We start from the raw sequence: 72,089 nt of genomic DNA on the forward strand, positions 1-72,089 counted from the left end.
TCTAAGACTATTATAGTCAAATTGAGTAAAAAACAACTTTTTGCATTTGCAAGATTTAAAAAAGCATATGTTTCGAGTAAAACTCCCAAAGATGCATTATTTCAGGCATTATTAGCCATTTTTCATGTGTGGTGTAGGAGTTATGTTTAAATAACTGTCATATTGAGTGTTACAGTATACAGTCATATTGAGTAAAACCTCATTTTTGTATTTGCAAACCATAGAAAAACAACTGTATCTAGTAAAACTCACATGTATTCAATATCACAGGCATTTTTAGACATTTTGCACGTTTGGATTAGGAATTATGTTTGAATACATTTTTATTGCTTTTTTCGCATTATCTCAGGATTCTAAGTACATTACTGTCAAATTGAGTAACAAATCAAATTTTGTTTTTGCAAACCTTACCAAATGTTTTTTTTCTGGAAAACTCTCGAAGATGCATTTCTTCAGGCATTATTAGACATTTTGCATGTGTATTTTTGGAGTTATGTTTCAAAAACTGTCATTTTGAGTGTGACCAATATGAGGCCAGTAAAATCTAATATTTGTATTTGTGATTCTTTCCAAAATACCTGATTCTGCTAAAACTCACATAAATTCAATATTAAAGGCTTTTTAAGACAAATTTCATATTTGGTTTTGGAGTTATGATTATAAACCTTTCATATTTAGGATGACAGTTACACTGTTAAATTGAATAAAAAAACTAACTTGTGTCTTTGCAAACCTTACAAAAGATCATATTTCTAGTACAACTAACAAAAAAACATATCTCTAGGCATTATTAGCCATTTTGCATGTGTTGTTTAGAAGTTATGTTTGAATACATTTTTATTGCTTTTTTCGCATTATCTCAGGATTCTAAGACTATTATAGTCAAATTGAGTAAAAAACAACTTTTTGCATTTGCAAGATTTAAAAAAGCATATGTTTCGAGTAAAACTCCCAAAGATGCATTATTTCAGGCATTATTAGCCATTTTTCATGTGTGGTGTAGGAGTTATGTTTAAATAACTGTCATATTGAGTGTTACAGTATACAGTCATATTGAGTAAAACCTCATTTTTGTATTTGCAAACCATAGAAAAACAACTGTATCTAGTAAAACTCACATGTATTCAATATCACAGGAATTTTTAGACATTTAGCACGTTTGGATTAGGAATTATGTTTGAATACATTTTTATTGCTTTTTTCGCATTATCTCAGGATTCTAAGTACATTACTGTCAAATTGAGTAACAAATCAAATTATGTTTTTGCAAACCTTACCAAATGTTTTTTTTCTGGAAAACTCTCGAAGATGCATTTCTTCAGGCATTATTAGACATTTTGCATGTGTATTTTTGGAGTTATGTTTCAAAAACTGTCATTTTGAGTGTGACCAATATGAGGCCAGTAAAATCTAATATTTGTATTTGTGATTCTTTCCAAAATACCTGATTCTGCTAAAACTCACATAAATTCAATATTAAAGGCTTTTTAAGACAAATTTCATATTTGGTTTTGGAGTTATGATTATAAACCTTTCATATTTAGGATGACAGTTACACTGTTAAATTGAATAAAAAAACTAACTTGTGTCTTTGCAAACCTTACAAAAGATCGTATTTCTAGTACAACTAACAAAAAAACATATCTCTAGGCATTATTAGCCATTTTGCATGTGTTGTTTAGAAGTTATGTTTGAATACATTTTTATTGCTTTTTTCGCATTATCTCAGGAGTCTAAGACTATTATAGTCATATTGAGTAAAAAACTACTTTTTGCATTTGCAAGATTTAAAAAAGCATATGTTTCGAGTAAAACTCCCAAAGATGCATTATTTCAGGCATTATTAGCCATTTTTCATGTGTGGTGTAGGAGTTATGTTTAAATAACTGTCATATTGAGTCTTACAGTAAACAGTTATATTGAGTAAAACCTCATGTTTGTATTTGCAAACCATTGAAAAACAAATGTATCTAGTAAAACTCACATGTATTCAAAATCACAGGCATTTTTAGACATTTTGCACGTTTGGATTAGGAATTATGTTTGAATACATTTTTATTGCTTTTTTCGCATTATTTCAGGATTCTAAGTACATTACTGTCAAATTGAGTAACAAATCAAATTTTGTTTTTGCAAACCTTACCAAATGTTTTTTTTCTGGAAGACTCTCGAAGATGCATTTCTTCAGGCATTATTAGACATTTTGCATGTGTATTTTTGGAGTTATGTTTCAAAAACTGTCATTTTGAGTGTGACCAATATGAGTTCAGTAAAATCGAATTTTTGTATTTGTGATTCTTTCCAAAATACCTGATTCTGCTAAAACTCACATAAATTCAATAATAAAGGCTTTTTAAGACAAATTTCATATTTGGTTTTGGAGTTATGATTATAAACCTTTCATATTTAGTATGACATTTGCACTGTTAAATTGAATAAAAAAACTAACTTGTGTCTTTGCAAACCTTACAAAAGATCATTTTTCTAGTACAACTAACCTAAATACATATCTCTAGGCATTATTAGCCATTTTGCATGTGTTGTTTAGAAGTTATGTTTGAATAAATTTTTATTGCTTTTTTCGCATTATCTCATGAGTCTAAGACTATTATAGTCATATTGAGTAAAAAACTACTTTTTGCATTTGCAAGATTTAAAAAAGCATATGTTTCGAGTAAAACTCCCAAAGATGCATTATTTCAGGCATTATTAGCCATTTTTCATGTGTGGTGTAGGAGTTATGTTTAAATAACTGTCATATTGAGTGTTACAGTATACAGTTATATTGAGTAAAACCTCATGTTTGTATTTGCAAACCATTGAAAAACAAATGTATCTAGTAAAACTCACATGTATTCAAAATCACAGGCATTTTTAGACATTTTGCACGTTTGGATTAGGAATTATGTTTGAATACATTTTTATTGCTTTTTTCGCATTATCTCAGGATTCTAAGTACATTACTGTCAAATTGAGTAACAAATCAAATTTTGTTTTTGCAAACCTTACCAAATGTTTTTTTTCTGGAAGACTCTCGAAGATGCATTTCTTCAGGCATTATTAGACATTTTGCATGTGTATTTTTGGAGTTATGTTTCAAAAACTGTCATTTTGAGTGTGACCAATATGAGTTCAGTAAAATCTAATTTTTGTATTTGTGATTCTTTCCAAAATACCTGATTCTGCTAAAACTCACATAAATTCAATAATAAAGGCTTTTTAAGACAAATTTCATATTTGGTTTTGGAGTTATGATTATAAACCTTTCATATTTAGTATGACATTTGCACTGTTAAATTGAATAAAAAAACTAACTTGAGTCTTTGCAAACCTTACAAAAGATCATTTTTCTAGTACAACTAACCTAAATACATATCTCTAGGCATTATTAGCCATTTTGCATGTGTTGTTTAGAAGTTATGTTTGAATAAATTTTTATTGCTTTTTTCGCATTATCTCATGAGTCTAAGACTATTATAGTCATATTGAGTAAAAAACTACTTTTTGCATTTGCAAGATTTAAAAAAGCATATGTTTCGAGTAAAACTCCCAAAGATGCATTATTTCAGGCATTATTAGCCATTTTTCATGTGTGGTGTAGGAGTTATGTTTAAATAACTGTCATATTGAGTGTTACAGTATACAGTCATATTGAGTAAAACCTCATTTTTGTATTTGCAAACCATTGAAAAACAACTGTATCTAGTAAAACTCACATGTATTCAATATCACAGGCATTTTTAGACATTTTGCACGTTTGGATTAGGAATTATGTTTGAATACATTTTTATTGCTGTTTTCGCATTATCTCAGGCTTCTAAGTAGATTACTGTCAAATTGAGTAACAAATCAAATTTTGTTTTTGCAAACCTTACCAAATGTTTTTTTTCTGGAAAACTCTCGAAGATGCATTTCTTCAGGCATTATTAGACATTTTGCATGTGTATTTTTGGAGTTATGTTTCAAAAACTGTCATTTTGAGTGTGACCGATATGAGGCCAGTAAAATCTAATATTTGTATTTGTGATTCTTTCCAAAATACCTGATTCTGCTAAAACTCACATAAATTCAATATTAAAGGCTTTTTAAGACAAATTTCATAATTGGTTTTGGAGTTATGATTATAAACCTTTCATATTTAGGATGACAGTTACACTGTTAAATTGAATAAAAAAAACTAACTTGTGTCTTTGCAAACCTTACAAAAGATCATTTTTCTAGTACAACTAACCAAAATACATATCTCTAGGCATTATTAGCCATTTTGCATGTGTTGTTTAGAAGTTATGTTTGAATACATTTTTATTGCTTTTTTCGCATTATCTCAGGATTCTAAGACTATTATAGTCATATTGAGTAAAAAACTACTTTTTGCATTTGCAAGATTTAAAAAAGCATATGTTTCGAGTAAAACTCCCAAAGATGCATTATTTCAGGCATTATTAGCCATTTTTCATGTGTGGTGTAGGAGTTATGTTTAAATAACTGTCATATTGAGTGTTACAGTATACAGTCATATTGAGTAAAACCTCATTTTTGTATTTGCAAACCATTGAAAAACAACTGTATCTAGTAAAACTCACATGTATTCAATATCACAGGCATTTTTAGACATTTTGCACGTTTGGATTAGGAATTATGTTTGAATACATTTTTATTGCTTTTTTCGCATTATCTCAGGATTCTAAGTGCATTACTGTCAAATTGAGTAACAAATCAAATTTTGTTTTTGCAAACCTTACCAAATGTTTTTTTTTTCAGGAAAACTCTCGAAGATGCATTTCTTCAGGCATTATTAGACATTTTGCATGTGTATTTTTGGAGTTATGTTTCAAAAACTGTCATTTTGAGTGTGACCAATATGAGTTCAGTAAAATCAAATATTTGTATTTGTGATTCTTTCCAAAATACCTGATTCTGCTAAAACTCACATAAATTCAATATTAAAGGCTTTTTAAGACAAATTTCATATTTGGTTTTGGAGTTATGATTATAAACCTTTCATATTTAGTATGACAGTTACACTGTTATATTAAATAAAAAATCTAACTTGTGTCTTTGCAAACCTTACAAAAGATCATTTTTCTAGTACAACTAACAAAAAAACATATCTCTATGCATTATTAGCCATTTTGCATGTGTTGTTTAGAAATTATGTTTGAATAATTTTTTATTGCTTTTTTCGCATTATCTCAGGAGTCTAAGAATATTATAGTCATATTGACTAAAAAACTACTTTTTGCATTTGCAAGATTTAAAAAAGCATATGTTTCGGGTAAAACTCCCGAAGATGCATTATTTCAGGCATTATTAGCCATTTTTCATGTGTGGTGTAGGAGTTATCTTTAAATAACTGTCATATTGAGTGTTACAGTATACAGTCATATTGAGTAAAACCTCATGTTTGTATTTGCAAACCATTTAAAAACAACTGTATCTAGTAAAACTCACATGTATTCAATATCACAGGCATTTTTAGACATTTTGCACGTTTGGATTAGGAATTATGTTTGAATACATTTTTATTGCTTTTTTCGCATTATCTCAGGATTCTAAGTACATTACTGTCAAATTGAGTAACAAATCAAATTTTGTTTTTGCAAACCTTACCAGATGTTTTTTTTTTTTTCAGGAAAACTCTCGAAGATGCATTTCTTCAGGCATTATTAGACATTTTGCATGTGTATTTTTGGAGTTATGTTTCAAAAACTGTCATTTTAAATGTGACCAATATGAGGCCAGTAAAATCTAATATTTGTATTTGTGATTCTTTCCAAAATACCTGACTCCGCTAAAACTCACATAAATTCAATATTAAAGGCTTTTTAAGACAAATTTCATATTTGGTTTTGGAGTTATGATTATAAACCTTTCATATTTAGTATGACATTTGCACTGTTATATTGAATAAAAAAACTAACTTGTTTTTTTGCAAACCTTACAAAATATCATTTTTCTAGTACAACTAACAAAAAAAACATATCTCTAGGCATTATTAGCCATTTTGCATGTGTTGTTTAGAAGTTATGTTTGAATACATTTTTATTGCTTTTTTCGCATTATCTCAGGATTCTAAGACTATTATAGTCATATTGAGTAAAAAACAACTTTTTGCATTTGCAAGATTTAAAAAGGCATATGTTTTGAGTAAAACTCCCAAAGATGCATTATTTCAGTCATTATTAGCCATTTTTCATGTGTGGTGTAGGAGTTATCTTTAAATAACTGTCATATTGAGTGTTACAGTATACAGTCATATTGAGTAAAACCTCATTTTTGTATTTGCAAACCATTGAAAAACAACTGTATCTAGTAAAACTCACATGTATTCAATATCACAGGCATTTTTAGACATTTTGCACGTTTGGATTAGGAATTATGTTTGAATACATTTTTATTGCTTTGTTCGCATTATCTCAGGATTCTAAGTACATTACTGTCAAATTGAGTAACAAATCAAATTTTGTTTTTGCAAACCTTACCAAATGTTTTTTTTCTGGAAAACTCTCAAAGATGCATTTCTTCAGGCATTATTAGACATTTTGCATGTGTATTTTTGGAGTTATGTTTCAAAAACTGTCATTTTGAGTGTGACCAATATGAGTTCAGTAAAATCTAATATTTGTATTTGTGATTCTTTCCAAAATACCTGATTCTGCAAAAACTTACATAAATTCAATATTAAAGGCTTTTTAAGACAAATGTCATATTTGGTTTTGGAGTTATGATTATAAACCTTTCATATTTAGTATGACAGTTACACTGTTATATTGAATAAAACAACTAACTTGTGTCTTTGCAAACCTTACAAAAGATCATTTTTCTAGTACAACTAACCAAAATACATATCTCTAGGCATTATTAGCCATTTTGCATGTGTTGTTTAGAAGTTATGTTTGAATACATTTTTATTGCTTTTTTCGCATTATCTCAGGATTCTAAGACTATAATAGTCATATTGAGTAAAAAACTACTTTTTGCATTTGCAAGATTTAAAAAAGCATATGTTTCGAGTAAAACTCCCAAAGATGCATTATTTCAGGCATTATTAGCCATTTTTCATGTGTGGTGTAGGAGTTATGTTTAAATAACTGTCATATTGAGTGTTACAGTATACAGTCATATTGAGTAAAACCTCATTTTTGTATTTGCAAACCATTGAAAAACAACTGTATCTAGTAAAACTCACATGTATTCAATATCACAGGCATTTTTAGACATTTTGCACGTTTGGATTAGGAATTATGTTTGAATACATTTGTATTTCTTTTTTCTCATTATCTCAGGATTCTAAGTACATGACTGTCAAATTGAGTAACAAATCAAATTTTGTTTTTGCAAACCTTACCAAATGTTTTTTTTCTGGAAAACTCTCGAAGATGCATTTCTTCAGGCATTATTAGACATTTTGCATGTGTATTTTTGGAGTTATGTTTCAAAAACTGTCATTTTGAGTGTGACCAATATGAGGCCAGTAAAATCTAATATTTGTATTTGTGATTCTTTCCAAAACACCTGATTCTGCTAAAACTCACATAAATTCAATATACAAGGCTTTTTAAGACAAATTTCATATTTGGTTTTGGAGTTATGATTATAAACCTTTCATATTTAGGATGACAGTTACACTGTTAAATTGAATAAAAAAACTAACTTGTGTCTTTGCAAACCTTACAAAAGATCATATTTCTAGTACAACTAACAAAAAAACATATCTCTAGGCATTATTAGCCATTTTGCATGTGTTGTTTAGAAGTTATGTTTGAATACATTTTTATTGCTTTTTTCGCATTATCTCAGGATTCTAAGACTATTATAGTCATATTGAGTAAAAAACAACTTTTTGCATTTGCAAGATTTAAAAAAGCATATGTTTCGGGTAAAACTCCCGAAGATGCATTGTTTCAGGCATTATTAGCCATTTTTCATGTGTGGTGTAGGAGTTATCTTTAAATAACTGTCACATTGAGTGTTACAGTATACAGTCATATTGAGTAAAACCTCATTTTTGTATTTGCAAACCATTGAAAAACAACTGTATCTAGTAAAACTCACATGTATTCAATATCACAGGCATTTTTAGACATTTTGCACGTTTGGATTAGGAATTATGTTTGAATACATTTTTATTGCTTTTTTCGCATTATCTCAGGATTCTAAGTACATTACTGTCAAATTGAGTAACAAATCAAATTTTGTTTTTGCAAACCTTACCAAATGTTTTTTTTCTGGAAAACTCTCAAAGATGCATTTCTTCAGGCATTATTAGACATTTTGCATGTGTATTTTTGGAGTTATGTTTCAAAAACTGTCATTTTGAGTGTGACCAATATGAGTTCAGTAAAATCTAATATTTGTATTTGTGATTCTTTCCAAAATACCTGATTCTGCTAAAACTCACATAAATTCAATATTAAAGGCTTTTTAAGACAAATTTCATATTTGGTTTTGGAGTTATGATTATAAACCTATCATATTTAGTATGACAGTTACACTGTTATATTAAATAAAAAATCTAACTTGTGTCTTTGCAAACCTTACAAAAGATCATTTTTCTAGTACAACTAACAAAAAAACATATCTCTAGGCATTATTAGCCATTTTGCATGTGTTGTTTAGAAGTTATGTTTGAATACATTTTTATTGCTTTTTTCGCATTATCTCAGGATTCTAAGACTATTATAGTCATATTGACTAAAAAACTACTTTTTGAATTTGCAAGATTTAAAAAAGCATATGTTTCGAGTAAAACTCCCAAAGATGAATTATTTCAGGCATTATTAGCCATTTTTCATGTGTGGTGTAGGAGTTATGTTTAAATAACTGTCATATTGAGTGTTACAGTATACAGTCATATTGAGTAAAACCTCATTTTTTTATTTGCAAACCATTGAAAAACAACTGGATCTAGTAAAACTCACATGTATTCAATATCACAGGCATTTTTAGACATTTTGCACGTTTGGATTAGGAATTATGTTTGAATACATTTTTATTGCTTTTTTCGCATTATCTCAGGATTCTAAGTACATTACTGTCAAATTGAGTAACAAATCAAATTTTGTTTTTGCAAACCTTACCAAATGTTTTTTTTTTCAGGAAAACTCTCGAAGATGCATTTCTTCAGGCATTATTAGACATTTTGCATGTGTATTTTTGGAGTTATGTTTCAAAAACTGTCATTTTGAGTGTGACCAATATGAGTTCAGTAAAATCAAATATTTGTATTTGTGATTCTTTCCAAAATACCTGATTCTGCTAAAACATACATAAATTCAATATTAAAGGCTTTTTAAGACAAATGACATGTTTGGTTTTGGAGTTATGATTATAAACCTTTCATATTTAGTATGACAGTTACACTGTTAAATTGAATAAAAAAACTAACTTGTGTCTTTGCAAACCTTACAAAAGATCATGTTTCTAGTACAACTAACAAAAAAACATATTTTTAGGCATTATTAGCCATTTTGCATGTGTTGTTTAGAAGTTATGTTTGAATACATTTTTATTGCTTTTTTCGCATTATCTCAGGATTCTAAGAACATTAGTGTCATATTGAGTAAAAAACAACTTTTTGCATTTGCAAGATTTAAAAAAGCATATGTTTCGAGTAAAACTCCCAAAGATGCATTATTTCAGGCATTATTAGCAATTTTTCATGTGTGGTGTAGGAGTTATGTTTGAATAACTGTCATATTGAGTGTTACAGTATACAGTCATATTGAGTAAAACCTCATTTTTGTATTTGCAAACCATTGAAAAACAACTGTATCTAGTTAAACTCACATGTATTCAATATCACAGGCATTTTTAGACATTTTGCACGTTTGGATTAGGAATTATGTTGGAATACATTTTATTGCTTTTTTCGCATTATCTCAGGATTCTAAGTACATTACTGTCAAATTGACTAACAAATCAATTTTTTTTTTTTGCAAACCTTACCAAATGTTTTTTTTTCTGGAAAACTCTCGAAGATGCATTTCTTCAGGCATTATTAGACATTTTGCATGTGTATTTTTGGAGTTATGTTTCAAAAACTGTCATTTTGAGTGTGACCAACATGAGGCCAGTAAAATCTAATATTTGTATTTGTGATTCTTTCCAAAATACCTTATTCTGCTAAAACTCACATAAATTCAATATTAAAGGCTTTTTAAGACAAATTTCATATTTGGTTTTGGAGTTATGATTATAAACCTTTCATATTTAGGATGACAGTTACACTGTTAAATTGAATAAAAAAACTAACTTGTGTCTTTACAAACCTTACAAAAGATAATTTTTCTAGTACAACTAACAAAAAAACATATCTCTAGGCATTATTAGCCATTTTGCATGTGTTGTTTAGAAGTTATGTTTGAATACATTTTTATTGCTTTTTTCACATTATCTCAGGATTCTAAGACTATTATAGTCATATTGAGTAAAAAACAACTTTTTGCATTTGCAAGATTTACAAAAGCATATGTTTCGAGTAAAACTCCCAAAGATGCATTATTTCAGGCATTATTAGCCATTTTTCATGTGTGGTGTAGGAGTTATGTTTAAATAACTGTCATATTGAGTGTTACAGTATACAGTTATATTGAGTAAAACCTCATTTTTGTATTAGCAAACCATTGAAAAACAACTGTATCTAGTAAAACTCACATGTATTCAATATCACAGGCATTTTTAGACATTTTGCACGTTTGGATTAGGAATTATGTTTGAATACATTTTTATTGCTTTTTTCGCATTATCTCAGGATTCTAAGTACATTACTGTCAAATTGAGTAACAAATCAAATTTTGTTTTTGCAAACCTTACCAAATGTTTTTTTTTCAGGAAAACTCTCGAAGATGAATTTCTTCAGGCATTATTAGATATTTTGCATGTGTATTTTTGGAGTTATGTTTCAAAAACTGTCATTTTGAGTGTGACCAATATGAGACCAGTAAAATATAATATTTGTAATTGTGATTCTTTCCAAAATACCTTATTCTGCTAAAACCTACATAAATTCATTATTAAAGGCTTTTTAAGACAGATTTCATATTTGGTTTTGGAGTTATGATTATAAACCTTTCATATTTAGTATGACAGTTACACTGTTACATTGAATAAAAAAACTAACTTGTGTATTTGTAAACCTTACAAAAGATCATTTTTCTAGTACAACTAACAAAAAAACATATCTCTAGGCATTATTAGCCATTTTGCATGTGTTGTTTAGAAGTTATGTTTGAATACATTTTTATTGCTTTTTTCGCATTATCTCAGGATTCTAAGACTATTATAGTCATATTGAGTAAAAAACTACTTTTTGCATTTGCAAGATTTAAAAAAGCATATGTTTCGAGTAAAACTCCCAAAGATGCATTATTTCAGGCATTATTAGCCATTTTTCATGTGTGGTGTAGGAGTTATGTTTAAATAACTGTCATATTGAGTGTTACAGTATACAGTTATATTGAGTAAAACCTCATTTTTGTATTTGCAAACCATTGAAAAACAACTGTATCTAGTAAAACTCACATGTATTCAACATCACAGGCATTTTTAGACATTTTGCACGTTTGGATTAGGAATTATGTTTGAATACATTTGTATTTCTTTTTTCGCATTATCTCAGGATTCTAAGTACATTACTATCAAATTGAGTAACAAATCAAATTTTGTTTTTGCAAACCTTACCAAATGTTTTTTTTTTTCAGGAAAACTCTCAAAGATGCATTTCTTCAGGCATTATTAGACATTTTGCATGTGTATTTTTGGAGTTATGTTTCAAAAACTGTCATTTTGAGTGTGACCAATATGAGGCCAGTAAAATCTAATATTTGTATTTGTGATTCTTTCCAAAATACCTTATTCTGCTAAAACTTACATAAATTCAATATTAAAGGCTTTTAAAGACATATTTCATATTTGGTTTTGGAGCTATGATTATAAACCTTTCATATTTAGTATGACAGTTACACTGTTATATTGAATAAAAAAACTAACTTGTGTCTTTGCAAACTTTACAAAAGATCATTTTTCTAGTACAGCTAACAAAAAAAAACATATCCCTAGGCATTATTAGCCATTTTGCATGTGTTGTTTAGAAGTTATGTTTGAATACATTTTTATTGCTTTTTTCGCATTATCTCAGGATTCCAAGAACATTATTGTCATATTGAATAAAACAACAATTTTTTGCATTGCAAAGATTTAAAAAAGCAATCGTTTCGAGTAAAACTCCCAAATATGCATTATTTCAGGCATTATTAGCCATGTGTGGTGTAGGAGTTTTGTTTAAATAACTGTCATATTGAGTGTTACAGTATACAGTCATATTGAGTAAAACCTAATTTTTGATTTTGCAAACCATAGAAAATCAACTGTATCCAGTAAAACTCACATGGATTCAGTATCACAGGCATTTTTAGACATTTTGCACGTTTGGATTAGGAATTATGTTGGAATACATTTTTATTGCTCTTTTTGCATTATCTCAGGATTTTAAGTACATTACTGTCAAATTGGGTAAAATATTTATTTTTGTTTTTGCAACCCTTACAAAATGTTTTTTTATCCAGTAAAACTCACAAAGATACATTTCTTCAGGCATTTTTTTGTAATTTTGCATGTGTATTTTTGGAGATAGGGTTCAAAAACTGTCTTATTGAGTGTGACCAATGTGAGGCAAGTAAAACAAAATTTTTGTATTTGTGAACCTTTCCAAAATACTTAATTCAGGTAAAACTCACATAAAGTCAACATTACGGGCTTTTTTAGACAGATTTCATGTTTGGTTTTGGAGTTATGTTTATTAACCTTTCATATTTAGTATGACAGTTTTACTGTTATATTGAATAAAAAAAACTAACTTTTATCTTTGCAAACACTGTAGAAATCAATTTTGTAAAACAACGGTCATTTACTGGCAGCTACGGCTGCCAAACAAAAACCATAAAACTAAAGTAAAACATTGTAAACCAAATAATGATCAAAAATATTATATTTACAGATATTTTCATGAAACGTTTTGGGGTGAAATATCATAATTTTACAGATTTTTACTAAATTATTAAGATCAACCACCTTTAATAAAGTGACGATGCAAACAGTTCTGCAGAAAAATACCTTTATTCTAAAGAGTTTTTCCGAATTATTACAATCAACCACCTTTAGTGAAGTGACAATGCTGGCGGTTCCTCAGAAAAATACCATTGTTTTACAGGTTTTTTCTGAATAGTTAGGATCAGGGGTGTCTCATTGACTTTAGTGGGGGGCCACTGGATGCAGGAACTTGATGCAAAGTGGATTCACCTTGCATGAATGGCTACCCCACCCTAGCAACATACTTACTGATCCTACCATTTCACTGTGAGAATTTTACTGACCCTCATGTAGCATTGACCCAAAGTCTGGCCGGGTGACTTTTTATACGCTCATTCACCAAATCATTAGCATGCCTACTAATGCATGTGATAGTGACTGCAAGACATACTTGGTCAACAGCCACACAGGTCACACTGCTGGTGGCTGTACAAACAACTTTAACACTGTTACAAATATGCACCACACTGTGAATCCACATCGAACAAGAATGATAAACACATTTCAGGAAAACATCCTCACTGTAACAAAACATAAAAACAACATAACATAACAAATACCCACAAGCCCATGCAGCGCTGACTCTTCCGGGCTACACCCCTGCTACCACCCAACCCCGCGCCCCAAAACATCACCGCCCCCCTCCGTGCTTTGTTTGAGCTGTGCGGGGTTAGGTGGTGGGGGTGTATATTGTAACACATGGAATACTGGGTATTGTTTCTGTTGTGTTAATGTTGTGTTACGGTGAAGATGTTCTCCTGAAATGTGTTTGTCATTCTTGTTTGATGTGGCTCCACAATGTGGCGCATATTTGTAACATTGTTAAAGTTGTTTGTACGGCCACCGTCAGTGTGATCTGTAAGGCTATTGACTGTTGATTAAGTATGTCTTGCAGTCACTCATGTATGTCATATTACAGGGAAAAAAATGTAAATGTTAGTTTGAGCATAAACCTTTTATAAGAGGCTACATATGTTTTTCTCATTGAATGTGAAAATACACATAAATATTAAAAAAAAATAATTTACCTTAAAATTACATTAACATTACAAAACATTTCTTTTTGTTTTTGCAACCCTTAAAAAATGTTTTTTTTTATCCAGTAAAACTCAAAAAGATACATTTTTTCAGGCATTTTTTTGTAATTTTGCATGTGTATTTTTGGAGATAGGGTTCAAAAACTGTCTTATTGAGTGTGACCAATGTGAGGCAAGTAAAACATTTTTTTTGTATTTGTGAACCTTTCCAAAATACTTAATTCAGGTAAAACTCACATAAAGTCAACATTACGGGCTTTTTTAGACAGATTTCATGTTTGGTTTTGGAGTTATGTTTATTAACCTTTCATATTTAGTATGACAGTTTTACTGTTATATTGAATAAAAAAAACTAACTTTTATCTTTGCAAACACTGTAGAAATCAATTTTGTAAAACAACGGTCATTTACTGGCAGCTACGGCTGCCAAACAAAAACCATAAAACTAAAGTAAAACATTGTAAACCAAATAATGATCAAAAATATTATATATACAGAAATTTTCATGAAACGTTTTGGGGTGAAATATCGTAATTTTACAGATTTTTACTAAATTATTAAGATCAACCACCTTTAATAAAGTGACGATGCAAACAGTTTTGCAGAAAAATACCTTTATTCTAAAGAGTTTTTCCAAATTATTACGATCAACCCCCTTTAGTGAAGTGACAATGCTGGCGATTCCACAGAAAAATACCATTGTTTAACAGATTTTTTCTGAATTGTTGGATCATGGGTGTCTCATTGACTTTAGCGGGGGGCCACTGGATGCAGGAAACTGATACAAAGTGGGTTAACCTTGCATGAATGGCTATCCCACCCTAGCGACATATTTACCATTCCTATCATTTCACCACGAGAATTTCACTGACCCTCATGTAGGGTTGACTCAAAATTTGGCCGGGCGAATATGCCACGTAATACCGTGGTGGGTTTTATTGAATGCTCATTCATCAAATCATCAGCGTGCCAATTGAGGCATGTGATGAGCACGGTTTCGTCGTTCATTTGGAAAGTGACTGCAAAATATACTTGGTCAACAGCCACACAGGTCACACTGACGGTGGCTGTACAAACAACTTTAACACTGTTACAAATATGCACCACACTGTGAACCCACATCGAACAAGAATGATAAACAGATTTCAGGAAAACATCCTCACTGTAATAAAACATAAAAACAACATAAAAAATACCCAGAAGCCCAAGCAGCGCTGACTCTTCCGGGCTACAATCCCGCTACCACCCAACCCCGTGCCCCAAAACATCACCGCCCCCCTCCGTGCGTTGGTTGAGCTGGGCGGGGTTAGGTGGTGGGGGTGTATATTGTAACACATGGAATTCTAGGAATTGTTTCTGTTGTGTTAATGTTGTGTTACGGTGACGAGGTTCTCCTGAAATGTGTTTGTCAGTCTTGATTGATGTGGCTCCACAGTGTGGCGCATATTTGTAACATTGTTGAAGTTGTTTGTACGGCCACCGTCAGTATGATCTGTACGGCTGTTGACTGTTGATTAAGATTCTCTTGCAGTATTTCATGTACGTCATATTACAGTTCGAGCATACACCTTTTATAAGAGGCTACATATATTTTTCGAATTGAATGTGAAAATACACATAAATATTGAAAACATTTGATTTACCTTAAAATTACATATAAAACTGTTAGATTGTTAGTATGAACAAATACTTTCATATAACAAGCTACATATTTAATTAAAGTTAATTACTGTAATTTTACATGAAATTGAAAGTAATTTGAGAAAACAGAAAATAATATGTATAAATAATTTGGTATTTTTCTGTAAAAAAAATAGGAATATACATAGTTTGTCATTACTGGCATATTACTTAAAATAACAGGCGTTTTTTTAATTTACAGATAATGTCTTCAATTCTACAGATTTATAATCTATTTAAAAAAATTGAAAAATTATAGTAGAAATTTAGAGTAAACTAACCATACAAATAGGATTTTGTTTTCCAAGTGAGCCCTACAAAATATAATTTTCTACTACAACTAACAAAGATACATATCTCTAGGAATTATTAGCCGTTTTGCATGTGTTGTTTAAAAGTTATGTTTGAAAACTTTTGTATTGCTTTTTCGCATTATCACAGGATTCTAAGAACATTATAGTCATATTGAGTAAAAAATACTTTTTGCATTTGCAAGATTTAAAAAAGCATATGTTCCGAGTAAAACTCCCAAAGATGCATTATTTCAGGCATTATTAGCCATTTTTCATGTGTGGTGTAGGAGTTATGTTTAAATAACTCTCATATTGAGTCTTACAGTATACAGTCATATTGAGTAAAACCTAAATTTCTATTTGCAAACCATAGAAAAACAACTGTACTATAGTAAAACTCACATGTATTCAATATCACAGGCATTTTTAGACATTTTGCACGTTTAGATTAGGAATTATGTTGGAATACATTTTTATTGCTTTTTTCGCATTATCTCAGGATTCTAAGTACATTACTGTCAAATTGAGTAACAAATCAAATTTTGTTTTTGCAAACCTTACCAAATGTTTTTTTTTCTGGAAAACTCTCGAAGATGCATTTCTTCAGGCATTATTAGACATTTTGCATGTGTATTTTTGGAGTTATGTTTCAAAAACTGTCATTTTGAGTGTGACCAATATGAGGCCAGTAAAATCTAATATTTGTATTTGTGATTCTTTCCAAAATACCTGATTCTGCTAAAACTCACATAAATTCAATATTAAAGGCTTTTTAAGACAAATTTCATATTTGGTTTTGGAGTTATGATTATAAACCTTTCATATTTAGTATGACAGTTACACTGTTATATTGAATAAAAAAACTAATTTGTGTCTTTGCAAACCTTACAAAAGATCATTTTTCTAGTACAACTAACAAAAAAACATATCCCTAGGCATTATTAGCCATTTTGCATGTGTTGTTTAGAAGTTATGTTTGAATACATTTTTATTGCTTTTTTCGCATTATCTCAGGATTGTAAGACTATTATAGTCATATTGAGTAAAAAACAACTTTTTGCATTTGCAAGATTTAAAAAAGCATATGTTTCGAGTAAAACTCCCAAAGATGCATTATTTCAGGCATTCTTAGCCATTTTTCATGTGTGGTGTAGGAGTTATGTTTAAATAAATGTCATATTGAGTGTTACAGTATACAGTCATATTGAGTAAAACCTCATTTTTGTATTTGCAAACCATAGAAAAACAACTGTATCTAGTAAAACTCACATGTATTCAATATCACAGGCATTTTTAGACATTTTGCACGTTTGGATTAGGAATTATGTTTGAATACATTTTTATTGCTTTTTTCGCATTATCTCAGGATTCTAAGTACATTACTGTCAAATTAAGTAACAAATCAAATTTAGTTTTTGCAAACCTTACCAAATGTTTTTTTTTTTTCAGGAAAACTCTCGAAGATGCATTTCTTCAGGCATTATTAGACATTTTGCATGTGTATTTTTGGAGTTATGTTTCAAAAACTGTCATTTTGAGTGTGACCAATATGAGGCCAGTAAAATCTAATATTTGTATTTGTGATTCTTTCCCAAATACCTGATTCTGCTAAAACTTACATAAATTCAATATTAAAGGCTTTTTAAGACAAATTTCATATTTGGTTTTGGAGTTATGATTATAAACCTTTCATATTTAGTATGACAGTTACACAGTTATATTGAATAAAAAAACTAACTTGTGTCTTTGCAAACCTTACAAAAGATCATTGTTCTAGTACAACTAACAAAAAAACATATCTCTAGGCATTATTAGCCATTTTGCATTTGTTGTTTAGAAGTTATGTTTGAATACCTTTTTATTGCTTTTTTCACATTATCTCAGGATTCTAAGACTATTATAGTCATATTGAGTAAAAAACTACTTTTTGCATTTGCAAGATTTAAAAAAGCATATGTTTCGAGTAAAACTCCCAAAGATGCATTATTTCAGGCATTATTAGCCATTTTTGATGTGTGGTGTAGGAGTTATGTTTAAATAACTGTCATATTGAGTGTTACAGTATACAGTCATATTGAGTAAAACCTCATTTTTGTATTTGCAAACCATTGAAAAACAACTGTATCTAGTAAAACTCACATGTATTCAATATCACAGGCATTTTTAGACATTTTGCACATTTGGATTAGGAATTATGTTTGAATACATTTTTATTCTTGTTTGATGTGGCTCCACAATGTGGCGCATATTTGTAACATTGTTAAAGTTGTTTGTACGGCCACCGTCAGTGTGATCTGTAAGGCTATTGACTGTTGATTAAGTATGTCTTGCAGTCACTCATGTATGTCATATTACAGGGAAAAAAATGTAAATGTTAGTTTGAGCATAAACCTTTTATAAGAGGCTACATATATTTTTCTCATTGAATGTGAAAATACACACAAATATTAAAAAAAAAAAAATACCTTAAAATTACATTAACATTACAAAACATTTATTTTTGTTTTTGCAACCCTTACAAAATGATTTTTTTATCCAGTAAAACTCACAAAGATACATTTCTTCAGGCATTTTTTTGTAATTTTGCATGTGTATTTTTGGAGATAGGGTTCAAAAACTGTCTTATTGAGTGTGACCAATGTGAGGCCAGTAAAACCAAATTTTTGTATTTGTGAACCTTTCCAAAATACCTAATTCAGGTAAAACTCACATAAAGTCAATATTACAGGCTTTTTTAGACAGATTTCATGTTTGGTTTTGGAGTTATGTTTATTAACCTTTCATATTTAGTATGACAGTTTTACTGTTATATTGAATACAAAAACCTAACTTTTATCTTTGCAAACACTGTAAAAATAAATTTAGTAAAAAAACGGTCATTTACTGGCAGCGACGGCTGCCAAACAAAAACCATAAAACTAAAGTAAAACATTGTAAACCAAATAATGATCAAAAATATTATATTTACAGAAATTTTCATGAAACGTTTTGGGGTGAAATATCGTAATTTTACAGATTTTTACTAAATTATTAAGATCAACCACCTTTAATAAAGTGACGATGCAAACAGTTCTGCAGAAAAATACCTTTATTCTAAAGAGTTTTTCCAAATTATTACGATCAACCACCTTTAGTGAAGTGACAATGCTGGCGATTCCACAGAAAAATACCATTGTTTAACAGATTTTTTCTGAATTGTTGGATCAGGGGTGTCTCATTGACTTTAGCGGGGGGCCACTGGATGCAGGAAACTGATACAAAGTGGGTTAACCTTGCATGAATGGCTATCCCACCCTAGCGACATACTTACCATTCCTATCATTTCACCACGAGAATTTCACTGACCCTCATGTAGGGTTGACTCAAAATTTGGCCGGGCGAATATGACACGTAATACCGTGGTGGGATTTATTGAACGCTCATTCATCAAATCATCAGCGTGCCAATTGAGGCATGTGATGAGCACGGTTTCGTCGTTCATTTGAAAAGTGACTGCAAGATATACTTGGTCAACAGCCACACAGGTCACACTGACGGTGGCTGTACAAACAACTTTAACACTGTTACAAATATGCACCACACTGTGAACCCACATCGAACAAGAATGATAAACACATTTCAGGAGAACATCCTCACTGTAATAAAACATAAAAACAACATAACAAATACCCAGAAGCCCAAGCAGCGCTGACTCTTCCGGGCTACAATCCCGCTACCACCCAACCCCGTGCCCCAAAACATCACCGCCCCCCTCCGTGCGTTGGTTGAGCTGGGCGGGGTTAGGTGGTGGGGGTGTATATTGTAACACATGGAATTCTAGGAATTGTTTCTGTTGTGTTAATGTTGTGTTACGGTGACGATGTTCTCCTGAAATGTGTTTGTCAGTCTTGATTGATGTGGCTCGGCAGTGTGGCGCATATTTGTAACATTGTTAAAGTTGTTTGTACGGCCACCGTCAGTATGATCTGTACGGCTGTTGACTGTTGATTAAGAATCTCTTGCAGTATTTCATGTACGTCATATTACAGTTTGAGCATACACCTTTTATAAGAGGCTACATATATTTTTCGACTTGAATGTGAAAATACATATAAATATTGAAAACATTTGATTTACCTTAAAATTACATATAAAACTGTTAGATTGTTAGTATGAACAAATACTTTCATATAACAAGCTACATATTTAATTAAAGTTAATTACTGTAATTTTACATGAAATTGAAAGTAATTTGAGAAAACAGAAAATAATATGTATAAATAATTTGGTATTTTTCTGTAAAAAAAAAATAGGAATATACATAGTTTGTCATTACTGGCATATTACTTAAAATAACAGGCGTTTTTTTAATTTACAGATAATGTCTTCAATTCTACAGATTTATAACCTATTTAAAAAAATTGAAAAATTATAGTAGAAATTTAGAGTAAACTAACCATACAAATAGGATTTTGTTTTCCAAGTGAGCCCTACAAAATATCATTTTTCTACTACAACTAACAAAGATACATATTTCTAGGAATTATTAGCCGTTTTGCATGTGTTGTTTAAAAGTTATGTTTGAAAACTTTTGTATTGCTTTTTCGCATTATCTCAGGATTCTAAGAACATTATAGTCATATTGAGTAAAAAATACTTTTTGCATTTGCAAGATTTAAAAAAGCATATGTTCCGAGTAAAACTCCCAAAGATGCATTATTTCAGGCATTATTAGCCATTTTTCATATGTGGTGTAGGAGTTATGTTTAAATAACTCTCATATTGAGTGTTACAGTATACAGTCATATTGAGTAAAACCTAAATTTCTATTTGCAAACCATAGAAAAACATCTGTACTATAGTAAAACTCACATGTATTCAATATCACAGGCATTTTTAGACATTTTGCACGTTTGGATTAGGAATTATGTTGTAATACATTTTTATTGCTTTTTTCGCATTATCTCAGGATTCTAAGTACATTACTGTCAAATTGAGTAACAAATCAAATTTTGTTTTTGCAAACCTTACCAAATGTTTTTTTTTCTGGAAAACTCTCGAAGATGCATTTCTTCAGGCATTATTAGACATTTTGCATGTGTATTTTTGGAGTTATGTTTCAAAAACTGTCATTTTGAGTGTGACCAATATGAGGCCAGTAAAATCTAATATTTGTATTTGTGATTCTTTCCAAAATACCTGATTCTCCTAAAACTCACATAAATTCAATATTAAAGGCTTTTTAAGACAAATTTCATATTTGGTTTTGGAGTTATGATTATAAACCTTTCATATTTAGTATGACAATTACACTGTTATATTGAATAAAAAAACTAATTTGTGTCATTGCAAACCTTACAAAAGATCAATTTCCTAGTACAATTAACAAAAAAACATATCTCTAGGCATTATTAGCCATTTTGCATGTGTTGTTTAGAAGTTATGTTTGAATACATTTTTATTGCTTTTTTCGCATTATCTCAGGATTCTAAGACTATTATAGTCATATTGAGTAAAAAACTACTTTTTGCATTTGCAAGATTTAAAAAAGCATATGTTTCGAGTAAAACTCCCAAAGATGCATTATTTCAGGCATTATTAACCATTTTTCATGTGTGGTGTAGAAGTTATGTTTAAATAAATGTCATATTGAGTGTTACAGTATACAGTCATATTGAGTAAAACCTCATTTTTGTATTTGCAAACCATAGAAAAACAACTGTATCTAGTAAAACTCACATGTATTCAATATCACAGGCATTTTTAGACATTTTGCACGTTTGGATTAGGAATTACGTTTGAATACATTTTTATTGCTTTTTTCGCATTATCTCAGGATTCTAAGTACATTACTGTCAAATTGAGTAACAAATCAAATTTTGTTTTGGCAAACCTTACCAAATGTTTTTTTTTTTTCAGGAAAACTCTCGAAGATGCATTTCTTCAGGCATTATTAGACATTTTGCATGTGTATTTTTGGAGTTATGTTTCAAAAACTGTCATTTTGAGTGTGACCAATATGAGGCCAGTAAAATCTAATATTTGTATTTGTGATTCTTTCCAAAATACCTGATTCTGCTAAAACTTACATAAATTCAATATTAAAGGCTTTTTAAGACAAATGTCATATTTGGTTTTGGAGTTATGATTATAAACCTTTCATATTTAGTATGACAGTTACACTGTTATATTGAATAAAAAAACTAACTTGTGTCTTTGCAAACCTTACAAAAGATCATTTTTCTAGTACAACTAACAAAAAAACATATCTCTAGGCATTATTAGCCATCTTGCATGTGTTGTTTAGAAGTTATGTTTGAATACATTTTTATTGCTTTTTTCGCATTATCTCAGGAGTCTAAGACTATTATAGTCATATTGAGTAAAAAACTACTTTTTGCATTGGAAACATTTAAAAAAGCATATGTTTCGAGTAAAACTCCCAAAGATGCATTATTTCAGGCATTATTGGCCATTTTTCATGTGTGGTGTAGGAGTTATGTTTAAATAACTGTTATATTGAGTGTTACAGTATACAGTCATATTGAGTAAAAACTCATTTTTGTATTTGCAAACCATTGAAAAACAACTGTATCTAGTAAAACTCACATGTATTCAATATCACAGGCCTTTTTAGACATTTTGCACGTTTGGATTAGGAATTATGTTTGAATACATTTTTATTGCTTTTTTCGCATTATCTCAGGATTCTAAGTACATTACTGTCAAATTGAGTAACAAATCAAATTTTGTTTTTGCAAACCTTACCAAATGTTTTTTTTTTTCAGGAAAACTCTCGAAGATGCATTTCTTCAGGCATTACTAGACATTTTGCATGTGTATTTTTGGAGTTATGTTTCAAAAACTGTCATTTTGAGTGTGACCAATATGAGGCCAGTAAAATCTAATATTTGTATTTGTGATTCTTTCCAAAATACCTGATTCTGCTAAAACTTAAATAAATTCAATATTAAAGGCTTTTTAAGACGAATGTCATATTTGGTTTTGGAGTTATGATTATAAACCTTTCATATTTAGTATGACAGTTACATTGTTATATTGGAAAAAAAAAACTAACTTGTGTCTTTGCAAACCTTACAAACGATAATTTTTCTAGTACAACTAACCAAAATACATATCTCAAGGCATTATTAGCCATTTTGCATTTGTTGTTTAGAAGTTATGTTTGAATACATTTTTATTGCTTTTTTCGCATTATCTCAGGATTCTAAGACTATTCAATCAATCAATGTTTACTTATATAGCCCTAAATCACTAGTGTCTCAAAGGGCTGCACAAACCACCACGACATCCTCGGTAGGCCCACATAAGGGCAAGGAAAACTCACACCCAGTGGGATATCGGTGACAATAATGATCCAGTGGGACGTCTGTGACAATAATGATTATGAGAACCTTAGAGAGGAGGAAAGCAATGGATGTCGAGCGGGTCTAACATGATACTGTGAAAGTTCAATCCACAATGGATCCAACATAGTCGCGAGAGTCCAGTCCAAAGCGGGTCCAACTCAGCAGCGAGAGTCCCGTTCACAGCGGAGCCAGCAGGAAACCATCCCAAGCGGAGGCGGATCAGCAGCGCAGAGATGTCGAGGCGGATCAGCAGCGCAGAGATGTCCCCAACCGATACACAGGCAAGCAGTACATGGCCACCGGATCGGACCGGACCCCCTCCACAGGGGAGAGTGGGACATAGAAGAAAAAGAAAAGAAACAGCAGATCAACTGGTCTAAAAAGGGAGTCTATTTAAAGGCTACAGTATACAAATGAGTTTTAAGGTGAGACTTAAATGCTTCTACTGAGGTGGCATCTCGAACTGTTACCGGGAGGGCATTCCAGAGTACTGGAGCCCGAACGGAAAACGCTCTATAGCCCGCAGACTTTTTTTGGGCTTTGGGAATCACTAACAAGCCGGAGTCCTTTGAACGCAGATTTCTTGCCGGGACATATGGTACAATACAATCGGCAAGATAGGATGGAGCTAGACCGTGTAGTATTTTATACGTAAGTAGTAAAACCTTAAAGTCACATCTTAAGTGCACAGGAAGCCAGTGCAGGTGAGCCAGTACAGGCGTAATGTGATCAAACTTTCTTGTTCTTGTCAAAAGTCTAGCAGCCGCATTTTGTACCAACTGTAATCTTTTAATGCTAGACATGGGGAGACCCGAAAATAATACGTTACAGTAGTCGAGGCGAGACGTAACAAACGCATGGATAATGATCTCAGCGTCTTTAGTGGACAGAATGGAGCGAATTTTAGCGATATTACGGAGATGAAAGAAGGCCGTTTTAGTAACGCTTTTAATGTGTGACTCAAAGGAGAGAGTTGGGTCGAAGATAATACCCAGATTTTTTACAGAGTCACCTTGTTTTATTATTTGGTTGTCAAATGTTAAAGTTGTATTATTAAATAGAGGTCGGTGTCTAGCAGGACCGATAATCAGCATTTCCGTTTTTTTGGCATTAAGTTGCAAAAAGTTAGCGGACATCCATTGTTTAATTTCATTAAGACACGCCTCCAGCTGACTACAATATTATAGTCATATTGAGTAAAAAACTACTTTTTGAATTTGCAAGATTTAAAAAAGCATATGTTTCGAGTAAAACTCCCAAATATGCATTATTTCAGGCATTATTAGCCATTTTTCATGTGTGGTGTAGGAGTTATGTTTAAATAACTGTCATATTGAGTGTTACAGTATACAGTCATATTGAGTAAAACCTCATTTTTGTATTTGCAAACCATTGAAAAACAACTGTATCTAGTAAAACTCACATGTATTCAATATCACAGGCATTTTTTGACATTTTGCACGTTTGGATTAGGAATTATGTTTGAATTCATTTTTATTGCTTTTTTCGCATTATCTCAGGATTCTAAGTACATTACTGTCAAATTGAGTAACGAATCAAATTTTGTTTTTGCAAACCTTACCAAATGTTTTTTTTTTCAGGAAAACTCTCGAAGATGCATTCCTTCAGGCATTATTAGACATTTTGCATGTGTATTTTTGGAGTTATGTTTCAAAAACTGTCATTTTGAGTGTGACCAATATGAGGCCAGTAAAATCTAATATTTGTATTTGTGATTCTTTCCAAAATACCTTATTCTGCTAAAACTCACATAAATTCAATATTAAAGGCTTTTTAAGACAAATTTCATATTTGGTTTTGGAGTTATGATTATAAACTTTTCATATTATGATGCGTGCAGTTTATCAAAGCAACAATCAAACAATCGGAAAATTCCTGTCGTATCAATTCCTAGATATGGTCGTAACTATACTAAATGCACTGGGCATAATAAACACAACATTATTAATATTGCTACTACGGATAATTTGATCAAAAACTCCCTAAAACAGCCCACTACCTATAATATAGGTTTTTTTAACATAAGATCATTGTCTCCTAAAACGTTGTTAGTTAATGATATTATCAGAGACAACAATCTTAACGTCATCGGTCTCAGCGAAACCTGGCTTAAACCAAACGACTTTTTTGCGCTAAATGAGGCATGTCCTCCTAACTTTACACATGCGCATATTGCCCGTCCGCTCAAAAGGGGTGGGGGGGTCGCACTAATATACAACGAAAACTTTAACCTTAGTCCTAACATAAATAATAAATATAAATCGTTTGAGGTGCTTACTATGAGGTCTGTCACACCGCTGCCTCTACACCTGGCTGTTATCTACCGCCCCCCAGGGCCCTATTCGGACTTTATTAATGAATTCTCAGAGTTCGTTGCTGATCTAGTGACACACGCCGATAATATAATCATAATGGGGGACTTTAATATCCATATGAATACCCCACCGGACCCACCGTGCGTAGCGCTCCAGACTGTAATTGATAGCTGTGGTCTCACACAAATAATAAATGAACCCACGCATCGCAACGGTAATACGATAGACCTAGTGCTTGTCAGGGGCATCACCGTTTCCAAAGTTACGATACTCCCGTATACTAAAGTATTGTCCGATCATTACCTTATAAAATTCGAGGTTCAGACGCATGTTCGTCAAACTAATAATAATAATACCTGCTATAGCAGCCGCAACATTAATACAGCCACAACGACAACTCTTGCTGACCTACTGCCCTCGGTAATGGCACCATTCCCAAAGTATGTGGGCTCTATTGATAACCTCACTAACAACTTTAACGACGCCCTGCGCGAAACCATTGATAACATAGCACCGCTAAAGTTAAAAAAGGCTCCAAAAAAGCGCACCCCGTGGTTTACAGAAGAAACTAGAGCTCAGAAATTATTATGTAGAAAGCTGGAACGCAAATGGCGCACGACTAAACTTGAGGTGCACCATCAAGCATGGAGTGATGGTTTAATAACTTATAAACGCATGCTTACCTTAGCTAAAGCTAAATATTACTCAAATCTCATCCACCGTAATAAAAACGATCCTAAATTTTTGTTTAGTACGGTAGCATCGCTAACCCAACAAGGGATTCCTTCCAGTAGCTCAACCCACTCAGCTGATGACTTTATGCAATTCTTTAGTAAGAAAATTGAAGTCATTAGAAAGGAGATTAAAGACAATGCGTCCCAGCTACAACGGGGTTCTATTAACACTGACACGATTGTATATACGGCGGATACTGCCCTCCAAAATAGTTTCTCTCGTTTTGAGGAAATAACATTAGAGGAATTGTTACAACGTGTAAATGGAATAAAACAGACAACATGTTTACTTGACCCTCTTCCTGGGAAACTGATCAAGGAGCTCTTTGAATTATTAGGTCCATCAGTGCTAAATATTATAAACTTATCACTCTCCTCGGGCAGTGTTCCCCTAGCATTCAAAAAAGCGGTTATTCATCCTCTTCTTAAAAGACCTAACCTCGATCCTGACCTCATGGTAAATTACCGACCGGTGTCTCACCTTCCCTTTATTTCAAAAATCCTTGAAAAAATTGTTGCGGAGCAGTTAAATGAACACTTAGCGTCTAACAATCTATGTGAAACCTTTCAATCCGGTTTCAGGGCAAATCACTCCACGGAGACAGCCCTCGCAAAAATGACTAATGATCTATTGCTAACGATGGATTCTGATTCGTCATCTATGTTGCTGCTCCTCGATCTTAGCGCTGCTTTCGATACTGTCGATCATAATATTTTATTAGAACGTATCAAAACACGAATTGGTATGTCAGACTTAGCCCTGTCTTGGTTTAACTCTTATCTTACTGATAGGATGCAGTGTGTCTCCCATAACAATGTGACCTCGGACTACGTTAAGGTAACGTGTGGAGTTCCCCAGGGTTCGGTCCTTGGCCCTGCACTCTTCAGCATCTACATGCTGCCGCTAGGTGACATCATACGCAAATACGGTGTTAGCTTTCACTGTTATGCTGATGACACCCAACTCTACATGCCCCTAAAGCTGACCAATATGCCGGATTGTAGTCAGCTGGAGGCGTGTCTTAATGAAATTAAACAATGGATGTCCGCTAACTTTTTGCAACTCAACGCCAAAAAAACGGAAATGCTGATTATCGGTCCTGCTAGACACCGAACTCTATTTAATAATACAACTCTAACATTTGACAACCAAACAATTAAACAAGGCGACACGGTAAAGAATCTGGGTATTATCTTCGACCCAACTCTCTCCTTTGAGGCACACATTAAAAGCGTTACTAAAACGGCCTTCTTTCATCTCCGTAACATCGCTAAAATTCGCTCCATTCTGTCCACTAAAGACGCTGAGATCATTATCCATGCGTTTGTTACGTCTCGCCTCGACTACTGTAACGTATTATTTTCGGGTCTCCCCATGTCTAGCATTAAAAGATTACAGTTGGTACAAAATGCGGCTGCTAGACTTTTGACAAGAACAAGAAAGTTTGATCACATTACGCCTGTACTGGCTCACCTGCACTGGCTTCCTGTGCACTTAAGATGTGACTTTAAGGTTTTACTACTTACGTATAAAATACTACACGGTCTAGCTCCATCTTATCTTGCCGATTGTATTGTACCATATGTCCCGGCAAGAAATCTGCGTTCAAAGGACTCCGGCTTATTAGTGATTCCCAAAGCCCAAAAAAAGTCTGCGGGCTATAGAGCATTTTCCGTTCGGGCTCCAGTACTCTGGAATACCCTCCCGGTAACAGTTCGCGATGCCACCTCAGTAGAAGCATTTAAGTCTCACCTTAAAACTCATTTGTATACTCTAGCCTTTATATAGACTCCCTTTTTAGACCGGTTGATCTGCCGTTTCTTTTCTTTTTCTTCTATGTCCCACTCTCCCGTGTGGAGGGGGTCCGGTCCGATCCGGTGGCCATGTATCGGCTGGGGACATCTCTGCGCTGCTGGTCCGCCTACGCTTGGGATGGTTTCCTGCTGGCTCCGCTGTGAACGGGACTCTCGCTGCTGTGTCTTGGATCCTCTTTGGACTGGACTCTCGCGACTGTGTTGTATCCATTGTGGATTGAACTTTCACAGTATCATGTTAGACCCGCTCGACATCCATTGCTTTCCTCCTCTCTAAGGTTCTCATAGTCATCATTGTCACTGACGTCCCACTGGGTCATTATTGTCACCAATGTCCCACTGGGTGTGAGTTTTCCTTGCCCTTATGTGGGCCTACCGAGGATGTCGTGGTGGTTTGTGCAGCCCTTTGAGACACTAGTGATTTGGGGCTATATAAGTAAACATTGATTGATTGATTGATTGATATTTAGGATGACAGTTACACTGTTAAATTGAATAAAAAAACTAACTTGTGTCTTTGCAAACCTTACAAAAGATCATTTTTCTAGTACAACTAACAAAAAAACATATCTCTAGGCATTATTAGCCATTTTGCATGTGTTGTTTAGAAGTTATGTTTGAATACATTTTTATTGCTTTTTTCGCATTATCTCAGGATTCTAAGACTATTATAGTCATATTGAGTAAAAAACAACTTTTTGCATTTGCAAGATTTAAAAAAGCATATGTTTCGAGTAGAACTCCCAAAGATGCATTATTTCAGGCATTATTAGCCATTTTTCATGTGTGGTGTAGGAGTTATGTTTAAATAACTGTCATATTGAGTGTTACAGTATACAGTTATATTGAGTAAAACCTCATTTTTGTATTTGCAAACCATTGAAAAACAACTGTATCTAGTAAAACTCACATGTATTCAATATCACAGGCATTTTTAGACATTTTGCACGTTTGGATTAGGAAATATGTTTGAATACATTTTTATTGCTTTTTTCGCATTATCTCAGGATTCTAAGTACATTACTGTCAAATTGAGTAACAAATCAAATTTTGTTTTTGCAAACCTTACCAAATGTTTTTTTTTTTCAGGAAAACTCTCGAAGATGCATTTCTTCAGGCATTATTAGACATTTTGCATGTGTATTTTTGGAGTTATCTTTCAAAAACTGTCATTTTGAGTGTGAGCAATATGAGACCAGTAAAATCTAATATTTGTATTTGTGATTCTTTCCAAAATACCTTATTCTGCTAAAACTTACATAAATTCAATATTAAAGGCTTTTTAAGACAGATTTCATATTTGGTTTTGGAGTTATGATTATAAACCTTTCATATTTAGTATGACAGTTACACTGTTATATTGAATAAAAAAACTAACTTTTGTCTTTGCAAACCTTACAAAAGATCATTTTTCTAGTACAACTAACCAAAATACATATCTCTAGGCATTATTAGCCATTTTGCATGTGTTGTTTAGAAGTTATGTTTGAATACATTTTTATTGCTTTTTTCGCATTATCTCAGGATTCTAAGACTATTATAGTCATATTGAGTAAAAAACTACTTTTTGCATTTGCAAGATTTAAAAAAGCATTTGTTTCGAGTAAAACTCCCAAAGATGCATTATTTCAGGCATTATTAGCCATTTTTCATGTGTGGTGTAGGAGTTATGTTTAAATAACTGTCATATTGAGTGTTACAGTATACAGTCATGTTGAGTAAAACCTCATTTTTGTATTTGCAAACCATAGAAAAACAACTGTATCTAGTAAAACTCACATGTATTCAATATCACAGGCATTTTAGACATTTTGCAAGTTTGGATTAGGAATAATGTTAGAATACATTTGTATTGCTTTTTTCGCATTATCTCAGGATTCTAAGTACATTACTGTCAAATTGAGTAACAAATCAAATTTAGTTTTTGCAAACCTTACCAGATGTTTTTTTTTTTCAGGAAAACTCTCGAAGATGCATTTCTTCAGGCATTATTAGACATTTTGCATGTGTATTTTTGGAGTTATGTTTCAAAAACTGTCATTTTGAGTGTGACCAATATGAGGCCAGTAAAATCTAATATTTGTATTTGTGATTCTTTCCAAAATACCTGATTCTGTTAAAACTTACATAAATTAAATATTAAAAGCTTTTTAAGACAAATGTCATATTTGGTTTTGGAGTTATGATTATAAACCTTTCATATTTAGTATGACAGTTACATTGTTATATTGAAAAAAAAACTAACTTGTGTCTTTGCAAACCTTACAAAAGATCATTTTTCTAGTACAACTAACCAAAATACATATCTCTAGGCATTATTAGCCATTTTGCATTTGTTGTTTAGAAGTTATGTTTGAATACATTTGTATTGCTTTTTTCGCATTATCTCAGGATTCTAAGACTATTATAGTCATATTGAGTAAAAAAACAACTTTTTTGCATTTATAAGATTTAAAAAAGCATATGTTTCGAGTAAAACTCCCAAAGATGCATTATTTCAGGCATTATTAGCCATTTTTCATGTGTGGTGTAGGAGTTATGTTTAAATAACTGTCATATTGAGTGTTACAGTATACAGTCATATTGAGTAAAACCTCATTTTTGTATTTGCAAACCATTGAAAAACAACTGTATCTAGTAAAACTCAGATGTATTCAATATCACAGGCATTTTAGACATTTTGCACGTTTGGATTAGGAATTATGTTTGAATACATTTTATTGCTTTTTTCGCATTATCTCAGGATTCTAAGTACATTACTGTCAAATTGAGTAACAAATCAAATTTTGTTTTTGCAAACCTTACCAAATGTTTTTTTTCTGGAAAACTCTCAAAGATGCATTTCTTCAGGCATTATTAGACATTTTGCATGTGTATTTTTGGAGTTATGTTTCAAAAACTGTCATTTTGAGTGTGACCAATATGAGGCCAGTAAAATCTAATATTTGTATTTGTGATTCTTTCCAAAATACCTGATTCTGCTAAAACTCACATAAATTCAATATTAAAGGCTTTTTAAGACAAATTTCATATTTGGTTTTAGAGTTATGATTATAAACCTTTCATATTTAGTATGACAGTTACACAGTTATATTGAATAAAAAAAACTAACTTGTGTCTTTGCAAACCTTACAAAAGATCATTTTTCTAGTACAACTAACAAAAAAACATATCTCTAGGCATTATTAGCCATTTTGCATGTGTTGTTTAGAAGTTATGTTTGAATAAATTTTTATTGCTTTTTTCGCATTATCTCAGGATTCTAAGACTATTATAGTCATATTGAGTAAAAAACTAGTTTTTGCATTTGCAAGATTTAAAAAAGCATATGTTTCGAGTAAAACTCCCAAAGATGCATTATTTCAGGCATTATTAGCCATTTTTCATGTGTGGTGTAGGAGTTATGTTTAAATAACTGTCATATTGAGTGTTACAGTATACAGTCATATTGAGTAAAACCTCATTTTTGTATTTGCAAACCATTGAAAAACAACTGTATCTAGTAAAACTCACATGTATTCAATATCACAGGCATTTTTAGACATTTTGCACGTTTGGATTAGGAATTATGTTGGAATACATTTTTATTGCTTTTTTCGCATTATCTCAGGATTCTAAGTACATTACTGTCAAATTGAGTAACAAATCAAATTTAGTTTTTGCAAAACTTACCAAATGTTTTTTTTTTCAGGAAAACTCTCGAAGATGCATTTCTTCAGGCATTATTAGACATTTTGCATGTATATTTTTGGAGTTATGTTTCAAAAACTGTCATTTTGAGTGTGACCAATATGAGGCCAGTAAAATCTAATATTTGTATTTGTGATTCTTTCCAAAATACCTGATTTTGGTAAAACTTACATAAATTCAATATTAAAGGCTTTTTAAGACAAATTTCATATTTGGTTTTGGAGTTATGATTATAAACCTTTCATATTTAGTATGAGAGTTACACTGTTATATTGAATACAAAAAACTAACTTTTATCTTTGCAAACACTGTAAAAATAAATTTTGTAAAAAAACGGTCATTTACTGGCAGCGACGGCTGCCAAACAAAAACCATAAAACTAAAGTAAAACATTGTAAACCAAATAATGATCAAAAATTTTCAAACATAACTTCTAAACAACACATGCAAAATGGCTAATAATTCCTAGAGATATGTATCTTTGTTGGTTGTAGTAGAAAAATTATATGTTGTAGGGCTCACTTGGAAAACAAAATCCTATTTGTATGGTTAGTTTACTCTAAATTTCTACTATAATTTTTCAATTTTTTTAAATAGGTTATAAATCTGTAGAATTGAAGACATTATCTGTAAATTAAAAAAACGCCTGTTATTTTAAGTAATATGCCAGTAATGACAAACTATGTATATTCCTATTTTTTTTTACAGAAAAATACCAAATTATTTATACATATTATTTTCTGTTTTCTCAAATTACTTTCAATTTCATGTAAAATTACAGTAATTAACATTAATTAAATATGTAGCTTGTTATATGAAAGTATTTGTTCATACTAACAATCTAACAGTTTTATATGTAATTTTAAGGTAAATCAAATTTTTTCAATATTTAGGTGTATTTTCACATTCAAGTCGAGAAATATATGTAGCCTCTTATAAAAGGTGTATGCTCAAACTGTAATATGACGTACATGAAATACTGCAAGAGATTCTTAATCAACAGTCAACAGCCGTACAGATCATACTGACGGTGGCCGTACAAACAACTTTAACAATGTTACAAATATGCGCCACACTGTGGAGCCACATCAATCAAGACTGACAAACACATTTCAGGAGAACATCGTCACCGTAACACAACATTAACACAACAGAAACAATTCCTAGAATTCCATGTGTTACAATATACACCCCCACCACCTAACCCCGCCCAGCTCAACCAACGCACGGAGGGGGGCGGTGATGTTTTGGGGCACGGGGTTGGGTGGTAGCGGGATTGTAGCCCGGAAGAGTCAATGCTGCTTGGGCTTCTGGGTATTTGTTATGTTGTTTTTATGTTTTATTACAGTGAGAATGTTTTCCTGAAATGTGTTTATCATTCTTGTTCGATGTGGGTTCACAGTGTGGTGCATATTTGTAACAGTGTTAAAGTTGTTTGTACAGCCACCGTCAGTGTGACCTGTGTGGCTGTTGACCAAGTATATCTTGCAGTCACTTTTCAAATGAACGACGAAACCGTGCTCATCACATGCCTCAATTGGCACGCTGATGATTTGATGAATGAGCGTTCAATAAAACCCACCACGGTATTACGTGTCATATTCGCCCGGCCAAATTTTGAGTCAGCCCTACATGAGGGTCAGTGAAATTCTCGTGGTGAAATGATAGGAATGGTAAGTATGTCGCTAGGGTGGGATAGCCATTCATGCAAGGTTAACCCACTTTGTATCAATTTCCTGCATCCAGTGGCCCCCCGCTAAAGTCAATGAGACACCCCTGATCCAACAATTCAGAAGAAATCTGTTAAACAATGGTATTTTTCTGTGGAATCGCCAGCATTGTCACTTCACTAAAGGTGGTTGATCGTAATAATTTGGAAAAACTCTTTAGAATAAAGGTATTTTTTTGCAGAACTGTTTGCATCGTCACTTTATTAAAGGTGGTTGATCTTAATAATTTAGTAGAAATCTGTAAAATTACGATATTTCACCCCAAAACGTTTCATGAAAATTTCTGTAAATATAATATTTTTGATCATTATTTGGTTTACAATGTTTTACTTTAGTTTTATGGTTTTTGTTTGACAGCCGTCGCTGCCAGTAAATGACCGTTTTTTTACAAAATTTATTTTTACAGTGTTTGCAAAGATAAAAGTTAGTTTTTTGTATTCAATATAACAGTAAAACTGTCATACTAAATATGAAAGGTTAATAAACATAACTCCAAAACCAAACATGAAATCTGTCTAAAAAAGCCTGTAATATTGACTTTATGTGAGTTTTACCTGAATTAGGTATTTTGGAAAGGTTCACAAATACAAAAATTTGGTTTTACTGGCCTCACATTGGTCACACTCAATAAGACAGTTTTTGAACCCTATCTCCAAAAATACACATGCAAAATTACAAAAAAATGCCTGAAGAAATGTATCTTTGTGAGTTTTACTGGATAAAAAAAACATTTTGTAAGGGTTGCAAAAACAAAAAGAAATGTTTTGTAATGTTAAAGTAATTTTAAGGTAAATTATTTTTTTTAAATATTTATGTGTATTTTCACATTCAATGAGAAAAATATATGTAGCCTCTTATAAAAGGTTTATGCTCAAACTAACATTTACATTTTTTTCCCTGTAATATGACATACATGAGTGACTGCAAGACATACTTAATCAACAGTCAATAGCCTTACAGATCACACTGACGGTGGCCGTACAAACAACTTTAACAATGTTACAAATATGCGCCACATTGTGGAGCCACATCAAACAAGAATGACAAACACATTTCAGGAGAACATCTTCACCGTAACACAACATTAACACAACAGAAACAATACCCAGTATTCCATGTGTTACAATATACACCCCCACCACCTAACCCCGCCCAGCTCAACCAACGCATGGAGGGGGGCGGTGATGTTTTGGGGCGCGGGGTTGGGTGGTAGCAGGGGTGTAGCCCGGAAGAGTCAGCGCTGCATGGGCTTGTGGGTATTTGTTATGTTATGTTGTTTTTATGTTTTGTTACAGTGAGGATGTTTTCCTGAAATGTGTTTATCATTCTTGTTCGATGTGGATTCACAGTGTGGTGCATATTTGTAACAGTGTTAAAGTTGTTTGTACAGCCACCAGCAGTGTGACCTGTGTGGCTGTTGACCAAGTATGTCTTGCAGTCACTATCACATGCATGACAATACCGTGCACATCACACTCTTCAGTAGGCATGCTAATGATTTGGTGAATGAGCGTATAAAAAGTCACCCGGCCAGACTTTGGGTCAATCCTTCATGAGGGTCAGTAAAATTCTCACAGTGAAATGGTAGGATCAGTAAGTTTGTTGCTAGGGTGGGGTAGCCATTCATGCAAGGTGAATCCACTTTGCATCAAGTTCCTGCATCCAGTGGCCCCCCACTAAAGTCAATGAGACACCCCTGATCCTAACTATTCAGAAAAAATCTTTTAAACAATGGTATTTTTCTGAGGAACCGCCAGCATTGTCACTTCACTAAAGGTGGTTGATCGTAATAATTTGGAAAAACTCTTTAGAATAAAGGTATTTTTCTGCAGAACTGTTTGCATCGTCACTTTATTAAAGGTGGTTGATCTTAATAATTTAGTAAAAATCTGTAAAATTATGATATTTCACCCCAAAACGTTTCATGAATATATCTGTAAATATAATATTTTTGATCATTATTTGGTTTACAATGCTTTACTTTAGTTTTATGGTTTTTGTTTGGCAGCCGTAGCTGCCAGTAAATGACCGTTTTTTTACAAAATTGATTTCTACAGTGTTTGCAAAGATAAAAGTTAGTTTTTTTTATTCAATATAACAGTAAAACTGTCATACTAAATATGAAAGGTTAATAAACATAACTCCAAAACCAAACATGAAATCTGTCTAAAAAAGCCCGTAATGTTGACTTTATGTGAGTTTTACCTGAATTAAGTATTTTGGAAAGGTTCACAAATACAAAAATTTTGTTTTACTTGCCTCACATTGGTCATACTCAATAAGACAGTTTTTTAACCCTATCTCCAAAAATACACATGCAAAATTACAAAAAAATGCCTGAAGAAATGTATCTTTGTGAGTTTTACTGGATAAAAAAACATTTTGTAAGGGTTGCAAAAACAAAAATAAATATTTTACCCAATTTGACAGTAATGTACTTAAAATCCTGAGATAATGCAAAAAGAGCAATAAAAATGTATTCCAACATAATTCCTAATCCAAACGTGCAAAATGTCTAAAAATAACTGTGATATTGAATCCATGTGAGTTTTACTAGATACAGTTGATTTTCTATGGTTTGCAAAATCAAAAATTAGGTTTTACTCAATATGACTGTATACTGTAACACTCAATATGACAGTTATTTAAACATAACTCCTACACCACACATGGCTAATAATGCCTGAAATAATGCATCTTTGGGAGTTTTACTCGAAACGATTGCTTTTTTAAATCTTTGCAATGCAAAAAATTGTTGTTTTATTCAATATGACAATAATGTTCTTGGAATCCTGAGATAATGCGAAAAAAGCAATAAAAATGTATTCAAACATAACTTCTAAACAACACATGCAAAATGGCTAATGATAGCTAGAGATATGTTTTTTTTTTTTTGTTAGTTGTACTAGAAAAATGATCTTTTGTAAGGTTTGCAAAGACACACGTTAGTTTTTTTATTCAATATAACAGTGTAACTGTCATACTAAATATGAAAGGTTTATAATCATAACTCCAAAACCAAATATAAAATTTGTCATAAAAAGCCTTTAATATTGAATTTATGTAAGTTTTACCAAAATCAGGTATTTTGGAAAGAATCACAAATACAAATATTAGATTTTACTGGCCTCATATTGGTCACACTCAAAATGACAGTTTTTGAAACATAACTCCAAAAATACACATGCACAATGTCTAATAATGCCTGAAGAAATGCATCTTCGAGAGTTTTCCTGAAAAAAAAAACATTTGGTAAGGTTTGCAAAAACAAAATTTGATTTGTTACTCAATTTGACAGTAATGTACTTAGAATCCTGAGATAATGCGAAAAAAGCAATAAAAATGTATTCAAACATAATTCCTAATCCAAACGTGCAAAATGTCTAAAAATGCCTGTGACATTGAATACATGTGAGTTTTACTAGATACAGTTGTTTTTCTATGGTTTGCAAATACAAAAATTAGGTTTTACTCAATATGACTGTATACCGTAACACTCAATATGACAGTTATTTAAACATAACTCCTACACCACACATGAAAAATGGCTAATAATGCCTGAAATAATGCATCTTTGGGAGTTTTACTCGAAACATATGCTTTTTTAAATCTTGCAAATGCAAAAAGTAGTTTTTTACTCAATATGACTTTAATAGTCTTAGAATCCTGAGATAATGTGAAAAAAGCAATAAAAAAGTATTCAAACATAACTTCTACACAACAAATGCAAAATGGCTAATAATGCCTAGAGATATGTATTTTGGTTAGTTGTACTAGAAAAATGATCTTTTGTAAGGTTTGCAAAGACACAAGTTAGTTTTTTTTTTTTTTTAAATATAACAGTGTAACTGTCATACTAAATATGAAAGGTTTATAATCATAACTCCAAAATCAAATATGACATTTGTCTTAAAAATCCTTTAATATTGAATTTATGTAAGTCTTAGCAGAATCAGGTATTTTGGAAAGAATCACAAATACAAATATTAGATTTTACTGGCCTCATATTGGTCACACTCAAAATGACAGTTTTTGAAACATAACTCCAAAAATACACATGCAAAATGTCTAATAATGCCTGAAGAAATATATCTTCGAGAGTTTTCCTGAAAAAAAAAACATCTGGTAAGGTTTGCAAAAACAAAATTTGATTTGTTACTCAATTTGACAGTAATGTACTTAGAATCCTGAGATAATGCGAAAAAAGCAATAAAAATGTATTCAAACATAATTCCTAATCCAAACGTGCAAAATGTCTAATAATGTCTGTGATATTGAATACATGTGAGTTTTACTAGATACAGTTGTTTTTAAATGGTTTGCAAATACAAAAATGAGGTTTTATTCAATATGACTGTATACTGTAACACTCAATATGACAGTTATTTAAACATAACTCCTACACCACACATTAAAAATGGCTAATAATGCCTGAAATAATGCATCTTTGGGAGTTTTACTCGAAACATATGCTTTTTTAAATCTTGCAAATGCAAAAAGTAGTTTTTTACTCAATATGACTATAATAGTCTTAGAATCCTGAGATAATGCGAAAAAAGGAATAAAAATGTATTCAAACATAACTTCTAAACAACACATGCAAAATGGCTAATAATGCCTAGAGCTATGTTTTTTTGTTAGTTGTACTAGAAACATGATCTTTTGTAAGGTTTGCAAAGACACAAGTTAGTTTTTTATTCAATATAACAGTGTAACTGTCATACTAAATATGAAAGGTTTATAATCATAGCTCCAAAACCAAATATGAAATTTGTCTTAAAAAGCCTTTAATATTGAATTTATGTAAGTTTTAGCAGAATAAGGTATTTTGGAAAGAATCACAAATACAATTATTAGATTTTACTGGCCTCATATTGGTCACACTCAAAATGACAGTTTTTGAAACATAACTCCAAAAATACACATGCAAAATGTCTAATAATGCCTGAAGAAATGCATCTTCGAGAGTTTTCCAGAAAAAAAACATTTGGTAAGGTTTGCAAAAACAAAATTTGATTTGTTACTCAATTTGACAGTAATGTACTTAGAATCCTGAGATAATGCGAAAAAAGCAATAAAAATGTATTCAAACATAATTCCTAATCCAAACGTGCAAAATGTCTAAAAATGCCTGTGATATTGAATACATGTGAGTTTTACTAGATACAGTTGTTTTTCAATGGTTTGCAAATACAAAAATGAGGTTTTACTCAATATAACTGTATACTGTAACACTCAATATGACAGTTATTTAAACATAACTCCTACACCACACATTAAAAATGGCTAATAATGCCTGAAATAATGCATCTTTGGGAGTTTTACTCGAAACATACTGTATGCTTTTTTAAATCTTGCAAATGCAAAAAGTAGTTTTTTACTCAATATGACTTTAATAGTCTTAGAATCCTGAGATAATGTGAAAAAAGCAATAAAAAAGTATTCAAACATAACTTCTACACAACAAATGCAAAATGGCTAATAATGCCTAGAGATATGTATTTTGGTTAGTTGTACTAGAAAAATGATCGTTTGTAAGGTTTGCAAAGACACAAGTTAGTTTTTTTTTTTAAAATATAACAGTGTAACTGTCATACTAAATATGAAAGGTTTATAATCATAACTCCAAAATCAAATATAACATCTGTCTTAAAAATCCTTTAATATTGAATTTATGTAAGTTTTAGCAGAATCAGGTATTTTGGAAAGAATCACAAATACAAATATTAGATTTTACTGGCCTCATATTGGTCACACTCAAAATGACAGATTTTGAAACATAACTCCAAAAATACACATGCAAAATGTCTAATAATGCCTGAAGAAATATATCTTCGAGAGTTTTCCTGAAAAAAAAAACATCTGGTAAGGTTTGCAAAAACAAAATTTGATTTGTTACTCAATTTGACAGTAATGTACTTAGAATCCTGAGATAATGCGAAAAAAGCAATAAAAATGTATTCAAACATAATTCCTAATCCAAACGTGCAAAATGTCTAAAAATGCCTGTGATATTGAATACATGTGAGTTTTACTAGATACAGTTGTTTTTAAATGGTTTGCAAATACAAAAATGAGGTTTTATTCAATATGACTGTATACTGTAACACTCAATATGACAGTTATTTAAACATAACTCCTACACCACACATGAAAAATGGCTAATAATGCCTGAAATAATGCATCTTTGGGAGTTTTACTCGAAACATATGCTTTTTTAAATCTTGCAAATGCAAAAAGTAGTTTTTTACTCAATATGACTATAATAGTCTTAGAATCCTGAGATAATGCGAAAAAAGGAATAAAAATGTATTCAAACATAACTTCTAAACAACACATGCAAAATGGCTAATAATGCCTAGAGCTATGTTTTTTTGTTAGTTGTACTAGAAACATGATCTTTTGTAAGGTTTGCAAAGACACAAGTTAGTTTTTTATTCAATATAACAGTGTAACTGTCATACTAAATATGAAAGGTTTATAATCATAGCTCCAAAACCAAATATGAAATTTGTCTTAAAAAGCCTTTAATATTGAATTTATGTAAGTTTTAGCAGAATAAGGTATTTTGGAAAGAATCACAAATACAATTATTAGATTTTACTGGCCTCATATTGGTCACACTCAAAATGACAGTTTTTGAAACATAACTCCAAAAATACACATGCAAAATGTCTAATAATGCCTGAAGAAATGCATCTTCGAGAGTTTTCCAGAAAAAAAACATTTGGTAAGGTTTGCAAAAACAAAATTTGATTTGTTACTCAATTTGACAGTAATGTACTTAGAATCCTGAGATAATGCGAAAAAAGCAATAAAAATGTATTCAAACATAATTCCTAATCCAAACGTGCAAAATGTCTAAAAATGCCTGTGATATTGAATACATGTGAGTTTTACTAGATACAGTTTTTTTTCAATGGTTTGCAAATACAAAAATGAGGTTTTACTCAATATAACTGTATACTGTAACACTCAATATGACAGTTATTTAAACATAACTCCTACACCACACATTAAAAATGGCTAATAATGCCTGAAATAATGCATCTTTGGGAGTTTTACTCGAAACATACTGTATGCTTTTTTAAATCTTGCAAATGCAAAAAGTAGTTTTTTACTCAATATGACTTTAATAGTCTTAGAATCCTGAGATAATGTGAAAAAAGCAATAAAAAAGTATTCAAACATAACTTCTACACAACAAATGCAAAATGGCTAATAATGCCTAGAGATATGTATTTTGGTTAGTTGTACTAGAAAAATGATCGTTTGTAAGGTTTGCAAAGACACAAGTTAGTTTTTTTTTTTTAAATATAACAGTGTAACTGTCATACTAAATATGAAAGGTTTATAATCATAACTCCAAAATCAAATATGACATCTGTCTTAAAAATCCTTTAATATTGAATTTATGTAAGTTTTAGCAGAATCAGGTATTTTGGAAAGAATCACAAATACAAATATTAGATTTTACTGGCCTCATATTGGTCACACTCAAAATGACAGATTTTGAAACATAACTCCAAAAATACACATGCAAAATGTCTAATAATGCCTGAAGAAATATATCTTCGAGAGTTTTCCTGAAAAAAAAAACATCTGGTAAGGTTTGCAAAAACAAAATTTGATTTGTTACTCAATTTGACAGTAATGTACTTAGAATCCTGAGATAATGCGAAAAAAGCAATAAAAATGTATTCAAACATAATTCCTAATCCAAACGTGCAAAATGTCTAAAAATGCCTGTGATATTGAATACATGTGAGTTTTACTAGATACAGTTGTTTTTAAATGGTTTGCAAATACAAAAATGAGGTTTTATTCAATATGACTGTATACTGTAACACTCAATATGACAGTTATTTAAACATAACTCCTACACCACACATGAAAAATGGCTAATAATGCCTGAAATAATGCATCTTTGGGAGTTTTACTCGAAACATATGCTTTTTTAAATCTTGCAAATGCAAAAAGTAGTTTTTTACTCAATATGACTATAATAGTCTTAGAATCCTGAGATAATGCGAAAAAAGCAATAAAAATGTATTCAAACATAACTTCTAAACAACACATGCAAAATGGCTAATAATGCCTAGAGATATGTTTTTTTGTTAGTTGTACTAGAAAAATGATCTTTTGTAAGGTTTGCAAAGACACAAGTTAGTTTTTTTATTCAATATAACTGTGTAACTGTCATACTAAATATGAAAGGTTTATAATCATAACTCCAAAACCAAATATGAAATTTGTCTTAAAGAGCCTTTAATATCGAATTTATGTGAGTTTTAGCAGAATCAGGTATTTTGGAAAGAATCACAAATACAAATATTAGATTTTACTGGCCTCATATTGGTCACACTCAAAATGACAGTTTTTGAAACATAACTCCAAAAATACACATGCAAAATGTCTAATAATGCCTGAAGAAATATATCTTCGAGAGTTTTCCTGAAAAAAAAAAAACATCTGGTAAGGTTTGCAAAAAAAAAAATTGATTTGTTACTCAATTTGACAGTAATGTACTTACAATCCTGAGATAATGCGAAAAAAAGCAATAAAAATTTATTCAAACATAATTCCTAATCCAAACGTGCAAAATGTCTAAAAATGCCTGTGATATTGAATACATGTGAGTTTTACTAGATACAGTTGTTTTTCAATGGTTTGCAAATACAAAAATGAGGTTTTACTCAATATGACTGTATACTGTAACACTCAATATGACAGTTATTTAAACATAACTCCTACACCACACATGAAAAATGGCTAATAATGCCTGAAATAATGCATCTTTGGGAGTTTTACTCGAAACATATGCTTTTTTAAATCTTGCAAATGCAAAAAGTAGTTTTTTACTCAATATGACTATAATAGTCTTAGAATCCTGAGATAATGCGAAAAAAGCAATAAAAATGTATTCAAACATAACTTCTAAACAACACATGCAAAATGGCTAATAATGCCTAGAGATATGTTTTTTTGTTCGCTGTACTAGAAACATGATCTTTTGTAAGGTTTGCAAAGACACAAGTTAGTTTTTTATTCAATATAACAGTGTAACTGTCATACTAAATATGAAAGGTTTATAATCATAGCTCCAAAACCAAATAAGAAATCTGTCTTAAAAAGCCTTTAATATTGAATTTATGTAAGTTTTAGCAGAATAAGGTATTTTTGGAAAGAATCACAAATACAAATATTAGATTTTACTGGCCTCATATTGGTCACACTCAAAATGACAGTTTTTGAAACATAACTCCAAAAATACACATGCAAAATGTCTAATAATACCTGAAGAAATGCATCTTCGAGATTTTTCCTGAAAAAAAAAAATTTGGTAAGGTTTGCAAAAACAAAATTTGATTTGTTACTCAATTTGACAGTAATGTACTTGGAATCCTGAGATAATGCGAAAAAAGCAATAAAAATGTATTCAAACATAATTCCAATCCAAACGTGCAAAATGTCTAAAAATGCCTGTGATATTGAATACATGTGAGTTTTACTAGATACAGTTGTTTTTCAATGGTTTGCAAATACAAAAATGAGGTTTTACTCAATATGACTGTATACTGTAACACTCAATATGACAGTTATTTAAACATAACTCCTACAACACACATGAAAAATGGCTAATAATGCCTGAAATAATGCATCTTTGGGAGTTTTACTCGAAACATATGCTTTTTTAAATCTTGCAAATGCAAAAAGTAGTTTTTTACTCAATATGACTATAATAGTCTTAGAATCCTGAGATAATGCGAAAAAAGCAATAAAAATGAATTCAAACATAATTCCTAATCCAAACGTGCAAAATGTCTAAAAATGCCTGTGATATTGAATACATGTGAGTTTTACTAGATACAGTTGTTTTTCAATGGTTTGCAAATACAAAAATGAGGTTTTACTCAATATGACTGTATACTGTAACACTCGATATGACAGTTATTTAAACATAACTCCTACACCACACATGAAAAATGGCTAATAATGCCTGAAATAATGCATCTTTGGGAGTTTTACTCGAAACAAATGCTTTTTTAAATCTTGCAAATGCAAAAAGTAGTTTTTTACTCAATATGACTATAATAGTCTTAGAATCCTGAGATAATGCGAAAAAAGCAATAAAAATGTATTCAAACATAACTTCTAAACAACACATGCAAAATGGCTAATAATGCCTAGAGATATGTTTTTTTGTTAGTTGTACTAGAAAAATGATCTTTTGTAAGGTTTGCAAAGACACAAGTTAGTTTTTTTATTCAATTTAACAGTGTAACTGTCATCCTAAATATGAAAGGTTTATAATCATAACTCCAAAACCAAATATGAAATGTGTCTTAAAAAGCCTTTAATATTGAATTTATGTGAGTTTTAGCAGAATAAGGTATTTTGGAAAGAATCACAAATACAAATATTAGATTTTACTGGCCTCATATTGGTCACACTCAAAATGACAGTTTTTGAAACATAACTCCAAAAATACACATGCAAAATGTCTAATAATGCCTGAAGAAATGCATCTTCGAGAGTTTTCCTGGAAAAAAAACATTTGGTAAGGTTTGCAAAAACAAAATTTGATTTGTTACTCAATTTGACAGTAATGTACTTAGAATCCTGAGGTAATGCGAAAAAAGCAATACAAATGTATTCAAACATAATTCCTAATCCAAACGTGCAAAATGTCTAAAAATGCCTGTGATATTGAATACATGGGAGTTTTACTAGATACAGTTGTTTTTCAATGGTTTGCAAATACAAAAATGAGGTTTTACTCAATATGACTGTATGCTGTAACACTCAATATGACAGTTATTTAAACATAACTCCTACACCACACATGAAAAATGGCTAATAATGCCTGAAATAATGCATATTTGGGAGTTTTACTTGAAACAAATGCTTTTTTAAATCTTGCAAATGCAAAAAGTAGTTTTTTACTCAATATGACTATAATAGTCTTAGAATCCTGAGATAATGCGAAAAAAGCAATAAAAATGTATTCAAACATAACTTCTAAACAACACATGCAAAATGGCTAATAATGCCTAGAGATATGTTTTTTTGTTAGTTGTACTAGAAAAATGATCTTTTGTAAGGTTTGCAAAGACACAAGTTAGTTTTTTTATTCAATTTAACAGTGTAACTGTCATCCTAAATATGAAAGGTTTATAATCATAACTCCAAAACCAAATATGAAATTTGTCTTAAAAAGCCTTTAATATTGAATTTATGTGAGTTTTAGCAGAATAAGGTATTTTGGAAAGAATCACAAATACAAATATTAGATTTTACTGGCCTCATATTGGTCACACTCAAAATGACAGTTTTTGAAACATAACTCCAAAAATACACATGCAAAATGTCTAATAATGCCTGAAGAAATGCATCTTCGAGAGTTTTCCTGAAAAAAAAAAATTTGGTAAGGTTTGCAAAAACAAAATTTGATTTGTTACTCAATTTGACAGTAATGTACTTGGAATCCTGAGATAATGCGAAAAAAGCAATAAAAATGTATTCAAACATAATTCTAATCCAAACGTGCAAAATGTCTAAAAATGCCTGTGATATTGAATACATGTGAGTTTTACTAGATACAGTTGTTTTTCAATGGTTTGCAAATACAAAAATGAGGTTTTACTCAATATGACTGTATACTGTAACACTCAATATGACAGTTATTTAAACATAACTCCTACACCACACATGAAAAATGGCTAATAATGCCTGAAATAATGCATCTTTGGGAGTTTTACTCGAAACATATGCTTTTTTAAATTTTGCAAATGCAAAAAGTAGTTTTTTACTCAATATGACTATAATAGTCTTAGAATACTGAGATAATGCGAAAAAAGCAATAAAAATGTATTCAAACATAACTTCTAAACAACACATGCAAAATGGCTAATAATGCCTAGGGATATGTATTTTTGTTAGTTGTACTAGAAAAATTATCTTTTGTAAGGTTTGCAAAGACACAAGTTGGTTTTTCTTTTCAATATAACAATGTAACTGTCATACTAAATATGAAAGGTTTATAATCATATCTCCAAAACCAAATAAGACATTTGTCTTAAAAAGCCTTTAATATTGAATTTATGTAAGTTTTAGCAGAATCAGGTATTTTGGAAACAATCACAAATACAAATATTAGATTTTACTGGCCTCATATTGGTCACACTCAAAATGACAGTTTTTGAAACATAACTCCAAAAATACACATGCAAAATGTCTAATAATGCCTGAAGAAATGCATCTTCGAGAGTTTTCCTGAAAAAAAAACATTTGGTAAGGTTTGCAAAAACAAAATTTGATTTGTTACTCATTTTGACAGCAATGTACTTAGAATCCTGAGATATTGCGAATATAGCAATAAAAATGAATTCAAACATAATTCCTAATCCAAACGTGCAAAATGTCTAAAAATGACTGTGATATTGAATACATGTGAGTTTTACTAGATACAGTTGTTTTTCAATGGTTTGCAAATACAAAAATGAGGTTTTACTCAATATGACTGTATACTGTAACACTCAATATGACAGTTATTTAAACATAACTCCTACACCACACATGAAAAATGGCTAATAATGCCTGAAATAATGCATCTTTGGGAGTTTTACTCGAAACATATGCTTTTTTAAATCTTGCAAATGCAAAAAGTAGTTTTTTACTCAATATGACTATAATAGTCTTAGAATCCTGAGATAATGCGAAAAAAGCAATAAAAATGTATTCAAACATAACTTCTAAACAACACATGCAAAATGGCTAATAATGCCTAAGGATATGTATTTTTGTTAGTTGTACTAGAAAAATGATCTTTTGTAAGGTTTGCAAAGACACAAGTTAGTTTATTTATTCAATATAACAATGTAACTGTCATACTAAATATGAAAGGTTTATAATCATAACACCAAAACCAAATATGACATTTGTCTTAAAAAGCCTTTAATATTGAATTTATGTAAGTTTTAGCAGAATCAGGTATTTTGGAAAGAATCACAAATACAAATATTAGATTTTACTGGCCTCATATTGGTCACACTCAAAATGACAGTTTTTGAAACATAACTCCAAAAATACACATGCAAAATGTCTAATAATGCCTGAAGAAATGCATCTTCGAGAGTTTTCCAGAAAAAAAAAAAATGGTAAGGTTTGCAAAAACAAAATTTGATTTGTTACTCAATTTGACAGTACTATACTTAGAATCCTGAGATAATGCGAAAAAAGCAATAAAAATGTATTCAAACATAATTCATAATCCAAACGTGCAAAATGTCTAAAAATGCCTGTGATATTGAATACATGTGAGTTTTACTAGATACAGTTGTTTTTCAATGGTTTGCAAATACAAAAATGAGGTTTTACTCAATATAACGGTATACTGTAACACTCAATATGACAGTTATTTAAACATAACTCCTACACCACACATGAAAAATGGGTAATAATGCCTGAAATAATGCATATTTGGGAGTTTTACTCGAAACATATGCTTTTTTAAATCTTGCAAATGCAAAAAGTAGTTTTTTACTCAATATGACTATAATAGTCTTAGAATCCTGAGATAATGCGAAAAAAGCAATAAAAATGTATTCAAACATAACTTCTAAATAACACATGCAAAATGGCTAATAATGCCTAGAGATATGTTTTTTTGTTAGTTGTACTAGAAAAATGATCTTTTGTAAGGTTTGCAAAGACACAAGTTAGTTTTTTTATTCAATATAACAGTGTAACTGTCATACTAAATATCAAAGGTTTATAATCATAACTCCAAAACCAAATATGACATTTGTCTTAAAAAGCCTTTAATATTGAATTTATGTAAGTTTTTGCAGAATCAGGTATTTTGGAAAGAATCACAAATACAAATATTAGGTTTTACTGGCCTCATATTGGTCACACTCGAAATGACAGTTTTTGAAACATAACTCCAAAAATACACATGCAAAATGTCTAATAATGCCTGAAGAAATATATCTTCGAGAGTTTTCCTGAAAAAAAAACATTTGGTAAGGTTTGCAAAAACAAAATTTGATTTGTTACTCAATTTGACAGTAATGTACTTAGAATCCTGAGATAATGCGAAAAAAGCAATAAAAATGAATTCAAACATAATTCCTAATCCAAACGTGCAAAATGTCTAAAAATGCCTGTGATATTGAATACATGTGAGTTTTACTAGATACAGTTGTTTTTCAATGGTTTGCAAATACAAAAATGAGGTTTTACTCAATATAACTGTATACTGTAACACTCAATATGACAGTTATTTAAACATAACTCCTACACCACACATGAAAAATGGGTAATAATGCCTGAAATAATGCATATTTGGGAGTTTTACTCGAAACAAATGCTTTTTTAAATCTTGCAAATGCAAAAAGTAGTTTTTTACTCAATATGACTATAATAGTCTTAGAATCCTGAGATAATGCGAAAAAAGCAATAAAAATGTATTCAAACATAACTTCTAAACAACAAATGCAAAATGGCTAATAATGCCTACAGATATGTATTTTGGTTAGTTGTACTAGAAAAGTGATATTTTGTAAGGTTTGCAAAGACACAAGTTAGTTTTTTTTTTCAATATAACAATGTAACTGTCATACTAAATATGAAAGGTTTATAATCATATCTCCAAAACCAAATAAGACATTTGTCTTAAAAAGCCTTTAATATTGAATTTATGTAAGTTTTAGCAGAATCAGGTATTTTGGAAACAATCAAAAATACAAATATTAGATTTTACTGGCCTCATATTGGTCACACTCAAAATGACAGTTTTTGAAACATAACTCCAAAAATACACATGCAAAATGTCTAATAATGCCTGAAGAAATGCATCTTCGAGAGTTTCCCTGAAAAAAAAACATTTGGTAAGGTTTGCAAAAACAAAATTTCATTTGTTACTCAATTTGACAGCAATGTACTTAGAATCCTGAGATATTGCGAATATAGCAATAAAAATGAATTCAAACATAATTCCTAATCCAAACGTGCAAAATGTCTAAAAATGCCTGTGATATTGAATACATGTGAGTTTTACTAGATACAGTTGTTTTTCAATGGTTTGCAAATACAAAAATGAGGTTTTACTCAATATGACTGTATACTGTAACACTCAATATGACAGTTATTTAAACATAACTCCTACACCACACATGAAAAATGGCTAATAATGCCTGAAATAATGCATCTTTGGGAGTTTTACTCGAAACATATAATTTTTTAAATCTTGCAAATGCAAAAAGTAGTTTTTTACTCAATATGACTATAATAGTCTTAGAATCCTGAGATAATGCGAAAAAAGCAATAAAAATGTATTCAAACATAACTTCTAAACAACACATGCAAAATGGCTAATAATGCCTAGGGATATGTATTTTTGTTAGTTGTACTAGAAAAATGATTTTTGTAAGGTTTGCAAAGACACAAGTTAGTTTTTTTATTCAATATAACAGTGTAACTGTCATACTAAATATGAAAGGTTTATAATCATAACTCCAAAACCAAATATGAAATCTGTCTTAAAAAGCCTTTAATATTGAATTTATGTAAGTTTTAGCAGAATAAGGTATTTTGGAAAGAATCACAAATACAAATATTGGATTTTACTGGTCTCATATCGGTCACACTCAAAATGACAGTTTTTGAAACATAACTCCAAAAATACACATGCAAAATGTCTAATAATGCCTGAAGAAATGCATCTTCGAGAGTTTTCCTGAAAAAAAAAAACATTTGGTAAGGTTTGCAAAAACAAAATTTGATTTGTTACTCAATTTGACAGTAATGTACTTAGAATCCTGAGATAATGCGAAAAAAGCAATAAAAATGTATTCAAACATAATTCATAATCCAAACGTGCAAAATGTCTAAAAATGCCTGTGATATTGAATACATGTGAGTTTTACTAGATACAGTTGTTTTTCAATGGTTTGCAAATACAAAAATGAGGTTTTACTCAATATAACTGTATACTGTAACACTCAATATGACAGTTATTTAAACATAACTCCTACACCACACATGAAAAAATGGCTAATGCCTGAAATAATGCATCTTTGGGAGTTTTACTCGAAACATATGCTTTTTTAAATCTTGCAAATGCAAAAAGTAGTTTTTTACTCAAAATGATTATAATAGTCTTAGAATCCTGAGATAATGCGAAAAAAGCAATAAAAATGTATTCAAACATAACTTCTAAACAACACATGCAAAATGGCTAATAATGCCTAGAGATATGTTTTTTTGTTAGTTGTACTAGAAAAGTGATCTTTTGTAAGGTTTGCAAGGACACAAGTTAGTTTTTTTTTTCAATATAACAATGTAACTGTCATACTAAATATGAAAGGTTTATAATCATATCTCCAAAACCAAATAAGACATTTGTCTTAAAAAGCCTTTAATATTGAATTTATGTAAGTTTTAGCAAAATCAGGTATTTTGGAAACAATCAAAAATACAAATATTAGATTTTACTGGCCTCATATTGGTCACACTCAAAATGACAGTTTTTGAAACATAACTCCAAAAATTCACATGCAAAATGTCTAATAATGCCTGAAGAAATGCATCTTCGAGAGTTTTCCTGAAAAAAAAACATTTGGTAAGGTTTGCAAAAACAAAATTTCATTTGTTACTCAATTTGACAGCAATGTACTTAGAATCCTGAGATATTGCGAATATAGCAATAAAAATGTATTCAAACATAATTCCTAATCCAAACGTGCAAAATGTCTAAAAATGCCTGTGATATTGAATACATGTGAGTTTTACTAGATACAGTTGTTTTTCAATGGTTTGCAAATACAAAAATGAGGTTTTACTCAATATGACTGTATACTTTAAGACTCAATATGACAGTTATTTAAACATAACTCCTACACCACACATGAAAAATGGCTAATAATGCCTGAAATAATGCATCTTTGGGAGTTTTACTCGAAACATATGCTTTTTTAAATCTTGCAAATGCAAAAAGTAGTTTTTTACTCAAAATGACTATAATAGTCTTAGAATCCTGAGATAATGCGAAAAAAGCAATACAAATGTATTCAAACATAACTTCTAAACAACACATGCAAAATGGCTAATAATGCCTAGAGATATGTTTTTTTGTTAGTTGTACTAGAAAAATGATTTTTGTAAGGTTTGCAAAGACACAAGTTAGTTTTTTTATTCAATATAACAGTGTAACTGTCATACTAAATATGAAAGGTTTATAATCATAACTCCAAAACCAAATATGAAATCTGTCTTAAAAAGCCTTTAATATTGAATTTATGTAAGTTTTAGCAGAATAAGGTATTTTGGAAAGAATCACAAATACAAATATTGGATTTTACTGGTCTCATATCGGTCACACTCAAAATGACAGTTTTTGAAACATAACTCCAAAAATACACATGCAAAATGTCTAATAATGCCTGAAGAAATGCATTTTCGAGAGTTTTCCTGAAAAAAAAACATTTGGTAAGGTTTGCAAAAACAAAATTTGATTTGTTACTCAATTTGACAGTAATGTACTTAGAATCCTGAGATAATGCGAAAAAAGCAATAAAAATGTATTCAAACATAATTCATAATCCAAACGTGCAAAATGTCTAAAAATGCCTGTGATATTGAATACATGTGAGTTTTACTAGATACAGTTGTTTTTCAATGGTTTGCAAATACAAAAATGAGGTTTTACTCAATATAACTGTATACTCTAACACTCAATATGACAGTTATTTAAACATAACTCCTACACCACACATGAAAAATGGCTAATAATGCCTGAAATAATGCATCTTTGGGAGTTTTACTCGAAACATATGCTTTTTTAAATCTTGCAAATGCAAAAAGTAGTTTTTTACTCAAAATGATTATAATAGTCTTAGAATCCTGAGATAATGCGAAAAAAGCAATAAAAATGTATTCAAACATAACTTCTAAACAACACATGCAAAATGGCTAATAATGCCTAGAGATATGTTTTTTTGTTAGTTGTACTAGAAAAGTGATCTTTTGTAAGGTTTGCAAGGACACAAGTTAGTTTTTTTTTTTCAATATAACAATGTAACTGTCATACTAAATATGAAAGGTTTATAATCATATCTCCAAAACCAAATAAGACATTTGTCTTAAAAAGCCTTTAATATTGAATTTATGTAAGTTTTAGCAAAATCAGGTATTTTGGAAACAATCAAAAATACAAATATTAGATTTTACTGGCCTCATATTGGTCACACTCAAAATGACAGTTTTTGAAACATAACTCCAAAAATTCACATGCAAAATGTCTAATAATGCCTGAAGAAATGCATCTTCGAGAGTTTTCCTGAAAAAAAAACATTTGGTAAGGTTTGCAAAAACAAAATTTCATTTGTTACTCAATTTGACAGCAATGTACTTAGAATCCTGAGATATTGCGAATATAGCAATAAAAATGAATTCAAACATAATTCCTAATCCAAACGTGCAAAATGTCTAAAAATGCCTGTGATATTGAATACATGTGAGTTTTACTAGATACAGTTGTTTTTCAATGGTTTGCAAATACAAAAATGAGGTTTTACTCAATATGACTGTATACTTTAAGACTCAATATGACAGTTATTTAAACATAACTCCTACACCACACATGAAAAATGGCTAATAATGCCTGAAATAATGCATCTTTGGGAGTTTTACTCGAAACATATGCTTTTTTAAATCTTGCAAATGCAAAAAGTAGTTTTTTACTCAATATGACTATAATAGTCTTAGAATCCTGAGATAATGCGAAAAAAGCAATAAAAATGTATTCAAACATAACTTCTAAACAACACATGCAAAATGGCTAATAATGCCTAGAGATATGTTTTTTTGTTAGTTGTACTAGAAAAATGATCTTTTGTAAGTTTTGAAAAGACACAAGTTAGTTTTTTTATTCAATTTAACAGTGTAACTGTCATCCTAAAATTGAAAGGTTTATAATCATAACTCCAAAACCAAATATGAAATTTGTCTTAAAAAGCCTTTAATATTGAATTTATGTGAGTTTTAGCAGAATAAGGTATTTTGGAAAGAATCACAAATACAAATATTAGATTTTACTGGCCTCATATTGGTCACACTCAAAATGACAGTTTTTGAAACATAACTCCAAAAATACACATGCAAAATGTCTAATAATGCCTGAAGAAATGCATCTTCGAGAGTTTTCCTGAAAAAAAAACATTTGGTAAGGTTTGCAAAAACAAAATTTGATTTGTTACTCAATTTGACAGTAATGTACTTAGAATCCTGAGGTAATGCGAAAAAAGCAATACAAATGTATTCAAACATAATTCCTAATCCAAACGTGCAAAATGTCTGAAAATGCCTGTGATATTGAATACATGTGAGTTTTACTAGATACCGTTGTTTTTCAATGGTTTGCAAATACAAAAATGAGGTTTTACTCAATATGACTGTATACTGTAACACTCAATATGACAGTTATTTAAACATAACTCCTACACCACACATGAAAAATAGCTAATAATGCCTGAAATAATGCATCTTTGGGAGTTTTACTCGAAACAAATGCTTTTTTAAATCTTGCAAATGCAAAAAGTAGTTTTTTACTCAATATGACTATAATAGTCTTAGAATACTGAGATAATGCGAAAAAAGCAATAAAAATGTATTCAAACATAACTTCTAAACAACACATGCAAAATGGCTAATAATGCCTAGAGATATGTTTTTTTGTTAGTTGTACTAGAAAAATGATCTTTTGTAAGGTTTGCAAAGACACAAGTTAGTTTTTTTATTCAATTTAACAGTGTAACTGTCATCCTAAATATGAAAGGTTTATAATCATAACTCCAAAACCAAATATGAAATTTGTCTTAAAAAGCCTTTAATATTGAATTTATGTGGGTTTTAGCAGAATAAGGTATTTTGGAAAGAATCACAAATACAAATATTAGATTTTACTGGCCTCATTATGGTCACACTCAAAATGACAGTTTTTGAAACATAACTCCAAAAATACACATGCAAAATGTCTAATAATGCCTGAAGAAATGCATCTTCGAGAGTTTTCCTGAAAAAAAAACATTTGGTAAGGTTTGCAAAAACAAAATTTGATTTGTTACTCAATTTGACAGTAATGTACTTAGAATCCTGAGATAATGCGAAAAAAGCAATAAAAATGAATTCAAACATAATTCCTAATCTAAACGTGCAAAATGTCTAAAAATGCCTGTGATATTGAATACATGTGAGTTTTACTAGATACAGTTGTTTTTCAATGGTTTGCAAATACAAAAATGAGGTTTTACTCAATATGACTGTATACTGTAACACTCAATATGACAGTTATTTAAACATAACTCCTACACCACACATGAAAAATGGCTAATAATGCCTGAAATAATGCATCTTTGGGAGTTTTACTCGAAACACATGCTTTTTTAAATCTTGCAAATACAAAAAGTAGTTTTTTACTCAATATGACTATAATAGTCTTAGAATCCTGAGATAATGCGAAAAAAGCAATAAAATTTATTCAAACATAACTTCTAAACAACACATGCAAAATGGCTAATAATGCCTACAGATATGTTTTTTTGTTAGTTGTACTAGAAAAATGAGCTTTTGTAAGGTTTGCAAAGACACAAGTTAGTTTTTTTATTCAATTTAACAGTGTAACTGTCATCCTAAATATGAAAGGTTTATAATTATAACTCCAAAACCAAATATGAAATTTGTCTTAAAAAGCCTTTAATATTGAATTTATGTGAGTTTTAGCAGAATAAGGTATTTTGGAAAGAATCACAAATACAAATATTAGATTTTACTGGCCTCATATTGGTCACACTCAAAATGACAGTTTTTGAAACATAACTCCAAAAATACACATGCAAAATGTCTAATAATGCCTGAAGAAATGCATCTTCGAGAGTTTTCCAGAAAAAAAAAATTGGTAAGGTTTGCAAAAACAAATTTTTATTTGTTACTCAATTTGACAGTACTATACTTAGAATCCTGAGATAATGCGAAAAAAGCAATAAAAATGTATTCAAACATAATTCCTAATCCAAACGTGCAAAATGTCTAAAAATGCCTGTGATATTGAATACATGTGAGTTTTACTAGATACAGTTGTTTTTCAATGGTTTGCAAATACAAAAATGAGGTTTTACTCAATATGACTGTATACTGTAAGACTCAATATGACAGTTATTTAAACATAACTCCTACACCACACATGAAAAATAGCTAATAATGCCTGAAATAATGCATCTTTGGGAGTTTTACTCGAAACAAATGCTTTTTTAAATCTTGCAAATGCAAAAAGTAGTTTTTTACTCAATATGACTATAATAGTCTTAGAATACTGAGATAATGCGAAAAAAGCAATAAAAATGTATTCAAACATAACTTCTAAACAACACATGCAAAATGGCTAATAATGCCTAGAGATATGTTTTTTTGTTAGTTGTACTAGAAAAATGATCTTTTGTAAGGTTTGCAAAGACACAAGTTAGTTTTTTTATTCAATTTAACAGTGTAACTGTCATCCTAAATATGAAAGGTTTATAATCATAACTCCAAAACCAAATATGAAATTTGTCTTAAAAAGCCTTTAATATTGAATTTATGTGGGTTTTAGCAGAATAAGGTATTTTGGAAAGAATCACAAATACAAATATTAGATTTTACTGGCCTCATTATGGTCACACTCAAAATGACAGTTTTTGAAACATAACTCCAAAAATACACATGCAAAATGTCTAATAATGCCTGAAGAAATGCATCTTCGAGAGTTTTCCTGAAAAAAAAACATTTGGTAAGGTTTGCAAAAACAAAATTTGATTTGTTACTCAATTTGACAGTAATGTACTTAGAATCCTGAGATAATGCGAAAAAAGCAATAAAAATGAATTCAAACATAATTCCTAATCTAAACGTGCAAAATGTCTAAAAATGCCTGTGATATTGAATACATGTGAGTTTTACTAGATACAGTTGTTTTTCAATGGTTTGCAAATACAAAAATGAGGTTTTACTCAATATGACTGTATACTGTAACACTCAATATGACAGTTATTTAAACATAACTCCTACACCACACATGAAAAATGGCTAATAATGCCTGAAATAATGCATCTTTGGGAGTTTTACTCGAAACACATGCTTTTTTAAATCTTGCAAATACAAAAAGTAGTTTTTTACTCAATATGACTATAATAGTCTTAGAATCCTGAGATAATGCGAAAAAAGCAATAAAATTTATTCAAACATAACTTCTAAACAACACATGCAAAATGGCTAATAATGCCTACAGATATGTTTTTTTGTTAGTTGTACTAGAAAAATGAGCTTTTGTAAGGTTTGCAAAGACACAAGTTAGTTTTTTTATTCAATTTAACAGTGTAACTGTCATCGTAATATGAAAGGTTTATAATTATAACTCCAAAACCAAATATGAAATTTGTCTTAAAAAGCCTTTAATATTGAATTTATGTGAGTTTTAGCAGAATAAGGTATTTTGGAAAGAATCACAAATACAAATATTAGATTTTACTGGCCTCATATTGGTCACACTCAAAATGACAGTTTTTGAAACATAACTCCAAAAATACACATGCAAAATGTCTAATAATGCCTGAAGAAATGCATCTTCGAGAGTTTTCCAGAAAAAAAAAATTGGTAAGGTTTGCAAAAACAAATTTTTATTTGTTACTCAATTTGACAGTACTATACTTAGAATCCTGAGATAATGCGAAAAAAGCAATAAAAATGTATTCAAACATAATTCCTAATCCAAACGTGCAAAATGTCTAAAAATGCCTGTGATATTGAATACATGTGAGTTTTACTAGATACAGTTGTTTTTCAATGGTTTGCAAATACAAAAATGAGGTTTTACTCAATATGACTGTATACTGTAAGACTCAATATGACAGTTATTTAAACATAACTCCTACACCACACATGAAAAATGGCTAATAATGCCTGAAATAATGCATCTTTGGGAGTTTTACTCGAAACATATGCTTTTTTAAATCTTGCAAATGCAAAAAGTAGTTTTTTACTCAATATGACTATAATAGTCTAAGAATCCTGAGATAATGTGAAAAAAGCAATAAAAAGGTATTCAAACATAACTTCTAAACAACAAATGCAAAATGGCTAATAATGCCTAGAGATATGTATTTTGGTTAGTTGTACTAGAAAAATGATCTTTTGTAAGGTTTGCAAAGACACAAGTTAGTTTTTTTTTTTCAATACAACAGTGTAACTGTCATACTAAATATGAAAGGTTTATAATCATAACTCCAAAACCAAATGTGACATGTGTCTTAAAAAGCCTTTAATATTGAATTTAGGTAAGTTTTAGCAGAATCAGGTATTTTGGAAAGAATCACAAATACAAATATTAGATTTTACTGGCCTCATATTGGTCACACTCAAAATGACAGTTTTTGAAACATAACTCCAAAACTACACATGCAAAATGTCTAATAATGCCTGAAGAAATGCATCTTCGAGAGTTTTCCTGAAAAAAAAAACATTTGGTAAGGTTTGCAAAAACAAAATTTGATTTGTTACTCAATTTGACAGTAATGTACTTAGAATCCTGAGATAATGCGAAAAAAGCAATAAAAATGTATTCAAACATAATTCATAATCCAAACGTGGAAAATGTCTAAAAATGCCTGTGATATTGAATACATGTGAGTTTTACTAGATACAGTTGTTTTTCAATGGTTTGCAAATACAAAAATGAGGTTTTACTCAATATAACTGTATACTGTAACACTCAATATGACAGTTATTTAAACATAACTCCTACACCACACATGAAAAATGGCTAATAATGCCTGAAATAATTCATCTTTGGGAGTTTTACTCGAAACAAATGCTTTTTTAAATCTTGCAAATGCAAAAAGTAGTTTTTTACTCAATATGACTATAATAGTCTTAGAATCCTGAGATAATGCGAAAAAAGCAGTAAAAATGTATTCAAACATAACTTCTAAACAACACATGCAAAATGGCTAATAATGCCTAGAGATATGTTTTTTTGTTAGTTGTACTAGAAAAATGATCTTTTGTAAGGTTTGCAAAGACACAAGTTAGTTTTTTTATTCAATTTAACAGTGTAACTGTCATCCTAAATATGAAAGGTTTATAATCATAACTCCAAAACCAAATATGAAATTTGTCTTAAAAAGCCTTTAATATTGAATGTATGTGAGTTTTAGCAGAATAAGGTATTTTGGAAAGAATCACAAATACAAATATTAGATTTTACTGGCCTCATTATGGTCACACTCAAAATGACAGTTTTTGAAACATAACTCCAAAAATACACATGCAAAATGTCTAATAATGCCTGAAGAAATGCATCTTCGAGAGTTTTCCTGAAAAAAAAACATTTGGTAAGGTTTGCAAAAACAAAATTTGATTTGTTACTCAATTTGACAGTAATGTACTTAGAATCCTGAGATAATGCGAAAAAAGCAATAAAAATGAATTCAAACATAATTCCTAATCTAAACGTGCAAAATGTCTAAAAATGCCTGTGATATTGAATACATGTGAGTTTTACTAGATACAGTTGTTTTTCAATGGTTTGCAAATACAAAAATGAGGTTTTACTCAATATGACTGTATACTGTAACACTCAATATGACAGTTAATTAAACATAACTCCTACACCACACATGAAAAATGGCTAATAATGCCTGAAATAATGCATCTTTGGGAGTTTTACTTGAAACATATGCTTTTTTAAATCTTGCAAATGCAAAAAGTAGTTTTTTACTCAATATGACTATAATAGTCTAAGAATCCTGAGATAATGTGAAAAAAGCAATAAAAAGGTATTCAAACATAACTTCTAAACAACAAATGCAAAATGGCTAATAATGCCTAGAGATATGTATTTTGGTTAGTTGTACTAGAAAAATGATCTTTTGTAAGGTTTGCAAAGACACAAGTTAGTTTTTTTTATTCAATATAACAGTGTAACTGTCATACTAAATATGAAAGGTTTATAATCATAACTCCAAAACCAAATATGACATTTGTCTTAAAAAGCCTTTAATATTGAATTTATGTAAGTTTTTGCAGAATCAGGTATTTTGGAAAGAATCACAAATACAAATATTAGGTTTTACTGGCCTCATATTGGTCACACTCAAAATGACAGTTTTTGAAACATAACTCCAAAAATACACATGCAAAATGTCTAATAATGCCTGAAGAAATATATCTTCGAGAGTTTTCCTGAAAAAAAAAACATTTGGTAAGGTTTGCAAAAACAAAATTTGATTTGTTACTCAATTTGACAGTAATGTACTTAGAATCCTGAGATAATGCGAAAAAAGCAATACAAATGTATTCAAACATAATTCCTAATCCAAACGTGCAAAATGTCTAAAAATGCCTGTGATATTGAATACATGTGAGTTTTACTAGATACAGTTGTTTTTCAATGGTTTGCAAATACAAAAATGAGGTTTTACTCAATATGACTGTATACTGTAACACTCAATATGACAGTTATTTAAACATAACTCCTACACCACACATGAAAAATGGCTAATAATGCCTGAAATAATGCATCTTTGGGAGTTTTACTCGAAACATATGCTTTTTTAAATCTTGCAAATGCAAAAAGTAGTTTTTTACTCAATATGACTATAATAGTCTTAGAATCCTGAGATAATGCGAAAAAAGCAATAAAAATGTATTCAAACATAACTTCTAAACAACACATGCAAAATGGCTAATAATGCCTAGAGATATGTTTTTTTGTTAGTTGTACTAGAAAAATGAGCTTTTGTAAGATTTGCAAAGACACAAGTTAGTTTTTTTATTCAATTTAACAGTGTAACTGTCATCCTAAATATGAAAGGTTTATAATCATAACTCCAAAACCAAATATGAAATTTGTCTTAAAAAGCCTTTAATATTGAATTTATGTGAGTTTTAGCAGAATAAGGTATTTTGGAAAGAATCACAAATACAAATATTAGATTTTACTGGCCTCATATTGGTCACACTCAAAATGACAGTTTTTGAAACATAACTCCAAAAATACACATGCAAAATGTCTAATAATGCCTGAAGGAATGCATCTTCGAGAGTTTTCCAGAAAAAAAACATTTGGTAAGGTTTGCAAAAACAAAATTTGATTTGTTACTCAATTTGACAGTAATGTACTTAGAATCCTGAGATAATGCGAAAAAAGCAATAAAAATGTATTCAAACATAATTCCTAATCCAAACGTGCAAAATGTCAAAAAATGCCTGTGATATTGAATACATGTGAGTTTTACTAGATACAGTTGTTTTTCAATGGTTTGCAAGTACAAAAATGAGGTTTTACTCAATATGACTGTATACTGCAACACTCAATATGACAGTTATTTAAACATAACTCCTACACCACACATGAAAAATGGCTAATAATGCCTGAAATAATGCATCTTTGGGAGTTTTACTCGAAACATATGCTTTTTTAAATCTTGCAAATGCAAAAAGTAGTTTTTTACTCAATATGACTATAATAGTCTAAGAATCCTGAGATAATGTGAAAAAAGCAATAAAAAGGTATTCAAACATAACTTCTAAACAACAAATGCAAAATGGCTAATAATGCCTAGAGATATGTATTTTGGTTAGTTGTACTAGAAAAATGATCTTTTGTAAGGTTTGCAAAGACACAAGTTAGTTTTTTTTTTCAATATAACAATGTAACTGTCATACTAAATATGAAAGGTTTATAATCATAACTCCAAAACCAAATATGACATTTGTCTTAAAAAGCCTTTAATATTGAATTTATGTAAGTTTTAGCAGAATCAGGTATTTTGGAAAGAATCACAAATACAAATATTAGATTTTACTGGCCTCATATTGGTCACACTCAAAATGACAGTTTTTGAAACATAACTCCAAAAATACACATGCAAAATGTCTAATAATGCCTGAAGAAATGCATCTTCGAGAGTTTTCCAGAAAAATAAAAAATGGTAAGGTTTGCAAAAACAAAATTTGATTTGTTACTCAATTTGACAGTACTATACTTAGAATCCTGAGATAATGCGAAAAAAGCAATAAAAATGTATTCAAACATAATTCATAATCCAAACGTGCAAAATGTCTAAAAATGCCTGTGATATTGAATACATGTGAGTTTTACTAGATACAGTTGTTTTTCAATGGTTTGCAAATACAAAAATGAGGTTTTACTCAATATAACTGTATACTGTAACACTCAATATGACAGTTATTTAAACATAACTCCTACACCACACATGAAAAATGGCTAATAATGCCTGAAATAATGCATCTTTGGGAGTTTTACTCGAAACATATGCTTTTTTAAATCTTGCAAATGCAAAAAGTAGTTTTTTACTCAATATGACTATAATAGTCTTAGAATCCTGAGATAATGCGAAAAAAGCAATAAAAATGTATTCAAACATAACTTCTAAACAACACATGCAAAATGGCTAATAATGCCTAGAGATATGTTTTTTTGTTAGTTGTACTAGAAAAATGAGCTTTTGTAAGATTTGCAAAGACACAAGTTAGTTTTTTTATTCAATTTAACAGTGTAACTGTCATCCTAAATATGAAAGGTTTATAATCATAACTCCAAAACCAAATATGAAATTTGTCTTAAAAAGCCTTTAATATTGAATTTATGTGAGTTTTAGCAGAATAAGGTATTTTGGAAAGAATCACAAATACAAATATTAGATTTTACTGGCCTCATATTGGTCACACTCAAAATGACAGTTTTTGAAACATAACTCCAAAAATACACATGCAAAATGTCTAATAATGCCTGAAGGAATGCATCTTCGAGAGTTTTCCAGAAAAAAAACATTTGGTAAGGTTTGCAAAAACAAAATTTGATTTGTTACTCAATTTGACAGTAATGTACTTAGAATCCTGAGATAATGCGAAAAAAGCAATAAAAATGTATTCAAACATAATTCCTAATCCAAACGTGCAAAATGTCAAAAAATGCCTGTGATATTGAATACATGTGAGTTTTACTAGATACAGTTGTTTTTCAATGGTTTGCAAGTACAAAAATGAGGTTTTACTCAATATGACTGTATACTGCAACACTCAATATGACAGTTATTTAAACATAACTCCTACACCACACATGAAAAATGGCTAATAATGCCTGAAATAATGCATCTTTGGGAGTTTTACTCGAAACATATGCTTTTTTAAATCTTGCAAATGCAAAAAGTAGTTTTTTACTCAATATGACTATAATAGTCTAAGAATCCTGAGATAATGTGAAAAAAGCAATAAAAAGGTATTCAAACATAACTTCTAAACAACAAATGCAAAATGGCTAATAATGCCTAGAGATATGTATTTTGGTTAGTTGTACTAGAAAAATGATCTTTTGTAAGGTTTGCAAAGACACAAGTTAGTTTTTTTTTTCAATATAACAATGTAACTGTCATACTAAATATGAAAGGTTTATAATCATAACTCCAAAACCAAATATGACATTTGTCTTAAAAAGCCTTTAATATTGAATTTATGTAAGTTTTAGCAGAATCAGGTATTTTGGAAAGAATCACAAATACAAATATTAGATTTTACTGGCCTCATATTGGTCACACTCAAAATGACAGTTTTTGAAACATAACTCCAAAAATACACATGCAAAATGTCTAATAATGCCTGAAGAAATGCATCTTCGAGAGTTTTCCAGAAAAATAAAAAATGGTAAGGTTTGCAAAAACAAAATTTGATTTGTTACTCAATTTGACAGTACTATACTTAGAATCCTGAGATAATGCGAAAAAAGCAATAAAAATGTATTCAAACATAATTCATAATCCAAACGTGCAAAATGTCTAAAAATGCCTGTGATATTGAATACATGTGAGTTTTACTAGATACAGTTGTTTTTCAATGGTTTGCAAATACAAAAATGAGGTTTTACTCAATATAACTGTATACTGTAACACTCAATATGACAGTTATTTAAACATAACTCCTACACCACACATGAAAAATGGCTAATAATGCCTGAAATAATGCATCTTTGGGAGTTTTACTCGAAACATATGCTTTTTTAAATCTTGCAAATGCAAAAAGTAGTTTTTTACTCAATATGACTATAATAGTCTTAGAATCCTGAGATAATGCGAAAAAAGCAATAAAAATGTATTCAAACATAACTTCTAAACAACACATACAAAATGGCTAATAATGCCTAGAGATATGTTTTTTTGTTAGTTGTACTAGAAAAATGATCTTTTGTAAGGTTTGCAAAGACACAAGTTAGTTTTTTTATTCAATATAACAGTGTAACTGTCATACTAAATATGAAAGGTTTATAATCATAACTCCAAAACCAAATATGACATTTGTCTTAAAAAGCCTTTAATATTGAATTTATTTAAGTTTTTGCAGAATCAGGTATTTTGGAAAGAATCACAAATACAAATATTAGGTTTTACTGGCCTCATATTGGTCACACTCAAAATGACAGTTTTTGAAACATAACTCCAAAAATACACATGCAAAATGTCTAATAATGCCTGAAGAAATATATCTTCGAGAGTTTTCCTGAAAAAAAAAACATTTGGTAAGGTTTGCAAAAACAAAATTTGATTTGTTACTCAATTTGACAGTAATGTACTTGAATCCTGAGATAATGCGAAAAAAGCAATACAAATGTATTCAAACATAATTCCTAATCCAAACGTGCAAAATGTCTAAAAATGCCTGTGATATTGAATACATGTGAGTTTTACTAGATACAGTTGTTTTTCAATGGTTTGCAAATACAAAAATGAGGTTTTACTCAATATGACTGTATACTGTAACACTCGATATGACAGTTATTTAAACATAACTCCTACACCACACATGAAAAATGGCTAATAATGCCTGAAATAATGCATCTTTGGGAGTTTTACGCGAAACAAATGCTTTTTTAAATCTTGCAAATGCAAAAAGTAGTTTTTTACTCAATATGACTATAATAGTCTTAGAATCCTGAGATAATGCGAAAAAAGCAATAAAAATGTATTCAAACATAACTTCTAAACAACAAATGCAAAATGGCTAATAATGCCTACAGATATGTATTTTGGTTAGTTGTACTAGAAAAGTGATCTTTTGTAAGGTTTGCAAAGACACAAGTTAGTTTTTTTTTTCAATATAACAATGTAACTGTCATACTAAATATGAAAGGTTTATAATCATATCTCCAAAACCAAATAAGACATTTGTCTTAAAAAGCCTTTAATATTGAATATATGTAAGTTTTAACAGAATCAGGTATTTTGGAAACAATCAAAAATACAAATATTAGATTTTACTGGCCTCATATTGGTCACACTCAAAATGACAGTTTTTGAAACATAACTCCAAAAATACACATGCAAAATGTCTAATAATGCCTGAAGAAATGCATCTTCGAGAGTTTCCCTGAAAAAAAAACATTTGGTAAGGTTTGCAAAAACAAAATTTCATTTGTTACTCAATTTGACAGCAATGTACTTAGAATCCTGAGATATTGCGAATATAGCAATAAAAATGAATTCAAACATAATTCCTAATCCAAACGTGCAAAATGTCTAAAAATGCCTGTGATATTGAATACATGTGAGTTTTACTAGATACAGTTGTTTTTCAATGGTTTGCAAATACAAAAATGAGGTTTTACTCAATATGACTGTATACTGTAACACTCAATATGACAGTTATTTAAACATAACTCCTACACCACACATGAAAAATGGCTAATAATGCCTGAAATAATGCATCTTTGGGAGTTTTACTCGAAACATATGCTTTTTTAAATCTTGCAAATGCAAAAAGTAGTTTTTTACTCAATATGACTATAATAGTCTTAGAATCCTGAGATAATGCGAAAAAAGCAATAAAAATGTATTCAAACATAACTTCTAAACAACACATGCAAAATGGCTAATAATGCCTAGGGATATGTATTTTTGTTAGTTGTACTAGAAAAATGATTTTTGTAAGGTTTGCAAAGACACAAGTTAGTTTTTTATTCAATATAACAGTGTAACTGTCATACTAAATATGAAAGGTTTATAATCATAACTCCAAAACCAAATATGAAATCTGTCTTAAAAAGCCTTTAATATTGAATTTATGTAAGTTTTAGCAGAATAAGGTATTTTGGAAAGAATCACAAATACAAATATTGGATTTTACTGGTCTCATATCGGTCACACTCAAAATGACAGTTTTTGAAACATAACTCCAAAAATACACATGCAAAATGTCTAATAATGCCTGAAGAAATATATCTTCCAGAGTTTTCCTGAAAAAAAAAACATTTGGTAAGGTTTGCAAAAACAAAATTTGATTTGTTACTCAATTTGACAGTAATGTACTTAGAATCCTGAGATAATGTGAAAAAAGCAATACAAATGTATTCAAACATAATTCCTAATCCAAACGTGCAAAATGTCTAAAAATGCCTGTGATATTGAATACATGTGAGTTTTACTAGATACAGTTGTTTTTCAATGGTTTGCAAGTACAAAAATGAGGTTTTACTCAATATGACTGTATACTGCAACACTCAATATGACAGTTATTTAAACATAACTCCTACACCACACATGAAAAATGGCTAATAATGCCTGAAATAATGCATCTTTGGGAGTTTTACTCGAAACATATGCTTTTTTAAATCTTGCAAATGCAAAAAGTAGTTTTTTACTCAATATGACTATAATAGTCTAAGAATCCTGAGATAATGTGAAAAAAGCAATAAAAAGGTATTCAAACATAACTTCTAAACAACAAATGCAAAATGGCTAATAATGCCTAGAGATATGTATTTTGGTTAGTTGTACTAGAAAAATGATCTTTTGTAAGGTTTGCAAAGACACAAGTTAGTTTTTTTTTTCAATATAACAATGTAACTGTCATACTAAATATGAAAGGTTTATAATCATAACTCCAAAACCAAATATGACATTTGTCTTAAAAAGCCTTTAATATTGAATTTATGTAAGTTTTAGCAGAATCAGGTATTTTGGAAAGAATCACAAATACAAATATTAGATTTTACTGGCCTCATATTGGTCACACTCAAAATGACAGTTTTTGAAACATAACTCCAAAAATACACATGCAAAATGTCTAATAATGCCTGAAGAAATGCATCTTCGAGAGTTTTCCAGAAAAATAAAAAATGGTAAGGTTTGCAAAAACAAAATTTGATTTGTTACTCAATTTGACAGTACTATACTTAGAATCCTGAGATAATGCGAAAAAAGCAATAAAAATGTATTCAAACATAATTCATAATCCAAACGTGCAAAATGTCTAAAAATGCCTGTGATATTGAATACATGTGAGTTTTACTAGATACAGTTGTTTTTCAATGGTTTGCAAATACAAAAATGAGGTTTTACTCAATATAACTGTATACTGTAACACTCAATATGACAGTTATTTAAACATAACTCCTACACCACACATGAAAAATGGCTAATAATGCCTGAAATAATGCATCTTTGGGAGTTTTACTCGAAACATATGCTTTTTTAAATCTTGCAAATGCAAAAAGTAGTTTTTTACTCAATATGACTATAATAGTCTTAGAATCCTGAGATAATGCGAAAAAAGCAATAAAAATGTATTCAAACATAACTTCTAAACAACACATGCAAAATGGCTAATAATGCCTAGGGATATGTATTTTTGTTAGTTGTACTAGAAAAATGATTTTTGTAAGGTTTGCAAAGACACAAGTTAGTTTTTTATTCAATATAACAGTGTAACTGTCATACTAAATATGAAAGGTTTATAATCATAACTCCAAAACCAAATATGAAATCTGTCTTAAAAAGCCTTTAATATTGAATTTATGTAAGTTTTAGCAGAATAAGGTATTTTGGAAAGAATCACAAATACAAATATTGGATTTTACTGGTCTCATATCGGTCACACTCAAAATGACAGTTTTTGAAACATAACTCCAAAAATACACATGCAAAATGTCTAATAATGCCTGAAGAAATATATCTTCCAGAGTTTTCCTGAAAAAAAAAACATTTGGTAAGGTTTGCAAAAACAAAATTTGATTTGTTACTCAATTTGACAGTAATGTACTTAGAATCCTGAGATAATGTGAAAAAAGCAATACAAATGTATTCAAACATAATTCCTAATCCAAACGTGCAAAATGTCTAAAAATGCCTGTGATATTGAATACATGTGAGTTTTACTAGATACAGTTGTTTTTCAATGGTTTGCAAATACAAAAATGAGGTTTTACTCAATATGACTGTATACTGTAACACTCGATATGACAGTTATTTAAACATAACTCCTACACCACACATGAAAAATGGCTAATAATGCCTGAAATAATGCATCTTTGGGAGTTTTACTCGAAACAAATGCTTTTTTAAATCTTGCAAATGCAAAAAGTAGTTTTTTACTCAATATGACTATAATAGTCTTAGAATCCTGAGATAATGCGAAAAAAGCAATAAAAATGTATTCAAACATAACTTCTAAACAACACATGCAAAATGGCTAATAATGCCTAGAGATATGTTTTTTTGTTAGTTGTACTAGAAAAATGATCTTTTGTAAGGTTTGCAAAGACACAAGTTAGTTTTTTTATTCAATATAACAGTGTAACTGTCATACTAAATATGAAAGGTTTATAATCATAACTCCAAAACCAAATATGAAATCTGTCTTAAAAAGCCTTTAATATTGAATTTATGTAAGTTTTAGCAGAATAAGGTATTTTGGAAAGAATCACAAATACAAATATTAGATTTTACTGGCCTCATATTGGTCACACTCAAAATGACAGTTTTTGAAACATAACTCCAAAAATACACATGCAAAATGTCTAATAATGCCTGAAGAAATGCATCTTCGAGAGTTTTCCAGAAAAATAAAAAATGGTAAGGTTTGCAAAAACAAAATTTGATTTGTTACTCAATTTGACAGTACTATACTTAGAATCCTGAGATAATGCGAAAAAAGCAATAAAAATGTATTCAAACATAATTCATAATCCAAACGTGCAAAATGTCTAAAAATGCCTGTGATATTGAATACATGTGAGTTTTACTAGATACAGTTGTTTTTCAATGGTTTGCAAATACAAAAATGAGGTTTTACTCAATATAACTGTATACTGTAACACTCAATATGACAGTTATTTAAACATAACTCCTACACCACACATGAAAAATGGCTAATAATGCCTGAAATAATGCATCTTTGGGAGTTTTACTCGAAACATATGCTTTTTTAAATCTTGCAAATGCAAAAAGTAGTTTTTTACTCAATATGACTATAATAGTCTTAGAATCCTGAGATAATGCGAAAAAAGCAATAAAAATGTATTCAAACATAACTTCTAAACAACACATGCAAAATGGCTAATAATGCCTAGAGATATGTTTTTTTGTTAGTTGTACTAGAAAAATGATCTTTTGTAAGGTTTGCAAAGACACAAGTTAGTTTTTTTTATTCAATATAACAGTGTAACTGTCATACTAAATATGAAAGGTTTATAATCATAACTCCAAAACCAAATATGACATTTGTCTTAAAAAGCCTTTAATATTGAATTTATTTAAGTTTTTGCAGAATCAGGTATTTTGGAAAGAATCACAAATACAAATATTAGGTTTTACTGGCCTCATATTGGTCACACTCAAAATGACAGTTTTTGAAACATAACTCCAAAAATACACATGCAAAATGTCTAATAATGCCTGAAGAAATATATCTTCGAGAGTTTTCCTGAAAAAAAAAACATTTGGTAAGGTTTGCAAAAACAAAATTTGATTTGTTACTCAATTTGACAGTAATGTACTTGAATCCTGAGATAATGCGAAAAAAGCAATACAAATGTATTCAAACATAATTCCTAATCCAAACGTGCAAAATGTCTAAAAATGCCTGTGATATTGAATACATGTGAGTTTTACTAGATACAGTTGTTTTTCAATGGTTTGCAAATACAAAAATGAGGTTTTACTCAATATGACTGTATACTGTAACACTCGATATGACAGTTATTTAAACATAACTCCTACACCACACATGAAAAATGGCTAATAATGCCTGAAATAATGCATCTTTGGGAGTTTTACGCGAAACAAATGCTTTTTTAAATCTTGCAAATGCAAAAAGTAGTTTTTTACTCAATATGACTATAATAGTCTTAGAATCCTGAGATAATGCGAAAAAAGCAATAAAAATGTATTCAAACATAACTTCTAAACAACAAATGCAAAATGGCTAATAATGCCTACAGATATGTATTTTGGTTAGTTGTACTAGAAAAGTGATCTTTTGTAAGGTTTGCAAAGACACAAGTTAGTTTTTTTTTTCAATATAACAATGTAACTGTCATACTAAATATGAAAGGTTTATAATCATATCTCCAAAACCAAATAAGACATTTGTCTTAAAAAGCCTTTAATATTGAATATATGTAAGTTTTAACAGAATCAGGTATTTTGGAAACAATCAAAAATACAAATATTAGATTTTACTGGCCTCATATTGGTCACACTCAAAATGACAGTTTTTGAAACATAACTCCAAAAATACACATGCAAAATGTCTAATAATGCCTGAAGAAATGCATCTTCGAGAGTTTCCCTGAAAAAAAAACATTTGGTAAGGTTTGCAAAAACAAAATTTCATTTGTTACTCAATTTGACAGCAATGTACTTAGAATCCTGAGATATTGCGAATATAGCAATAAAAATGAATTCAAACATAATTCCTAATCCAAACGTGCAAAATGTCTAAAAATGCCTGTGATATTGAATACATGTGAGTTTTACTAGATACAGTTGTTTTTCAATGGTTTGCAAATACAAAAATGAGGTTTTACTCAATATGACTGTATACTGTAACACTCAATATGACAGTTATTTAAACATAACTCCTACACCACACATGAAAAATGGCTAATAATGCCTGAAATAATGCATCTTTGGGAGTTTTACTCGAAACATATGCTTTTTTAAATCTTGCAAATGCAAAAAGTAGTTTTTTACTCAATATGACTATAATAGTCTTAGAATCCTGAGATAATGCGAAAAAAGCAATAAAAATGTATTCAAACATAACTTCTAAACAACACATGCAAAATGGCTAATAATGCCTAGGGATATGTATTTTTGTTAGTTGTACTAGAAAAATGATTTTTGTAAGGTTTGCAAAGACACAAGTTAGTTTTTTATTCAATATAACAGTGTAACTGTCATACTAAATATGAAAGGTTTATAATCATAACTCCAAAACCAAATATGAAATCTGTCTTAAAAAGCCTTTAATATTGAATTTATGTAAGTTTTAGCAGAATAAGGTATTTTGGAAAGAATCACAAATACAAATATTGGATTTTACTGGTCTCATATCGGTCACACTCAAAATGACAGTTTTTGAAACATAACTCCAAAAATACACATGCAAAATGTCTAATAATGCCTGAAGAAATATATCTTCCAGAGTTTTCCTGAAAAAAAAAACATTTGGTAAGGTTTGCAAAAACAAAATTTGATTTGTTACTCAATTTGACAGTAATGTACTTAGAATCCTGAGATAATGTGAAAAAAGCAATACAAATGTATTCAAACATAATTCCTAATCCAAACGTGCAAAATGTCTAAAAATGCCTGTGATATTGAATACATGTGAGTTTTACTAGATACAGTTGTTTTTCAATGGTTTGCAAATACAAAAATGAGGTTTTACTCAATATGACTGTATACTGTAACACTCGATATGACAGTTATTTAAACATAACTCCTACACCACACATGAAAAATGGCTAATAATGCCTGAAATAATGCATCTTTGGGAGTTTTACTCGAAACAAATGCTTTTTTAAATCTTGCAAATGCAAAAAGTAGTTTTTTACTCAATATGACTATAATAGTCTTAGAATCCTGAGATAATGCGAAAAAAGCAATAAAAATGTATTCAAACATAACTTCTAAACAACACATGCAAAATGGCTAATAATGCCTAGAGATATGTTTTTTTGTTAGTTGTACTAGAAAAATGATCTTTTGTAAGGTTTGCAAAGACAAAAGTTAGTTTTTTTATTCAATATAACAGTGTAACTGTCATACTAAATATGAAAGGTTTATAATCATAACTCCAAAACCAAATATGAAATCTGTCTTAAAAAGCCTTTAATATTGAATTTATGTAAGTTTTAGCAGAATAAGGTATTTTGGAAAGAATCACAAATACAAATATTAGATTTTACTGGTCTCATATCGGTCACACTCAAAATGACAGTTTTTGAAACATAACTCCAAAAATACACATGCAAAATGTCTAATAATGCCTGAAGAAATGCATCTTCGAGAGTTTTCCTGAAAAAAAAAACATTTGGTAAGGTTTGCAAAAACAAAATTTGATTTGTTACTCAATTTGACAGTAATGTACTTAGAATCCTGAGATAATGCGAAAGGGCAATAAAAATGTATTCAAACATAATTCATAATCCAAACGTGCAAAATGTCTAAAAATGCCTGTGATATTGAATACATGTGAGTTTTACTAGATACAGTTGTTTTTCAATGGTTTGCAAATACAAAAATGAGGTTTTACTCAATATAACTGTATACTGTAACACTCAATATGACAGTTATTTAAACATAACTCCTACACCACACATGAAAAATGGCTAATAATGCCTGAAATAATGCATCTTTGGGAGTTTTACTCGAAACATATGCTTTTTTAAATCTTGCAAATGCAAAAAGTAGTTTTTTACTCAAAATGACTATAATAGTCTTAGAATCCTGAGATAATGCGAAAAAAGCAATAAAAATGTATTCAAACATAACTTCTAAACAACACATGCAAAATGGCTAATAATGCCTAGAGATATGTTTTTTTGTTAGTTGTACTAGAAAAATGATCTTTTGTAAGTTTTGAAAAGACACAAGTTAGTTTTTTTATTCAATTTAACAGTGTAACTGTCATCCTAAAATTGAAAGGTTTATAATCATAACTCCAAAACCAAATATGAAATTTGTCTTTAAAAGCCTTTAATATTGAATTTATGTGAGTTTTAGCAGAATAAGGTATTTTGGAAAGAATCACAAATACAAATATTAGATTTTACTGGCCTCATATTGGTCACACTCAAAATGACAGTTTTTGAAACATAACTCCAAAAATACACATGCAAAATGTCTAATAATGCCTGAAGAAATGCATCTTCGAGAGTTTTCCTGAAAAAAAAACATTTGGTAAGGTTTGCAAAAACAAAATTTGATTTGTTACTCAATTTGACA

This window comes from Nerophis ophidion, linkage group LG06 (genome assembly GCF_033978795.1).
Source record: "Nerophis ophidion isolate RoL-2023_Sa linkage group LG06, RoL_Noph_v1.0, whole genome shotgun sequence".
In the NCBI taxonomy this organism is placed as follows: domain Eukaryota; kingdom Metazoa; phylum Chordata; class Actinopteri; order Syngnathiformes; family Syngnathidae; genus Nerophis; species Nerophis ophidion.